At 48.8% G+C, this 72089-nt stretch overlaps 1 protein-coding gene across 1 annotated transcript; it reads right to left on the bottom strand.

Annotated features, from left to right (window-relative positions):
• Positions 1-41726: 41726 nt before the first annotated feature.
• On the bottom strand, positions 41727-55753 carry drd5a (dopamine receptor D5a). Its single transcript, XM_072495981.1, has 2 exons — positions 53865-55753; positions 41727-42150 (listed from the first exon to the last, which is right to left on the bottom strand). The coding sequence occupies exon 1, from the start codon at positions 55668-55670 to the stop codon at positions 54378-54380; it is 1293 nt and encodes a 430-aa protein (XP_072352082.1). The 5' UTR covers positions 55671-55753; the 3' UTR covers positions 41727-42150; positions 53865-54377.
• Between the last annotated feature and the right edge of the window lie 16336 nt (positions 55754-72089).

Below are 72089 nucleotides of genomic sequence, written 5' to 3'. Positions count from 1 at the left end.
GGAGTGCTGTACAGCAGGAGTCTGGGGAAGTCAGAGTATTGGGGTTGGAACCTGAATGTGTTATAACCACTCCCTTTCCTGCTCTTAATAGGTCTTAAACTCTTGTTCAGTTGTATGAAAAATTAGAAAATCAAAGTTCAAGGAGAAGGTTGAAGTGCAGGTTAATGACGAGGACTTTAAACTCATTAAAGGGGCTGAGTGCTCAGGAGAGTTTAGTAAAGATTCCATAACATGTAATAGAACAGAGAGTACAGAAGGTGGCAGCAACCTAAATTCAGGCAGAGCAAAAAAGGCGACAAATATGTGTACGGAGGTGGTCAATGCAGGACTGAGGGTGTTGTAAACCCGCGCAGTATACGGAACAAGGTAAATGAGCCTGTTGCGCACATTGAAATTGGCCGATACGATGTTATGGGTAACTCAGAGACGTGGCTGCATGGGGATCAGGGCTGGGATCTAATATCCAAGGATATGTGCCCTATTGAAAGGACAGGCAGATGGGCAAAGGGAGCAGGGTTAATAAGGAGTGAAATTAAATTAATACCAAGAAGCGATATAGGATTAAGAGAAATAGAATCTCTGTGGGTCAAGTTGAGGAATCGAAAAGGTAAAAAGAACATGGTGGGAGTTATGTACCGGCGTCCTAGCAGTAGTCAGGATGTGGGCAGAAAATAAATCAGGAGATAGAAAAGGCATATAAGAAAGGCACTATTACAATAATCAGGGGGACTTCAATATGCGGGTGGACTGGGAAAATCAGGTTGGTAGTGGATCACAAGGAAAGGAATTTCTGGAATGTCTAAGAGATTGTTTTTTGGAGCATCTTGTGACAGAGCCCACAAGGGAACAGGAAATTCTGGACTTAGTGATGTGTAATGAAGCAGACTTGATTATGGAACTAAGGTGAAGGAACCCACAGGCAGAAGTGACCATGATATGATAGAATTTACCCTGCAGTTTGAGAGGGAGAAGCTGAAATCTGAGGTAATGGTTTTACAATTGAATAAAAGTAACTACAAAGACATGAGGGAGGATCTGGCCAGAGTTGATTGGAAGGGGAGCCTAGCAGGGAGACCATGGAACAACAATGGCAAGAGAATCTGGGGTTATTTGGGAGGCACAATAGAAATTCATCCCAAGGAGGAGGAAGCATGCTAAAGGGAGGACAAGGCACCCATGGCTGACGTGGGAAGACAAGGACAGCATAAAAGCAAAAGAAAAAGCGAACAAGGTGGCAACGGTTATGTTGCCTTCCATGATCTTGTCTTGCAATGATTTTACAGGACTGCTGGTGACTTAGCCAGAATAATGATTTATTAACATACATGTGGTAAGGTAACGATCAGAGTCTTATAAAGACCAAGTTATCATAGAGTTGCATTAGACTCTCCTGGAACTACCCTTATGTGCAACTGACCTCATGTATGCCTTACAATCTTCTGCTGGTAACTGGATGATGCCTGACTAATGCATGTCACCACCTGCTGGTGGGAGCTCACACTGCTGAATACATGTAATATTATCGAGGTCACACTGCTGAGTACATGTAATATTATCGAGGTCACACTGCTGAGTACATGTAATATTATCGAGGTCACACTTATGGGTACATGTAATATTATCGAGGTCACACTGCTGAGTACATGTAATATTATCGAGGTCACACTGCTGAGTACATGTAATATTATCGAGGTCACACTGCTGAGTACATGTAATATTATCGAGGTCACACTGCTGAGTACATGTAATATTATCGAGGTCACACTGCTGAGTACATGTAATATTATCGAGGTCACACTGCTGAGTACATGTAATATTATCGAGGTCACACTGCTGAGTACATGTAATATTATCGAGGTCACACTGCTGAGTACATGTAATATTATCGAGGTCACACTGCTGAGTACATGTAATATTATCGAGGTCACACTGCTGAGTACATGTAATATTATCGAGGTCACACTGCTGAGTACATGTAATATTATCGAGGTCACACTGCTGAGTACATGTAATATTATCGAGGTCACACTGCTGAGTACATGTAATATTATCGAGGTCACACTGCTGAGTACATGTAATATTATCGAGGTCACACTGCTGAGTACATGTAATATTATCGAGGTCACACTGCTGAGTACATGTAATATTATCGAGGTCACACTGCTGAGTACATGTAATATTATCGAGGTCACACTGCTGAGTACATGTAATATTATCGAGGTCACACTGCTGAGTACATGTAATATTATCGAGGTCACACTGCTGAGTACATGTAATATTATCGAGGTCACACTGCTGAGTACATGTAATATTATCGAGGTCACACTGCTGAGTACATGTAATATTATCGAGGTCACACTGCTGAGTACATGTAATATTATCGAGGTCACACTGCTGAGTACATGTAATATTATCGAGGTCACACTGCTGAGTACATGTAATATTATCGAGGTCACACTGCTGAGTACATGTAATATTATCGAGGTCACACTGCTGGGTACATGTAATATTATCGAGGTCACACTGCTGAGTACATGTAATATTATCGAGGTCACACTGCTGGGTACATGTAATATTATCGAGGTCACACTGCTGGGTACATGTAATATTATCGAGGTCACACTGCTGAGTACATGTAATATTATCGAGGTCACACTGCTGGGTACATGTAATATTATCGAGGTCACACTGCTGAGTACATGTAATATTATCGAGGTTACACTGCTGAGTACATGTAATATTATCGAGGTCACACTGCTGGGTACATGTAATATTATCGAGGTCACACTGCTGAGTACATGTAATATTATCGAGGTCACACTGCTGGGTACATGTAATATTATCGAGGTCACACTGCTGGGTACATGTAATATTATCGAGGTCACACTGCTGAGTACATGTAATATTATCGAGGTCACACTGCTGAGTACATGTAATATTATCGAGGTCACACTGCTGAGTACATGTAATATTATCGAGGTCACACTGCTGGGTACATGTAATATTATCGAGGTCACACTGCTGAGTACATGTAATATTATCGAGGTCACACTGCTGAGTACATGTAATATTATCGAGGTCACACTGCTGGGTACATGTAATATTATCGAGGTCACACTGCTGGGTACATGTAATATTATCGAGGTCACACTGCTGAGTACATGTAATATTATCGAGGTCACACTGCTGGGTACATGTAATATTATCGAGGTCACACTGCTGAGTACATGTAATATTATCGAGGTCACACTGCTGAGTACATGTAATATTATCGAGGTCACACTGCTGGGTACATGTAATATTATCGAGGTCACACTGCTGAGTACATGTAATATTATCGAGGTCACACTGCTGAGTACATGTAATATTATCGAGGTCACACTGCTGAGTACATGTAATATTATCGAGGTCACACTGCTGAGTACATGTAATATTATCGAGGTCACACTGCTGAGTACATGTAATATTATCGAGGTCACACTGCTGGGTACATGTAATATTATCGAGGTCACACTGCTGAGTACATGTAATATTATCGAGGTCACACTGCTGGGTACATGTAATATTATCGAGGTCACACTGCTGAGTACATGTAATATTATCGAGTTCACACTGCTGAGTACATGTAATATTATCGAGGTCACACTGCTGAGTACATGTAATATTATCGAGGTCACACTGCTGGGTACATGTAATATTATCGAGGTCACACTGCTGGGTACATGTAATATTATCGAGGTCACACTGCTGAGTACATGTAATATTATCGAGGTCACACTGCTGGGTACATGTAATATTATCGAGGTCACACTGCTGAGTACATGTAATATTATCGAGGTCACACTGCTGAGTACATGTAATATTATCGAGGTCACACTGCTGGGTACATGTAATATTATCGAGGTCACACTGCTGAGTACATGTAATATTATCGAGGTCACACTGCTGAGTACATGTAATATTATCGAGGTCACACTGCTGAGTACATGTAATATTATCGAGGTCACACTGCTGGGTACATGTAATATTATCGAGGTCACACTGCTGGGTACATGTAATATTATCGAGGTCACACTGCTGGGTACATGTAATATTATCGAGGTCACACTGCTGAGTACATGTAATATTATCGAGGTCACACTGCTGGGTACATGTAATATTATCGAGGTCACATTGCTGGGTACATGTAATATTATCGAGGTCACACTGCTGGGTACATGTAATATTATCGAGGTCACACTGCTGAGTACATGTAATATTATCGAGGTCACACTGCTGGGTACATGTAATATTATCGAGGTCACACTGCTGAGTACATGTAATATTATCGAGGTCACACTGCTGGGTACATGTAATATTATCGAGGTCACACTGCTGGGTACATGTAATATTATCGAGGTCACACTGCTGAGTACATGTAATATTATCGAGGTCACACTGCTGGGTACATGTAATATTATCGAGGTCACACTGCTGAGTACATGTAATATTATCGAGGTTACACTGCTGAGTACATGTAATATTATCGAGGTCACACTGCTGGGTACATGTAATATTATCGAGGTCACACTGCTGGGTACATGTAATATTATCGAGGTCACACTGCTGAGTACATGTAATATTATCGAGGTCACACTGCTGAGTACATGTAATATTATCGAGGTCACACTGCTGAGTACATGTAATATTATCGAGGTCACACTGCTGAGTACATGTAATATTATCGAGGTCACACTGCTGGGTACATGTAATATTATCGAGGTCACACTGCTGAGTACATGTAATATTATCGAGGTCACACTGCTGAGTACATGTAATATTATCGAGGTCACACTGCTGAGTACATGTAATATTATCGAGGTCACACTGCTGAGTACATGTAATATTATCTACAGGCATATCACCACCACCCCCCTTCCTTAGGAGATATTGATATTCATGTACAAATATGACTACTATCTTTACCTTACACATTTGGTGTATACATAAACAACATAAGCAAATTTAACTGGTGCGTCCATAAACATGATATGCCTGCTTGGTGTCTATATCTTGCGCACAGCTCATTTTGCCTCCCTTATGGGATCACCCCTGTGCTCACTTGGGCTGTTGCCAGCCTTTTTGACAACTGGTTTGTGTGCCGGTCTCATTTTGACATAATGCCTTTTGAAGGCATGTATCCTTGATGTCTCCATGTGCATCACCAGCTTTTTCTTTTTCCGCTTCTTCCCATGATGCTGATTGCTGCTTTGTTGTATGTTCTCTGACTCTGGCTTGTCAGTCACAACATCGACATCTTTTTTTTTGTTTTCATCAGTGGGATGTGCTAGCTCTCCTACTCTTCTCCTCGTCCTCTTTTTTGTTTTACTGATCATCTGGCGAGTACTTTTCTTTTTACGTTAAGGTTTGGCAACCCCTGTTTTAGTGCTGGTCTGCACCCCGTGCATAGAATAATAATAATAACCTTTTATTGTCACATGTATGAGGTTACTGTGAAAAGCCCCTAGTCGTCACATTCCGACGCCTGTTCGGGGAAGCTGGTACGGGAATTGAACCGACGCTGCTCTCCTTGTTCTGCATCACAAACCAGCTGTCTAGAACTAAACCAGCCCAGAAGTGTGCGGATCCTCAGTTGGACCTATGGTGCCAGCGTGCTTCCGAGGGATTGTGTAGCCACATCCAATTCTGTGCCCTCAACTGGAGGTTGGAGAGCCTCCCTCTCTGGTGCCTGGGTCGAAATCACATCTATAACATCAGGTGCCGTCCCTTTTTGGCTTGTTGGAACAACAATTAATGGCTGCTCATTACTGAAGAAATTAAAGAATGAGTCATTTGGTACAGTTTTTGTAACTGTTTTGTGAATACTCTGACCCTTGTGCTTCGGGTCAGTTTTAATTGTTTCCATTTTTTCCTTTCTTCCAGTCGATCTGGCATCCTGTGCACCCTATAATTTCTAGTTCGTCAAGGAATGAAGATCCAAACTTGTCAGGTTGCGATTCCATCCGGTATGCTTTTGTAATCACCTCATTTATAAAGTACTCATTAAACTCGAACTTGAACTCCAGAGTGAAACCCCTCGCCCATTCATGCTCTGAACATTTAACATTCACATTGTGTAGATGCTTGAATACCAGCTCGCGTTTCTTCTGTATCATGCCACCAAGTACATACACCTTCTTAAAGTCTGTTAACCAGAAGTGCGGAATGCGCTTTGGCTCTTCCATCTCTTCATTAGATTTGTCGTCCTCTGCCTGGACTTCTGCTGAATCCTCATCAAATGACTGCTGAATCCTCATCGAATGACTGCACTATCATATGTCACTGGGATTTGTTGAGCTTGGCTGGCCACCCATTTTCTGGAACATACAGTCATTCAACTAGGTTCGGGGATTCACATGCATCCGCTCCTATGGTGGATTCGATTTTCATGTCCATAATATAAAACGGTAACATGTACATTGTATCATGCACACGAAGCTCAAGTTTACATTCACCAAACGTCTCCATCTTTTCCGTACCGTAGCGTACCGGCAGTCTAGGTCGATCATCGACTTTCGGCTGCGCAAAGCAGACCAACTAAGGAGGTTGGCTCTCGTTCAGATGTCGAAGTCGCATCGTACTAATGAGTCATTCATCCACACTAAGGTTTTCCATCTGGTTTCAATGGCCTCAGGTTTGTTTGCAATAGTTTTGTTCTTTTCTGAAATGATCTCTTCACCTTTATGGGTCGGACACTTCTGGTCCTTTGTTTCAATGAGATCGATGAAGAATTGTTCGTCCGGAGACATCTCATCAACCACGTTGACTGATCTGATTTGGTCCACTGTAGGATGCGAGAACCACTGTTTCGCAAAATGACCATCATGACCGCACCTGGAAGAGACTTTTCCAAAGGTCGGACATTGCCCGTGGGCCATGTCGATTGCCACATTTCTGGAACAAGGTGACGGCTTCTGTCGGCCGCTTAAAATGGCCACCCGCACTGAGATCACATTTCTTTATGACATGCATCATAGCGCTAATGGCACTGGCATCTTCCTCTATGTTGGTGCCAAAATGTTTTGAGCTGTGTGTGCTGATTTGCTGTGCAGCTAACTCACTCTTATGGCAAATTTTAATTGCTTGTTCCAATATCAAATCTTCTTCCCGTAGCAATCTCTCTCAGAGCTTATCAATTGATATACCAAACACAATTTGGTCACGGATCATTGACGATTTCAGACTACTGAAGTTGCAGGTTTGGGTCTTCAGCTCAAGTCAGTGACAAATCTGGTGAAAGATTTGTCTGGTTTCTGGGTACGCGTATGAAACATGTATCTTTCAAATGTTTCATTCTTTTTGGGGGAGCAATGTTGATCAAAGTACCCAATGACTCCATCGTACCTCTCATTCTCCTCTTCATTATCAAAAGCAAAAGAATTATATATTTCAATTGCTTGTGGACCCACCACCATGAGCAGGAATGTAATTTGCGTTTCGTCCAGCTGTACCTGCAGGACAAGGGGTGATACATCGAGCTTAAACTACTGTTTGAAGACACACCAGTTTTCATATACGTAACCAAATACTTGAAACTGGTGGGGTGCCTTCAAACCTTCCACCTCGAACTTCAGTGTCTTTTACTGAGTTGAGTCGCCAATGCTCACAGTTCATCAGGTTGGTTTTTCAACTGATGTTAACTTCACCTTTTCCGATGTTACCCTCAAATCTTCAGCACTTCAGGTACCATGTTGTGTTCCATGATCTTGTCTTGCAATGATTCTACAGAAGTGCTGGTGACTTAGCCAGAACAATGATTTATTAATGTACACGCAGTGGTAAGGTAACAATCAGAATCTTACACAGACCATGGGCGAAATTCTCCGGAAACGGCACGATGTCCGCTGACTGGTGCCCAAAACGGCGCCAATCAGACGGGCATCGCGCCGCCCCAAAGGTGCGGAATGCTCTGCATCTTTGGGGGCCGAGCCCCAACATTGAGGGGCTAGGCCGACGCCGGAGGAATTTCCGCCCCGCCAGCTGGCGGAAACGGCCTTTGGTGCCCCGCCAGCTGGCGCGGAAATGACATCTCGGGGCGGCGCATGTGCGGGAGCGGCAGCGGCAGCTGACAGTTTCCCGCGCATGCGCAGTGGAGGGAGTTTCTTCCGCCTCCGCCATGGTGGAGACCGTGGCGGAGGCGGAAGGGAAAGAGTGCCCCCACGGCACAGGCCCGCCCGCGGATCGGTGGGCCCCGATCGCGGGCCAGGCCACCGTGGGGGCACCCCCCGGGTCCAGATCGCCCCGCGCCCCCCCAGGACCCCGGAGCCTGCCCGCGCCGCCTTGTCCTGCCGGTAAGGTAGGTGATTTAATTTACGCCGGCGGGACAGGCAATTTATCGGCGGGACTTCGGCCCATCCGGGCCAGAGAATCGAGCGGGGGGGCCCGCCAACCGGCGCGGCGCGATTCCCGCCCCCGCCAAATCTCCGGTGCCGGAGACTTCTGCAACCGGCGGGGGGTCAGAGAATGTCGCCCCAGGTTATCATAGAGTTACATTAGACTCTCCTGGAACTACCCTTATGTGCGACTGTCCTCAGGTATGCCTTACAACCTTCTGCTGGTAACCGGATGCCGCCTGACTGGTGTCTGACGCCACCTGTTGGTGGGAGGTCACACTGCTGAGTACATGTAATATTATCTACAGGCATATCACCACAGGTTAGTGGGAAGCCAGAGGATTGGAAAGCCTTTAAAAATGAGAAGAGGACAACTAAAACAGCAATAAGGAAGGAGAAAATAAAATATGAGTGTCAGCTAGCTAGTAATATAAAAGAAGATAGCAAGAGTTTTTTTCAAGATATGAAAGGTAAAAGAGAGGCAAAAATAGATATTGGACCACTGGAAAATGAGGCGGGAGAAGTAGGAATGGGAAACAAAGAAATGGCAGAGGAACTGAATAGGTACTTTGCATCAGTCTTCATGGTGGAAGACACCAGTTGGATACCAAAAGTTCAGGAGAATCAGGGGGCAGAAGTGAGTTAGTGGACACCACTAAGGAGAAAGTTCTGGGGAAACTGAAAGGTCTGAAGGTGGATAAATCATCTGGACCAGATAGACTACAACCCAGGGTTCTGAGGAAGATGGCTGAGGAGATTGTGGCGGCACTGGTGGTGATCTTTCAGGAATCACTGGAGGCAGGGAGGGTCCCAGAGGACTGGGAAAAGGATAATGTAACATGCCTGTTTAAGAAGGGAGGGAGGCAAAAGATGCGACATTGTAGGCCGGTTAGCCAGACTTCGGTAATTGGTAAGATTTTAGATTGCATTATTAAAGATGAGATTGCGGAATAATTGGAAGTGCAGGATGAAATAGGACAGAGTCAGCATGGCTTCATCAATGGGAGGTCATGTCTGACAAATCTGTTAGAATTCTTTGAGGAGGTAACAAGGAAGTTAGACAAAGAAGAACCAGTGGACATGATCTACTTAGTTTTCCAGAAGGCCTTTGACAAGGGGTCATATAGGAGTGTATTAAGTAAGTTAAGAGCCCATGGCGTTAAGGGATGCTGGCATGGATAGAGGATTGGCTGACTGGCAGAAGGCAGTGAGTGGCGATAAAGGGTCTTTTTCAGGATGGCAGCCGGTGGCTAGTGTTGTGCCTCAGGGGTCTGTGTTGGGACCACAACTTTTCACAATATACATTAACGATCTGGAAGATGGAACTTAAGGCACAGTTGCTAAGTTTGCAGGTGATGCAAAGATATGCAGAGTGACAGTTAGTATTGAGGAAGCAGGCAGGCTGCAGAAGGACTTGGACAGGTGAGGAGAGTGTGCAAAGAAGTGGCAGATGGAATACAATGTGGAAAAGTGTGAGGTTATGTACTTTGGTAGGACGAATGGAGGCATAGACTATTTTACAAATGGGAAAAGGCTTAGAATATCAGAAGCACAAAGGGACTGTGAGCAAAATGGTAGCATAGTGGTTAGCACTATGGCTTCACAGTGCCAGGGTCCGAGGTTCGATTCCGGCTTGGATCATGGCCTATGTGGAGTCTGCACGTGCTCCTCGTGCCTGCATGGGTTTCCTCCAGGTGCTCCGGTTTCCTCCCACAAGTCCCGAAAGACAGGGGGCGTGATTCTCCGCTCCAGCGACTAAGTGCCCACGCCGTCGTGAATGCCGTCGAGGTTCTCGACAGCGCAAAACGGCCCCGTTCACGACCGATTCAGGGCCCGAAAATGGGCTAGGATCGGGGCCGCGAGAAACTCAGGGGGGGCGTGTCGCGAAAGCAGCGTCGTCAGCGCGCCGGGCATTGGCGCAGCATAAAAGCGGCGGCACGTCATGCGCCGTGTAACTGGCGTCACCCGCGCTTGCGTGGTTGCCGTCCTCACCGAGGCCGCCCCGCAAGAAGATGTCGAATGGATCTTGCAGGGCGCAGAGGAAAGGAGATCCTCCTTCAGAGAGGCCGGCCCGTCGATTGGTGGGCACCGGTGAAAGAACCCCCCTCGCCCCCCCCACAGGCCGCCCCCCAGCGTTCCCGCGCGGTTCCCGCTGACAGCGACCAGGTGTGGATGGCGCCGGCGGGAAGCCGTCGTTTTGGGCAGGCCGCTCGGCCCATCCGGGCCGGAGAATAGCGGGTGTAGCGGAGAATAGCCATGTTGGGTGTCCCGGGCGATTCTCCGGCCCGCGCCGCGCAGAAATCGATGGGGCCGTTCTCGCCGCTTGGGTGAATCGCGGGAGGGCGTCGGACTGGCGTCGCGGGGAAAAATGGTGCGCCAGGGGATTCTCCCAACCGGCGCGGGAGCGGAGAATCGTGCCCAGGCTGTTAGGTAATTTGAACATTCTGAATTCTCCCTCAGTGTACCCGAACAGGCGCCGGAATATGGCGACTAGGGGCTTTTCACAGTAACTTCATTGCAGTGTTAATGTAAGCCTTCTTGTGACAATAAAGATTATTATATTATTGTTATTACTTAGGAGTCCCTGTTCAAGATTCTCTTAAGGTTAATTTGTAGGTTCAGTCGGCAGTTAGGAAGGCAAATGCAATTTTAGCATTCATGTCAAGTTTGCTAGAATACAAGAGAAGGGATGTACTTCTGCAGCACGGTAGCACAGGGTTAGCACTGTTGTTTCACAGCGCCAGGGACCCGGATTCGATTCCCGGCTTGGGTCACTGTCTGTGCGGAGTCTGCACGTTCTCCCCGTGTCTGTGTGGGTTTCCTCTGGATGCTCCGGTTTCCTCCCACAAGTCCTGAAAGATGTGCTTGTTAGGTGAATTGGACGTTCTGAATTCTCCCTCAGTGTACCCGAAAAGGCGCCGGAGTGTGGTGACTAGGGGATTTTCATAGTAACTTCATTGCAGTGTTAATATAAGCATACTTGTGACACTAATAAAGATTAGTTTTTTTTAAAAGGCCTTATAAGGCTCTGGCCAGACCCCATTTGGAATATTGTGAGCAGTTTCGGGCCTCATATCTTAGGAAGGATGTGCTGGCCTTAGAAAGCGTCCAGAGGAGGTTCACAAGAATGATCCCTGGAATGAAGAGCTTGTCGTATGAGAAACGGTTGAGGATTCTTGGTCTGTACTCGATGGAGTTTAGAAGGATAAGGAGGGATTCTATTGAAACTTACAGGATACTGAGAAGCCTAGATAGAGTGGACGTGGAGAGGATGTTTCGACTAAAAATTAGAACCTGGGGGCACAGTCTCAGACTGAAGGGATGATTCTTTAACACTGAGATGAGGAGGAATTTCTTCAGCCAGAGGGTGGTGAATCTGTGGAGCTCTTTGTCGCAGAAGGCTGTAGAGACCAAATCACTGAGTGTCTGAAGACAGAGATAGCTAGGTACAAGATTAATAGGGGGATCAGGGGTTCTAGGGAGAAGGCAGGAGAATGGGGAAGAGAAACATATCAGCCATGATTGAATGGGGGAGCAGACTTGATGGCTCTAATTCTGCTCCTGTCTTAATGGTCTTAAGGTATTTTGGGACTTTATCCAGCTATAACGGACTAGGCTCCTGTGCATTATCTCACTCCCATCCCTGACTCTTCAAGGAACCTGGACACAGGAATGCCAATGCTGTGGCTTCATGAAAGTGCCTCAGCAAAGCCCACTCCTTCAGCATCTAGATTCCAACCTGCTAATGCTCCAACCATTCTGGCAGAGAAAGTCCAGAAAAGTCCTGTCCTCAATCTCTGAGCCCATATCTGCTCTGTAATCCTGTATGCTTTAACCTTTATAATATCACTAGTCTGTCACCGTCTCAGCCTATGTGTTGATGAAACTTATTTATGCCTTTGCTAACTGCAGACCGAATAACTAAAATGCTCTCCTTGAAGGTGTCATCCTCCAACATACATAAATTCCAGCTGATCCAAAATTCCATTTCCATTTTTTCATCCCGCACCAGCACTGGTTTTCTCATTTTATGACATTAATTCCTCGTGTCCCAATGCCTCATTTTTAAATGTTCCCCTCGTTTAAACAGTCTCACTCTTCCCTATTGCAGTAACTACATTGGACATGATAGCAACAGCCATAAAACTCTACATTGTACACCACTCCCTCCCATTATCCAACCACTGGAAACCATGACTTCAGCTGCGAACCCTGCGCTCTTTATAAAGTTCCCTCCTCAATCGTTTTCTCTCTTGCTTTAACTTGCCTCTCTCACTTCAATACCATCCTTAAAACCGACCTCTCCTGAATCTCCAGTTTGGCTTGGCGCCTATTCCCCCTCCCCCCCCCCCCCCCCCCCCCCCCCCCCGCCCATAACACTGTGAGGTGCCTTGGGCTATTTTTCTATATCGAAACTGTCATATTAATCCACATTATTGTTGTTTGTGCTTCAAAATGAAAAATGGGCAGCTCTATCTGTTTGCCTGGCTGTGGATCAGATGGCGATGTGGTGCTATGTTAGCTGCTTTGTGGATTTCCAAAGCAACAGTATGTCCAGAATAGCATTATATTAACCAGCTGACAATGCACAATGTTTGGTGCTTCAATGTGATCATTATTGCACGTAGATCATTAGTCTCAGAACCTAATAATTAAAATGTTTCACTGTCTTATAGATCTGCTCATCGTACAGCGACTACTAATTCCAAATATGTCACTGGTGGTTCTTTCACTCCTGAGCAGGATGACATTCAATAATTCTCATTCATCATACTTATTCCCTGAATACCTGCTGGACAACTGGCTTGAAGGTGACCCAGTAAAGGACAAATATACTTTCGGCCCATAGTGCCTCCATTTGTCAATGATAGAGGCAGTAACATTTCCTTCACCTCTTCTCAAGAAGAGCACTTTTATGCTTAACAGCCTGTGCACTAGAGCATGAACAGCTAAAGGTGAAAAAGAACAGAATTGCAAGGTTAGATGTAATAAATTAATCTCTGTTATTTTTTTTATAAAATAGAACTAAAAATTGTTAACTCTACAATCTTTGCAAAAGCAAAGCCAGCAAATGGCACGGTGTTGAACTCTGACATTGCTGACTCGACAAATCTGAAGTCCTTTGGCTCGAAGGTTGTCACTTGAATGGGAGATTGAAATGAAGGACAAATAAAGGTAAAAGGAAAAAAAACTGCATTTCTATTCTATGACTTCCATTATTGATGCCAGAATTGTCTCCAGAAGGCATCTGATTAGGTGTCACATCAAAGGTATTGCGAAAATAAAACTTCATGGTGTAGGGGGTAACATTGGCTTGGATTAAAGACCGGCTAGCTAACAGGAACAGACAGTTGGCATAAATGGGATGAGAATAGTGGTGTGTCACAGGGATCATCTGGGGCCTCAACGTTTTAGCATTTAACCAAAATAAAACAGAATCCAAGGAGCTCCTCAGTGTAGGAAGGGATCGGGACGTCATTTCAAAATGGCGTCCTGATCTCAGATCCCCCTGACACAACCCCAAACCCCCTGCCAATGCCCCAAATCATCTGTTGGGGGGTCCTGCACCCCCACCACATATGTCATATGGCAGGGAATCCCCGGCCCGATTCTCAGAACGGGGACAATGCCAGCTTGTCACCTTGGCACTGCCATCCTGGCACCCTGGCATTACCAGGCTGACACCCAGGTGGCACAGCCATGGTGCACAGGTGGTGGTGCCAGACTGACAGTGTCAAGGTGCCTTGGTGGCACTAGCAGTGCCAGGGTGCCACCCTGCCCGGAGGCCGACCACCCGGGGGCCGCCGATCATTTGGGAGATCCTCTACGTGCCGTTCCGCCTGGTCCCCGTTTCTGGGGACAAATACTGAACTGCGCCCAGCTTGGTTCTCCTTGGCGAGGCTAGGTCTCGCGAGGCATAATGGCTGTCGGGAAGCCTCTCCTGGCATTCGGGCACAATGCGGCCGGTGGATCGCGCCCTATATAAATGACTTGGATGAAGGAAACGAACATATGGTTGCTAAACTTTTACCAATCGGCCATCCTTCAAGACCCACGCTGACCGACCCTTGCGACCCACGCCGGCCGACCTTCGCAACCCATGCTGGCCGACCTTCATGACCCATGCCAGCCGACCTTCGCGACCCACCATTTTCTCTTACCTTTAATATGAGAGGTGAGCCTGCTTGGTCCTCACATTCTCACTCCAAACAGGTTCACAGGAGGAGAGGGCTATGCGTATATTCAGCCAGTACCTTTGTGCCATCTTCATCTTTGTCAGAATGGAAAATCCAACCTTGCACATGTAGGTCATTATGAAGGGCAAAAGCAACAAAATGCTTGTTTTACTCAGCTCCGGATACTCCTCGGAGACGCTACTCCAGAATGCTGACAGCTTCACTTGTACAATGTTTTTAATGTGCTGTCACAGCTGAGGCGCAGAAGTTCAGTTTCTTCAATTGGAGTCAGCTGCAAGTTAACAACTGATTCTGGGGTCTCAAACTCAGGGATTTTTCACTCACCACTTCTCTCTCAAAATCTGAAACCGTACGGACTATGTCTAATGCTGCAGGGAGAATTAATCTCTCTGCTACAGTGCGGGGCATTTTCTCTTTAGCTACACGGTAAGCTACCATGCAAGAGGCTAATTTTACTTTGTCGTTCAATGTAACATTTCTGCTGCGGACTTCAGCCGACGATTTAAGTTCTCTCTGCATCCTTTGGAAAAATATCAAGAGATTACCTCACCTGGCTGGCCTATCGCTCCGCCCCACTGTCCACTGGCCTGTCGCCAGCCCAATTGCTCATGGGTCATACACTGAGGACGACGGTGCCGTCCATTCATGTCCCAGACCTCGACCACGTTCCAGTCCTTCGACGGATGCAGCTGTCTCGTGCACAGCACAAAGCGGCTCATGACTCCCGTGCAGCTGATCTCCCTGCTCTGGCGCCAGATGACAACTGGATGGTGGCTGGTCTGCAACCGCTGTTGTCCTTCGGCAGGTGGCCCCCCACTCGTTCCTGGTTTGTCCACCGGATGGCTCCATTTGGCGCCGCAATCGACGCGCCCTTCGTCTCATTCCACGCTCGCTACGTCATCCTCCACTGTCGCCTCGCCCTCCTGCTGACCCTGCCATGGACTATGCAGAGATCCCTGTCACTCTGCATCCTCCTCACTCTGACGTAGTCCAGCCCTCCCCTCAGCCGGCGGCTCCCGACCCACCCTTAAGGCAGTCAACCAGAATTTGTCGCCCACCTCAGAGACTTAATTTGTGAACTTTGTGGACTTATAGACTTTTTGAATTGTTTTGTTCTTCCGTTTGATCGTTTACGTGGTTTGTATATAGTGTTGATCTCGTTATTCTTGTTGCATACTGTTTTTCTGCACCAGGCACCTTCCCATGTAAATAGCTTAGTTCTCATGTACATAGTCCTGTAAATATGTCTTTCGCACACACGTTCTCACCATACACCATTTATTGCCACACATGTACATTCTTTTATAAAAGGAGGGGATGCCATAATATGCACCAGTATATCATGGTGCAGACACACACACTGATGGACACACAGTGGGACCAATCAACACACACAACACCGCAGGCAATCATCAGTTAGAGCACACTCACTATAAAGACAGGGGGCATCAGAGTACCCGCTCATTCGAGCTACAGCTTCCTAGTAGGACAGAGCTCACAACCTGCAGCACAGACATTCACCATGTGCTGAGTGCATCGACTGGTTAGGACAAGGCAAAGGTCTTTAGTTAAAGCTAATATCGTGTTAACCCACAGTGAGAGTATGTTAAACAGTTAATGACTCAATAAAATAGTGTTGCACTATTTCAAGTGTTGGTGACCTGTATGTGTTCCACGGATCCAGAGCGCCCAACACAACAAGCGTCAGGGATCCGGGTTCAATACCCGGCTTGGGTCACTGTCTGCGGAGTCTGCACGTTCTCCCTGTGTCTCCGTGGGTTTCCTCCGGGTGCTCCGGTTTCCTCCCACAGGTACCAAAAGACATGCTGTTAGCTGCATTGGAGATTCTGAATTCTCCCTCAGTGTACCCGAACAGGCGACAGAGTGTGGCGACTAGGGACCTTTCACAGTAACTTCACTGCAGTGTATAAACCTACTTGTGACAATAAAGATTATCATTATTATAAATAAGATAAAGGCTAAAATATACTCCCCTCTCATAACTGCAACAATTACAGCATATTAAAAGTATCAGGAGCAACACTGCACAAAGCTATACCACATTACCGACTCAGTATGATTTTTGCTAAAACAGGATAACAGCCGACCCTCACCTTCATGTCCACACCTTGCACACCCTTGCTGGGAGAAAAGCCAACAACAAGAAATCAATCGCCTAATCACAAGGGAGCGAAGTCCAGGATTATTGATGAGCTGCAGGATAATAACACCATCTATATCACTTGGGAAAGGCTGAAGCTATGACAGGATCATCAGACAACCCTCAGGATCTCTCAAAAAATACATCAAAGTGCCTTCTTCTCCACCATGCTGTCGCCCCACCAACTTGGAACCTAGGCCCCGACAAGCGGGATGACTCAACATGACCAGCCACTCCTAACCCATCACGATGAACATCGAGAACAGGCTAATATAAGACCAGTGGCTGGGGACCCCAACCGACCTCAGGCCTCAACGACTGGATACAATGTGCTTTGTCAAACCTTTTTTTTTAAATTTAAAGTGCCCAATTCTCTTCTTTCTAATCAAGGGGCAATTTAGTGTGGCCAATCCACCTACCCTGCAATCTTTGGGTTGTGGGGGAGAGACCCACGCAAACACGGGAAGAATGTGCAAACTCCATACTTGACAGTAACCTGGGGCCGGGATCGAACCTGGGACCTCAGCACCGTGCGGTAGCAGTGCTAACCAGTGTGTCACTGTGCCGCCCACTTGCTTTGTTGAACCTGATGAGCCCAGTCTCCAAATCAAGATTGCTGAAGCCTGGCAGCCAATTTTCCAACTCAGCCGGGGACCCGCCTGCCACATCTCACGAGACATCGGGCTCACAAACACTCCTTGTCCGGCACCCACTTTCTGAGTCAGTCGGGATTGTTGACACACCATTCAGCAGGATTTCTATGAACTGAAGCCGGTTCTCCAGCAGGGGAATTGCTCTATCAAATACTAGGATTCTCTTGCACACTTCCACAAGTCTCCCAAGGATATTTCAAAGTTCAGCAAAATGAGTACCGAAGGAGCTGAGATCATCATCCAAAACATCATTCGCAATGGCAGCCATCATCCCAATGCATAAGCAGCGCCGAGGCGTGGGCCCGTACACCAGCACAACCGCCACGGCAAGCTAGACCCCGCCTCAATTAATCAAGGATTCTCTCCGATTAAACACGGCTCCTTGTCATCAATCTCGGACTAGGATAGTGTAAGACATCTATCCCCAAAAAAGATACTTACAGAATGCGCATCAGGCTAAAATAAAGGATTAAAATACGAGTAGAGCCAGAGTTTGCGAAATCGCCGTCCCTCCAGCGCTCACGTCATGTGCCCCCTCCCGAAGAACTTTACATTGGAGGCAAGTACACAAACAATGCCCCAAATTGTTTTTCACATGGTCAAGGCGAAACAAATAACGTATATCACATGTACCTTTATGTTAACCTTTTTGATTTCTCAGGCTCTGCTGCTTCAGCAACACCTGCCTCCCTGCAAGATTGCTGCTGGCTATGAAAGAAGCCTTCCTGCCTGACAAGTGGCGTGCTGTAATGATGTCATTTGCTCCATAATTAGGACAACCAGGGAGAAACCAGCCTCCCATTGTCATTAATAATAAAGGAAATTAAAAAAAGAATCATATATTTAATTTGTTGGCAAAATAATTTTGCAAAGCAATTAATTAATTTGCTATATTAATACCTCCCTTCGCTGTGAATCTAATTACAACACTGGTGAAAGTTTCAGCTTATATGGGATGTCTCCGGCAATGTTAACTATTGTAACACACAATAGTGATCACACTTCATTGACCATGAAGAGCCTTGGGACTTACAGAGGTCATGAAAGAAACGAGCCAAGCTGTTTCTTTTTCCCTTCCTAATATCAACTAATAGAGGAATGGGATGGGGCAAAATGGGTGATTTAATTTCATTCTGTGTTTTTCACAAACGCAGTTTTTTGTAATGGGAATTCAGGTGAACCAATAATCACAGTTTGCACAAAATACCGTGGGGCCACAATCTACGTTATAAAACACTTTTAAAAATTATTTAACAATAATCCTTGATATATTCAATAAACTCAATAAAGTCTAATTAATACTGCTGAAAACTAGTTTATCATCAAAAAGTAAACATTTTTATCACAGTGTTAAGCCACCATCTGTGATTAACCCCATTTTATATGACTGAGATGATGTTTAAAAAATATTTTTTATTCACTGAGATGATTTTTTGAACATACATAGCTACTTTCTAGATAGATTTGGGTGCAATAATCAGTTATTTATTTTTCAAAAAGGTAACTCAGTGGAACCTACCTTGTATTTGTTATTGATCTTTACAGTACAATCGTCACAGAAATGGATTTTATTTTAACATTTTATGGATTTTATTTTAACATTTTTACCCTTAAATCTTGATATGTTTTTTCTTTGATTTATAAGTTATATATCTCACATTTTATTCAGGCCTTGATGCTCCTGAGAAACACAAGATAAATGCAAGCATATTTGCAAACAGTAGGCAAATGCAGGATCATGAGATCAGGGGCGAAATTCTCCGTTATCGGCGGAAAGTCCGCCGATCGGCGCAAAAAACGGCGCAAATCCGACTTGCGTCACGTCGGAAAAATGGGTCGAAAGTCTCCGGCCCGAAATGGGCTAGCAGCGACGTAACGGGATCCGCGCTTGTGCAGTGGTTCATGCCGTGCAGCGTCATACGCGCCGCACGGCGTGACGGCTCATAAGGCCCCGCTGCTCCCCCCCACCCAACCGCAACACCCGACCGCAACACCCAACTGGATGGCTGGCCGCCGCACAGCCCGGAGGTTCGAGTCACGGGATGTGGAGGCGCTCCTGGACGCGGTAGAGCAGATGAGGGACGCCCTGTATCCCGGGCACGGCCACAGAGTTGCCCCACACCACAGCCGGAGTCTGTGGAGGGAAGTGGCAGAGGCTGTCACCGCTGCGGCCCTGACATGACGGACAGGCACCCAGTGCCACAAGAAGGTGAACGACCTCGTCAGAGCAGGCAGGGTGAGCCTCCCCCATATCCCCCCCTCCCCCATATCCCCCCCTCCCCCATATCCCCCCTCCCCCATATCCCCCCTCCCCCACATCCCCCATATCCCCCCTCCCCCATATCCCCCCTCCCCCATATCCCCCCTTCCCCCATACCCCCCTCCCCCATATCCCCCATATCCCCCCTCCCCCATATCCCCCATATCCCCCCTCCCCATATCCCCCTCCCCATATCCCCCCCTCCCCCATATCCCCCATATCCCCCCTCCCCCATAACCACCATATCCCCCATATCCCCCTCTCCCCCATATCCCGGGCACGGCCACAGAGTTGCCCCACGCCACAGCCGGCGTCTGTGGAGGGAAGTGGCAGAGGCTGTCACCGCTGCGGCCCTGACACCACGGACAGGCACCCAGTGCCACAAGAAGGTGAACGACCTCGTCAGAGCAGGCAGGGTGAGCCTCCCCCATATCCCCCCTCCCCCATATCCCCCCTCCCCCACATCCCCCATATCCCCCCTCCCCCATATCCCCCCTCCCCCATATCCCCCCTTCCCCCATATCCACCCTCCCCCATATCCCCCATATCCCCCCTCCCCCATATCCCCCCTCCCCCATATCCCCCATATCCCCCCTCCCCCATATCCCCCCTCCCCATATCCCCCTCCCCATATCCCCCCTCCCCCATATCCCCCATATCCCCCCTCCCCCATATCCCCCATATCCCCCCTCCCCCATATCCCCCCTCCCACATATCCCCCTCCCCATATCCCCCCTCCGCCATATCCCCCATATCCCCCCTCCCCCATATCCCCCATATCCCCCTCCCCATATCCCCCTCCCCCATATCCCCCTCCCCATATCCCCCATATCCCCCCTCCCCCATACCCCCCATATCCCCCCTCCCCATATCCCCCCTCCCCCATATCCCCCCTCCCCCGTATCCCCCTCCCCCATATCCCCCCTCCCCATATCCCCCCTCCCCCATATCCCCCCTCCCCCATATCCCCCCTCCACCATATCCCCCCTCCCCATATCCCACTCCCCATATCCCCCTCCCCCATATGCCCCCTCCCCCATATCCCCCATATCCCCCCTCCCCCATATCCCCCCTCCCCCATATCCCCCATATCCCCCCTCCCCATATCCCCCTCCCCATATCCCCCATATCCCCCTTCCCCCATATCCCCCATATCCCCCCTCCCCATATCCCCCCTCCCCCATATCCCCCCTCCCCATATCCCCCCTCCCCATATCCCCCCTCCCCCATATCCCCCCTCCCCATATCCCCCATATCCCCCCTCCCCCATATCCCCAAGTGAATCCAGCCCTAACCTTAACCTCTGCAATGCACGCGCAACCGATGGCGTGCATTCATATACCTGCCTAACAGTGTTGCCTTTTACCCCTGCCACCCCCTCCCCTCCCACAGGATAAGCGCGCACACAACAATAGGGAGCATGTGAGGACTGGAGGAGGCCCAGCTGATGAGAGGCCACTGACCGAACACGAGGTAAGGGCCCTGGAACTGGCTGGCGGACCTGACGACCGGGAGGTTGCTGATGCAGAGGTCGGGGGCGTAGTAGCAAGTGAGCCACCGACAGCCCGTCCCCATATCCCCCCTCCCCTATATCCCACTCCCCCATATCACCTGATCACTGCCTGATGTCTAACCATGCATGCTTCATCGTGTATCGCAGGAGCAAACGTCCAGGCACCCATCCCCGCAGATGCAGACCGCCCGCAGGATGCCCCTCGCACACCACGGGAGACGGAGAGACCTGGGGCAACAGGGAGACGACACCCCCGTCACGTGCGGGAGCGACCTTCCAGCGACGAGGGGGGCAGCCACAGGCCCCCGTCACATCCGAGCCAGGACACCACTACCCAGGACACCACTACCCAGGACACCACTACCCAGGACACCACTACCCGGGACACCACTACCCGGGACACCACTACCCGGGACAGCACTACCCGGGACAGCACTGCCCGGGACACCACTACCCAGGAAGACGAAATACCGGACAGTGACTCAGAGTGGATGGGTGGAGACGAACCCCCACCCCAAAGTGCCACGGACTCAGAGTGGGACGAAGAGCACGACACAACTCCACTGCTGTCACCAACACCCTCCACCATCGCAGAAACACTCACCTCGGTTGGGCACTTTAGTGATGAGGCGTCTGGTACACTCACTGGTGCGCACAACACAGCCGTCCCGGTACAGCAGGTGGAGATAGGAGCAGCAGAGGGGCCGGGCGGTCGGAGGGCAGCCCAGCCCAAGCGAACATCTGCCGCCCAGATGGATCCCGGGTTCCTGGAGTTACCACACCCACACATAGATCCGATGCAACCACCGACCCGGAGACGATCGAAGAGGGTGACGGGCGGCTTGCGGCGGCTGCAGTCACAGGTGGAGGAGTCCACCCGCGTCCAGGAGCTGGGAGTGGTGGCGGTCATGCGTGCCACCCAGGCTGACACCGCACGGGTGGCGTCCGCGGTGGAGGCAATGGGTGCGACGGTGTCAGACATGGGGAACGGTTTGCGAGGCGTGGGGCTTTCCGTGCAGGCGGCGTCTGTGGCCCAGGAAATGGCTGCCCTCTCACAGGAGGCCATGAGCCAGTGCCAGCGCCAGATGGCAGAGGCGCTCAACGCCATAGCCCAGTCTCTGCAGGCCATGGCCCAGTCTCAGCAGGCCATGGCCCAGTCTCAGCAGGCCATGGCCCAGTCTCTGCAGGCCATCGCTGAGGGCATCGGCGCCAGTGGCCATGTGCGAGCCGGCGTTGCACTGTCACAGACAGGGTTTGCCAACCCCCTGGGCTTCATGGCTGCAAACCTGCAGACCCCTGTCGATACCAGCACGGGCCTCCAGGACTGGCAGCGCCAGATGTCGGGGGGGGGGGGCGTCGGATGGCCAGTCCGTTCGCATCCCCCACCCATGTAGAGGCCTGGGGGCCATCGGGCACCCCGAGGGAGCAGGAGGTGGTGTGGTCCGTCCCGGCTCCCCCTGTAGGGGAGGTCCCGGTACACCGCGACACCTCGGACTCCCCCCCTTCCGTCCCAGGTGCATCGGGTGGGCAACGGGCAGGACAGGCTGGCAGCTCGCCATCCCAGTTACCCGGGCCGCAGCCTGGCCCATCTAGGCCAGGACGCCCCAGGAAATGGCCGCCAAAGGGATCCAGTGTCAGAGGGCAGGAATCACAGGAGTCCACCTCAAGTTCTGCTGTACCGTCTGGGGAACCACGTAGACGTAGTCAAAGGGCCCGTAAGGCCAAACAATTAGACACTGAGTAAGTTGGCACGGGTGCAGGGCACAGATGAGTTTTAGGGGCTAGGGCACGTGCATGAACTCCTTTGGTTATTAAAGTCAATGTTACACCTACAGAAGCTGCCTTTGTGCTCTGTCCAAAGCGTGCGGGGGTGTCATGTACGTTGAGCGCAAGTGTGTGCGTGAGGGGTGGTCTTACCTCAGCCCCAGGTGAGTCTGCCCCCTTCCCCCTGGGCCGCCATCAACATCCCCCGGGCAGAGGACGGGACCGTGCGCTGCAGTGTCACAGCCGCATGCAGGGATGGTCCGGGTGGATGGTGGTACTGTGGCCACGGGTCAGACATAGTCCAACGATGTGGAGCCAGGAGCTCATCGCAGGGCGGGTTGTCATCATCCTCCATGGCCTGCAATAGACACGCGTCCACCCGCAACTGTGTGAGCCCGGCCCGTTGTGCCGCAGGTGGATCAGCAATGGGGGGGGTGGTGTGCATGCGGGTGGGGTGGGTGGGGTTGGGGAGGGTGGTGAGGGTGCTGGGTGGGTGGATGGGTGGGGGGTGTGGGTGGTCGGCTGTTGCCATGGTGTGCGGTCTGTGGCCATACTACCCGATTCCCACGCCCATCTAGTCAGTGAAGTGGGCGGCTATCAGTCTGTCCCGTGCCCGCTGGGCCAGCCGGTAACGGTGGACAGCCACCCGCCTGTGTCTACCCCGTCTGCCCTGACCATTGCCCCCATCCCCCTCATCTGGGGAGGACAGCGCCTCTTCCTGCTGCTCCTCCACTCCGCCCTCCTCTGCCTGCGGCACATCGCCCCTCTGCTGGGCTATGTTGTGCAGGACACAGCACACCACAAGATGCGGCCGACCCTATCTGACCGATACTGGAGGGCGCCCCCAGAGAGGTCCGGCACCTGAAACGCATCTTCAGCACGCCAAAGCACCTCTCTATCACTCCCCTTGTTGCTACATGGGCATCATTGTAGCGGTTCTCCGCCTCATTGCGTGGCCTCCGTAGAGGCGTCATCAGCCACGATCGAAATGGGTAGCCCCTGTCGCCCAGCAACCAGCCCCACAGCCGGGGATGGCGTCCCTCGTACATGCCGGGGATAGATGACCGCGACAACACGTATGAGTCGTGTACACTGCCTGGGTAACGGGCGCAGACGTGCAGGATCATCATGCGGTGGTCGCAGACCACCTGTATGTTCATCGAATAGGTCCCCTTCCTATTGGTGAACACGGCCCTGTTATCTGCAGGTGGCCACACGGCGACGTGCATCCCATCGATCGCGCCCTAGACCATGGGGAACCCGGCCACGGCAGAGAAGCCCACGGCCCGGGCATCTTGGCTGGCCCGGTCCACGGGGAAGCGGATGTAGCGGTGCGCCATGGCATATAGGGCATCTGTCACTGCCCGGATGCACCGATGCACCGATGTCTGCGATATGCCGGACAGGTCCCCACTCGGTGCCTGGAATGACCCCGTTGCATAAAAGTTCAGGGCCACCGTAACCTTGACGGACACGGGGAGAGGGTGTCCCCCGCCAGTGCCACGCGGTGACAGGTGTGCCAGCAGGTGGCAGATGTGTGCCACGGTTTCCCGCCTCATCCGGAGTCTTCTCCTGCATTCCCGGTCCGTGAGGTCCTGGTATGACTGCTGGGGCCGGTACACACGGGGCGCCCTCGGGTGCCTCCGTTGCCGTGGGGCCGCGACGTCCTCCTCCCCCTCCTCGTCCTGTCGGTCAGGTGTCCCTCCAGCCTGGGCGGCTGCTGCTTGTCCCTCTGCGGCAGCCTGCGCCGCCTCTCTGGCACGCTCCTCCTCCTCCTCCTCCTCCTCCTCCTCCTCCTCCTCATCCAGGGCAACATAGACATGAGCGGCTGCCGCCACGGCGGCCAACATCGCTGGATGATCGGAAAACATGACGGCCTGGTGGGGGGGAGGGGAACGACGACATGTCATCATTGCCCATATCCCCTCCTCCCCCCAGCCAGGTGGCATGGACCGCATGGGTCCAACTGTTGGAGGCTGGCACCTGGCCAGGTGGACCAACTCACTTGCCCTCGCATCCCCCTCCCCAGCACGGACCACCCCCCCAACCTCCACCCCAGCACGGACCCCCCAAACTCCACCCCGGCACGGACCCCCCCCCCCAACCTCCACCCCGGCACTGACCCCCCCCAACCTCCACCCCGGCATGGACCCCCCCCCCAACCTCCACCCTGGCACGGACCCCCCAACCACCACCCCGGCACGGACCCCCCATCCCCCTCCCCGGCAAGGACCCCCCCCCAACCTCCACCCCGGCACGGACCCCCCCCAACCTCCACCCCGGCACGGACCCCCCCCAACCTCCACCCCGGCACGGACCCCCAACCTCCACCCCGGCACGGAACCCCCCCCAACCTCCACCCCGGCACGGACCCCCCCAACCTCCACCCCAGCACGGACCCCCCCCCAACCTCCACCCCGGCACGGATACCCCCCAACCTCCACCCCGGCACGGACCCCCCAACCTCCACCCCGGCACGGACCCCCCAACCTCCACCCCGGCACGGACCCCCCAACCTCCACCCCGGCACGGACCCCCCCCCAACCTCCACCCCGGCACGGACCCCCCAACCTCCACCCCGGCACGGACCCCCCAACCTGCACCCCGGCTCGGACCCCCCATCCCCCTCCCCGGCACGGACCCCTCCCCAACCTCCACACCGGCACGGACCCCCCCCCCCCCAACCTCCACCCCGGCACGGACCCCCCAACCTCCACCCCGGCACGGACCCCCCCCCAACCTCCACCCCGGCACGGACCCCCCCCCATCCCCCTCCCCGGCACGGACCCCCTCCCGGCACTCCCCCGGAGCCCAGCCTACTCTAACCACCCCCCCCCCCGCCGCACACACACACACACAACCCGAGACACACCTCTCCCCACACATTCAGACTGCGGCCACGCCATCGCCTGCCCAGAGCCAACCCCCCAGGCCGTCACTCACCTCCACGCTGGTCGGCGTGAACCTGGAGCACAGGTTCACGCCGATGAAAAGGAGGTTTAATTTACGTCGACGTGAACGGTCATCACGTCGACGGGACTTCGGCCCATCCGGAAGGGAGAATATCGGCAGGCCGAAAATCGGCTGCCTTGCGCAGACCCGTGACATTCTCCGACGGCAGCGGTGAAATTAACGCCCCGCCGACTTTTCTCCCTTCGGAGACTTCGGCAACCGGCGGGGGCGGGATTCACGGCGGCCAACGGCCATTCTCCGACCCTCTGGGGGGTCGGAGAATGACGCCCCAGATGTTATGTGGTTATGCGCTCCTTGCAATGCTGGGCGATCAAAAGTCACATGTTAAATCTTCAAGAATCTGCCAAATCAGAGTTGGCAGCTCAAGACCTGTGTATGATAAGGCCCTGGACCAATGACAATGAAGAGCCAGGTTGTCTGTCAGGAGTAGAGAATGAAGTGAAAAAAAGGTTCATGGAGAAATCCACCCCAGAATACGAAACGGAAAGCACGAGGAAATTGCAGATGAGTTAGCAATACTTTTTCAAGATCATATGTGGTATTTTGTTAATAGACTAAATAATCCAGAGGCCTGGGCAAATGACTCAGAGACCTGTGTCCCACCATAGCAGATAGAGAATTGGAATTCAGCAAATTATATAAATCTGGAATACAAAGCTAATATCGGCAATGGTGATCAAAAAACTACCAGATTGTTGTAAAAACGTTTTTGGTTCACTAATGTCCTGTAATGAAGGAAATCTGACATCCTTACCCAATCTGAGCGATATATGAATCCAGACTCCGAGCAATGTAGTTGACTCTTCACTGTCCTGTCAAATAGCCTTGTAAGCCACTCAGGTTGTGTCAATCTACTTGACAAAGTCTAATAGGAATGCAACCAGACTGCTCACCTTGCAAAGGCTTCATCTGTGCTGGATGCAGAAATTGTTATGTATTTTATTTTATATTTGTGGCAGTAATGTTATTAAAAAGCCTGATTTAAAATGCATACAGCCAGTATGTCTGCTAAAGCTGTAATTAGGGTGTCACAAAAGGTGCAGTGACCATTCATTCCAACCAGTTACTTGGTTACAGATAAAGGGCTAATGGAATTCTGTTTTGATTGCTGGAGCTTTCCTGGGTGTAGATATTTAAGAGCGAATGGTGTTTCGTCCTAGTTAAATAGGTAATGGAACTTAGTGAGATGGTGTAATTAATGGGAGGATCCAGGCCTGTCTGTATTTTTGCAGTCTGTTATAGGATTTTAAGTTGAAGAGCAGTTTTGCCAAATGCTGCTAGGTCGAGCAGAAGTGTCCTGAAAGGGTCTCTGTCCAAAGTATGTACAGATAAGCGAGCAGCCTGTTTTGTTAACTTTATTTATAAGTGGCATATGAACTATATTGGGTTGCTTAATTGGAATTAGTGGCAGGTGTAAATAGTAAGTTAAAGTTTTTCCTTTTAGCTAAGAACTGTTTAACTGATAATTGTAAAGCTATTTCTTTGATGATAATGTGGTTAATTCTGTGTTTAAGTTAAGGTTTGTTTTAACATAAAAGATACCTATTGGTCAAAGTCATTACTCTTGGGTGAAATATCCTTTCCAAACAGCTTTACAAATTGTGATTCTCATCCAGTATCCTAACACCTTAGTAACGTCTAGATCAGAACTGGGAGCACCGTGCCACGGACTAATCAAGCAAAGCCTAACATAGTGAAAAGAAAAAATGAAATGAAATGAAAATCGCTTATTGTCACAAGTAGGCTTCAAATGAAGTTACTGTGAAAAGCCCCCAGTCGCCACATTACGGCGCCTGTACGGGGAGGCTGTTACGGGAATCGAACCATGCTGCTGGCCTGCCTTGGTCTGCTTCCAAAGCCAGCGATTTAGCCCTGTGCTAAACAGCCACTATAATCATGCTTGCAGAACGATATCTCACTGCCAATGTCCCAGGCTCCTCCATCAACATGCCTGGTCACATCCTGACCAACCGGCTGGACTGACCCACCAAAGGTGGTGGCACTGTGGCATGCAGTTGGGTGGGACTGGCCCTGAGAGTCCTTGATATTTTCATTTGACCCAATGAAGTCTCATGGCAGGTGAAACACAGGCCAAGGAAATCTCCTGATGGTTACCACAGACTACCCTACCTCAGCTGATGAATCAGTGCTCCACCATGTTGACGATCACATGGTCGAAGTACTGAGGGAAGAAAGAGCACAGAATGTAATCTGGGTGGGGACTTCAATCTCCAGCAAGAGTGACATGGCAGCACCACTATTGACCAAGCTAGCCAAGCCTTGAAGGAATTTCTAAAGGAAGAGAATTGAAAAGCTGGGATGCTTTCCTAAACCTGTATCAAGCACACTTAAATAAATAATAATAAAATAATAATAGCTGGTTTAGCTCAGTGGGCTAGACAGCTGGTTTGTGATGCAGGACAAGGCCAGCAGCACGGTTTCAATTCCCGTACTAGCTGAGAATTCTGAATTCTCCCTCTGTGTACCCGAAAATGCGGCGACTAGGGGCTTTTCACAGTAACTTCATTGCAGTGTTAATGTAAGCCTACTTGTGACAATAAAAGATTATTATTATTATTTTCTTCCCATTTTCCTCGTAAACCCAGTCAACACCTTCACCCCCCCCGACTGGATAAGCGAGCGCGGCTGTGTCCTATCCATCCTTGGCTTGTGTACCAAGTTCCAATCCCCTACCACTATTAGTTTGTGCGAATCCAAGTCCGGAATGACCCCAAACACCTTCCTCAGAAACCCTGCATCATCCCAGTTAGGGCCGTATACACTTGCCAATGCCACCAACCCCCCCTCCAACGCCCTTGTTACTATCACACATCTACCCCCCGAGTCTGCTACTACCTTCTCCAACTGGAACCTCACTCTCTTACCCACCACAACTTCTACCCCCAGCACCCTACTGTCGAAGCCTGAGTGAAACACTTGGCTCACCCAGCCCTTCCTGAGCCTCACCTGACCTTTCACCTTCAGATGAGTCTCCTGTAGCATAGCCACATCGGACTTTAAGCTTTTTAGATGCGTAAACACCCTCAATCTCTTCACTGTCCCCCCCCACAAACCCCTCGCGTTCCACATAACTATCCTGACTGGGGGTCTGTCATCCCACCCACCCCCTCCTATCCGCCATCATCATAACTCCGGGACCTGCCCACTGCGCCTGGCCCGCCCTGTCCCTTTGTTGCCATCGAACCCCTTCCCCCTCCCATAATCCCCCCATAGACTTCCTCTTGAAAACACCTCACCCAGTATTGGTCCCCTCCCCCCACTTTTCACACCCTCTGGACCCATGAAAACCTGTTCGACCAAGCTCCAATGACCGCAGCCCCTTCACCCACCACCCTCCCATTCACTAGCCAGCTTGTGCTCGCTACTGTGGAGGCCTCACTCGACTTCAATTCCTTCCCCCCGACCTGATCCCAGGAGAACAACAAAATGCCCTTCAAACAAAGAAACCCAGTGCAAACACACAAACCCCAGAAAACCACCATTGCAAAAAACCCCAAATCCTACCTTACCCAACTTCACCCCATTTAACACTGTTGCTAATTGGGTTTCTCTTAATTTGGCTCTGCAGATGGCGGCCAATATGGTCACCTTCCTTAATTCTAATTACGTTTTGCTCCAGAGTCGCCAGGTATCTCTCGATACCACCACAAGATTCAAAACCGAATACTGATCAAAGACTCGATACACCAGTTAGTAAGTTCAAACTCAATGCTCATTTATTTACACACAAGTCAAATATACTTATGCATAAAACTCTACAAACTAAACTATCACTACTGCTGAAGCCTATACTTAGCTTTGGGCGCCCACTCAGTCAGAGGAACAATGGCCGTTGTTCGGTTCTGAGGCTGCTGGGATCGAACTGGTATGGAATAACAGCTAGGAGCGTCTGTCTCGTAGCGTGCGTTGACCTTGGACTTACTTGTTCTGATGGTGCTGTTGGGTAGGTCTCTCCTTGGTGAGAGCCTGAGCCACAAGAGAACGATTCTCTCTTGGGGGATACTTCTTATACCCAAAAGGGGCTTTGCGCGCTTTTGGCCAGTCTTGAACTTGGCCCCAATTAATTGGGCTATTTCCCAATTGTTCCTATCGATTTCCTCCAATAGAGGGGTGGGTGCCCTGATGGCTGGGCGTGCCCTAGGTGGCCGTGGCCTTCTTTGTTCTGGTCTCCTCTGGCGCCGGGGTGTCTGCCCTGGTATTGTTTACTTAAATGTTACTCCTTTGTCCCCGGGGATGGCTCATTAGTATGGTAATGGTATGGCAGTATCGGTCTTGTATGGGAGCTATGGCTCCAATCAACAGACAAACCCTGCACCTGCTTGCTTTCTCAGTATTGTCCATTTTCCCTGCAATCTTTGCAAAGTGTCCATTTTGTAATCAGGAAATGGCCATCCCAGATAGCTACACACCCTCCTTGTGCTCCTCAATGCAAAGCGTGAAAGATTACATTACTGCGTCAACTTCGTTCTCTGACCAAGTGGGGCACCCATAAGCACTTCACGGGCTCTACACTGCCCTATCCTATGAAACGCAATTTTTACCTAAAATCATTTTACATACATACATCAGTATAAAACTCTACGGGGTGCTATGACATTCAGGCATGCATTACAAAATAAAAAAACTGGAACATCTAACTATCCTCAATGAACTATCCTCACTCAAACAATCAACAATAATTCTACAATATTTTAAATGTACAAATAGCAGCAACACGAGTTCCTCTGGCTTGGCAGTCAAGCAGAGGTTTACATTTATTTATTGAACAAAACAAAACACACAAAGAAAACGGATGCACTTTAATTCATGTCAAGGGGTTCGGGGGTTTGGTGAAGTCCAAAAATAGGGGACCTAAACGTGCATACCGGGGTGCGAGAGTGGTCGGCTCTCCTTCGCCATTTTCTGATTCTAAGTGTCTGCACAACACTGCAAAGTATCGTCAGTATTACGAGGGCTTCTACTATGTAGGATAGTGAATACCAGGTGATAAACTTATCACACCAGGTCGGGGTATCGTTAACTGTCTTAGGACTTATTATCTCGGGGTTTTGTGTATGGCATGGGTGGGAATCATTCACAGCCTGTGTGGTAGGGATCAGGGGGTAGCGTCCGCGCACAACTGAAGGGATCCCGCTAAGATCCAGGTGAAAAAGATGGAAGCCGTCTTCATCTTTCCTTTTGTCGGTCTTCTCTGTCTTCTTTGTTTTCTTCCTCTGGGGTTCCTGAGGTTCCGGAGTTCTATGGACACAAGCATAATATCTGTTATTATCTTGCTTAAGATCTTGTATGCCAATCTGTCTGTCCTTTGTTGCCAATTTCCCATTATAATTGGTCACCAACTCTGACTCCCTCATTTTTTTTTTCTAAACCGAATCTTTGGACAAGACATCCGAGAAAAATACTGACACAGTGCGAGCCGTCTCGCAGCCTGTGCAATCTATCACCCTAGTGTTTGAGGATATAAATAGCATACGGCAGCAACCTAAGGGTCGCCAAACACAAACAAAAGAATTTTGAACTGAAAGTGTCAAAATGGGGTGCCTATGGGCCGCGGCGGGTAAGAAATGGGTGGAATCCCAGGTAGGACGGTGATCAGTGCCGTTTGTGTTCTACCCGAGCGTAGCTGACTAGAGGGGGGTCCTTAGGCAGGGCGGGGACCAGTGCCGTTTCTCCACTGCCTGAGCGACCGGCAAGAACGGGTAAGAATGTGGTCGTCGTGGGGGGCTGCCTCTTGTGATTGAATCAGGAGAGTAGCTATGAGTGGTGTCTGATGACAAACTAGTTCCTCTGAACGGTTGTCTGTCAACAAACTAGTTCCTCTGAACGGTTGTCTGGGGACAAACATGTTCCATTAACGGTCATTGGGCGTCAAAAGGGTGGTGGCGTGGGGCCATGAAAAACTTTCACATTTACAAACAACAAGCATGTACATTAAACGAACAAACATACAGCAACCATGGTGCAGGTTCGATCAGAAAGGACACCGTATCTCTCCATCGGTTCCTTTTTACCATCATATGGACACCTCACTGCTCAGTAGCGAACAGGGTCACAAAGGGGTTCGTTTGGTGGGAGTCAGACTCTATGTCATCATCTCCTCCCAGCTGCCATACTCTTGACTGGAGTAGTTTGGCTAAAGCTGCTTGGGGTGAATTGGGGTCCATCTCATCATTCCGGCTGAGCCTGAACGACTTGTCTCGGTGCCAGAATCGTGTGTCGGGGTTGGAGTTGTTGGGTTGTAATCTGTAATCGTCGGGTGGTGGGTCTGGGTCAGGGGCTTTGATGTACGTGATCTCGAAGGGGTCACTGGAATCATGCTCAGAGTCGCTGGGAGTGGGGCCTGGTGTAGGGCAAAAATCATAACGTGGTGTGCTGTGGCTGTCATCATTGCTATCGCTATCACTGTCGCTGTCGCTGCTGGTTGAAGGAAGGGAGAGCTGGAGTCGTGCCTCTGGGGTTGGAGTTGAAAATGAGTCTAAGGGCGGGCTGGACTGGCTGGGGGAGGGTAGGAATGCATCATCTGTGGGCGGGGCATGCTCGTCTGCTGCTGAGAGCAAGAAGTGGTGTGGATGGTTGTTCTGCGAGCCATAAGCCTTGAGCTGGTTTATGTGAAACCACGCAGGCTTGCCATTGGGATATGTGATTTTGCATACAGAGGGGCTGTATACAAATGGCTGTGTACTTTGTCCGAAATGGAGTACGGTCCAGAAAATTTGGGGGAAAGGAATGAACTGGGATTGGATAGGGAAACCGTCACTTGCTGCCCTACTACAAACTCGGTGGCGTGTACCTTTTTGTCGAAACAAGCTTTGCTTTGTTTCCTCCTGGTCCCAAGTCTCACAGCTGCCGCGAGTTAGGCTGCCTTTATGTTCTCAAGTAACTGCTGTACAGCATTTTCATGCGTGAGGGCGGTGACTGTGGGGCTGGCCAAATCCAGTCCTAATAAATACTCTGTCCCTTTCATGGGGCGTCCGGTCATGAGGGTGTGGGGGGTGTATCCTGTGGACGTGGAAACCGTGTTTCTTAAGGACATTAAAGCAAATGGGAGAACTGAATCCCAGGTGCTGTTGTTCTGTTGTACCATTTTCCTGAGGGTGGCTTTTAGAGTTCTGTTCATCCTCTCTACAATGCCGCTTGACTGGGGGTGGTAGGCTATGTGAAACTTTTGCCTGATTCCAAAAATTGTGAGGACGTTTTTCATTACTCATCCTGTGAAATGGGAGCCTTGATCGGACTCTATACTGCGTGGGAGGCCCCATCTTGTAAAGATGTGCTGTGTGAAGATTTTAGCTGTTGTTATGGCCGTATTCGTTCTTGATGGAAAAGCTTCCACCCATTTTGTGAAGGTGTCGATGACCACCAGCACATACTTATAACCATTTCTGCAGGGGGGTAGGGGTCCTATGTAATCTATCTGCAAATTCATCCAGGGGCCATTAACAGGGCGGGTGTGACTAAGCTGAGCCTTTCTTGCATATCTGTCCGGTTTGTTCTGGGCACAGATCAAGCAATTTTTGATGTAGTGAGTAACATCGGCTTTTAAATCAGGCCACCAGCAGAGCGGTCTGAGGTGGGCTAGGGTGGGTTCAATGCCTTGGTGTCCATGATTGTCATGGAACTGACAAATAATCTGGTTCCTGTCCTGACTGGACTACATAAATGCCATCCTTCAAAATCACACCGTCATGTGTGGTTATTGCATTCTTGAACTTCTCGTATGGGGCTGGAAGGTTCCTTTTAAAAATTCCCTGAGTTTTTCATCTTCCTTCTGTGCTTTTGCTAGATCCTAAATGTTGGTCTGTGAGACCTGAACCGTGTGTACTGGGGTGCTCTCGGGGGGGTGGGGGGGGGGGGGGGGTTCCTAAAGTAATCATGTCTGGAACCTGCCTTCGCTAGGGCGTCTGCTTTAACTTTACCAGGGGTGGCAGTTTCTCACAGGGGTAGGAATTCCGTTGAGCTATTACAGACATACAAACTGTCCGAATATATGTCTGCTGGGGTCGGAAACGAGTCAGGGTGGTCTACAATGTAAGCTATGGCTGCCAGTTCTGCTGCCTGTGAGCCTAGATGTCCTGGCAACTTTAGTGAAATCTCTTCTAGGGCTTGTCCCTGCGCGTCTTCTACATAAATGCCGCAACCGGTAATTCTCTTTCCGTTCAAAACTGTGGAGCAGCCATCCACATAGATTTTCAGGGGTGCGCACGTGTCTGTGGGCTGGGGTCTCTGGGGTGTATTACCTGTTTTCCTGGGAGCTGTCTTAGGTATAAATGGGCCTATGTTGTGTTTTGTGGTGATGATCTCACACTCATATGGGGTACCTGCATATTGCAAATTGTCGGTGAGGAAAGTGTGGGTCTTGGTTCTTTTGACCGTAATGTCCCGTCCCTGTAAAAGGGTCCAAAGGGCTGCGTGGATTTGGCTGACTGTGCCATCTTTAAGTCGACCATCTAGTAATAGCTGTGTGGGGGTGTGTTCAGTGAGAATGGTGATGGGGTTGAGTCCTGTAATGTAGGCAAAGTACTGTACTGCCCAAAAAACTGCGAGCAGGTGCCTTTCACAGGCAGAAAATCCTTCCTCGACAGGATCTAACACGCGTGAGACGTATACAACGGGGCGTAATTGGTCATGGCGTTCCTGGAGGAGCACGGCCGAAAGGGTTCGGTCGGTGCTTGCAACTTCAATTGAGTACGGGGAAAGTGGATCTGGGACCTGTAATACGGGGGCTGTGCTGAGGGCTCTTTTTAAAGCATCCACGGCATCCGTGTGCTGTGGAAGCCATTCCCAAGGTGCCTGCTTCTTGAGATGTTCGGATAGGGGTGCTGCTTCTGTGGCAAAACCGGCGATATGGTTTCAGCAGTAGCCAACCAGTCCTAACAATGACCAGAGGGGAAGGGGCAATTTGACGATCGAGTCAACTCTCTTTTGTTCGATCTCGCGTTTACCATGAGTGATTACTGTACCCAAGTAAATCACTTTTTCTTGCAAAATCTGGGCCTTCTTGGGGTTGACTTTACATCCAATTTCTTTCAGGAGTCCTAGGAGTTCGGCGAGAAGCAAAATGTGCTCTCCCTTTGTGTCTGTCTGTAGTAGCAAGTCATCTACATACTGGACCAGACAATCGGAGCGGGAAAACTTTGCTAGTCCATTTGCCAGCTGTCGGTGGAAAATGGAGGGGGAGTTGTGGAAGCCTTGTGGAAGGCACGTCCACGTATATTGTTGTCCCTGGAATGTAAAGGCAAATTTGTACTGGCCCGCTTTATCCAATGGAATGGACCAAAAGCCGCTGCTAATGTCCAAAACTGAAAAAAAATTTGACTGGAGTCCCTGTTTGAGCATGGTCTCGGGACTCATGGCTATGGTGGGGGCTGCTACTGGGGTTACTTTGTTCAGTTCCCGGTAGTCAATGGTCAGTCGCCATGATCCATCGGGTTTCCTGACGGTCCAAATTGGTGCATTGTTTGTGGAGGCTACTGATATGAATACGCCTTGATCCAGCAAACTCTCTATTACTTTGGTGATTTCTCCTTCTGCCTCTTGGGGAAAACCATACTGCTTTTGGGGTCTGGGGTCGGGGCCTGTAATATTTACCAAGCCAGCTATTTTGCCACAGTCGTGCTTGTGCTGTGCAAATGCTGCTTTGTGTTGCTCCAGGACTTCCCTAACCTGTTTGTCTTGACTCGAGGGTCGAACCAAAAGTCTCCTAATGCACTGATTCTTTTTGCATAGTCTCCAACTGTGAGCGTGGCGGGGGCTCGTGCTGCCTTTGCCATTCTTCAAACGCATTTATTAACTGGATCAAAAGAGAGGTTGTGGAGGCTCATAAAATCGATTCCTAGGATGTGTTCAGCTGCCTGGGGTAGATAGAACAAAACTACGGGGTGTTTAGTTGTAATGTTTCCTATTTGTAGCGCTACAGGGGCTGTGATGTGTCCTTGTCGTAAATGACCTGTAAAGCCGCTGAGTGTGATGGTGTCTGTTGTGGGCCACGTGTCTCGCTGGAACATCGTGGAGGAATTGAGTGTGGTGCTCCTGTGTCCCAAAGAAATTCTACGGGGTGTCACCGGACTTTGCCTGCTACGACCGGTCTACCGGACTTGTCCCAAAGGGTGTCACAGACCCATGTTGGGGAGCCCAAACACCATCAGTCAGTGCCGTTCATGTCTATGTTCTCTGAACGGGCGCTAACGCTATGGATTGGCTTTGCCCTATTCTTATTTAGGGTGCCTGTCTGTTGGTTCCTCTGCTGCTTTTAGGGCATGTTGCACTCTCGTGCAAAGTGTCCTAATTGTCCACAGTTGTAACATTCCTGGGATTTTGGCTGTGGTGGGCTGTTCCTGCCCTCATTTACCCATGCAGGGTTCTGTTGCGCTTTAACTGGATTCATGTCTGCCTGCTCTTCCTCAAGTTTTGCAAATGCGGTTTTGCCTTGAACTGATTGTTCCCAAGTGCGGGACAATCTCTTCAAAACTCATTTCTCGTTGTGGGCCTCGTCTGAGGGGTCATAATTTGCGCAAGCTCTCTGTCCTGCGTCTGTCGCATGAGAGACTAGGATTCAAGTCCATTTGGCCATGTTATCTGGTGACAAATGGGCGCGGGCTAACTCTCCGAAAACTGCTGTGAAATGTATCCACAAGCGTCCAGCAAACGCTGTGGGGTGCTCTGTTTTCTTTTGCCTACAGTTGTTTAGGCCTTCTACCAGGTCTCCTCTGTTCTAGCCGATCGCATCTCGGATCGCTGTGTGCATCTCTTGGAGTGTGCCTCCTCCTACATTCTGTGAGTCGGGAAGGGCTGCCACGACTGAAGGGTCGAGGCTTAAAACTGTGAGCTTCACTTGCTCCTTTTCGTCCAGGCCGTACATGGTAGCCTGCTATTTAACTCTTGCGAAAAACTGGTGGGGGTCTGAGGTGGGAAGGAACGGTGTAATTTTTCCACACGCATCCCGTAATTGGGTCACAGTTAATGGCGTTGTATACAGGAAATCTGCGTCTCCTTCTGCTGCGGCCCTGCGGTGTGTGGTTACAGGGTTCATGGGGGTGTGTTCTGCCTGTTCAGTCGGGGGTTGGGGTGCTTTCCTCTTTTGGGGTTTTTCTTGCGTACATGTCCCATGTACATATCTGTGGGCAGTCTCATTTAACGCCTGCCAATCGGGGCCGTTTTCCTGGTCTAACTGGGGTCCAAACGTACTTTGAAACCCATTCTGGACAGAAAGCAGAGATTGCAATTCTACAATTTGCTTCTGGCACTTTGCGTGATCTACTGAGCTCTGCCTTTGTTCCGTCGTGGAAGTGTGGAGCGCTCGTAGGGCTGCTTTCAAATCATTGCACTGTTTCTGCAATTTCTCTACCTGTTGCTCGGTTTCTTGTCTTACCAAGACCGCACGTTGCGTGTCCTGGTAGGCCTTAAAATATTGGGTCTGAAAACTACTCAAATGGGCATACAAAATGATCAGGGGGTTGGATAGGGTGGACAGTGAGAGCCTTCTCCCGTGGATGGATATGGCTGGCACGAGGGGACATAACTTTAAACTGAGGGGTAATAGATATAGGACAGAGGTCAGAGGTAGGTTCTTTACGCAAAGAGTAGTGAGGCCGTGGAATGCCCTACCTGCTACAGTAGTGAACTCGCCAACATTGAGGGCATTTAAAAGTTTATTGGATAAACATATGGATGATAATGGCATAGTGTAGGTTAGATGGCTTTTGTTTCGGTGCAACATCGTGGGCCGAAGGGCCTGTACTGCGCTGTATTGTTCTATGTTCTATGTTCTAAGACTCGTGTGCCCACTTGGCATCATCCACCTCTGTCCCTCGCTGCTAACTGTTCTCTCAAATCTTTATTCTCTTTCTCAAACTCGCTCACATCTCCCTCACTATTTCTGTCTCTCTCCTCAATCTCTCTACGGAGCGTCCTAACGACCTCCTCTGTGCCTCGCAATTGTGCCAAGCAGGACATGATTGCCATCGGCTTGCGAGCTGTCCCAAAGCTCTTCTTGTGGATCTCTGACAGGTTGTCCCACCAAGTATGTCCTATACTCCCGGGACCTGTTTCGTCATTCGCGCAGTATTCGCTCCAAAGGGGCCATCCTTTCCCTTTGAGGTACTTTCTGATTTCATCTTCCCATACGGGACACTGTCCTACTCTACTGGTCGCTGCGACCTCGAATTCCTGGGGGTTCATAAGGCATTCCATTGTCTTCATTGCCATTTTCTCTATATGGGTTCTCTACTGAATTTGGAACAGGGGGTGATAAAGTGGTGATGTAAACACGGGTACGGCTTACGCTAATTTCCGGCCTACAAAACCCCGACAGTTTTACGCAACAAAATCTCTCAGGTTTACCTGATATCCCTGTTAATACGCATGCATTAACACACTTCCGAATCTCGAAGGTTTGATCAGGATTGTTCTTACACTTGTGGTTTTTCTGTTTCTAATTGGATTCCAATTCAAGTTTGGGTTCTCTCGGAGTGGTTAGGCCATTTCTAGGTCGAGTCCCGTCAGATGTCGCCAGTAAATGTTGCTAATTGGGTTTCTCTTAATTTGGCTCTGAAGATGGCGGCCAATATGGTCACCTTCCTTAATTCTAAATACGTTTTGCTCTAGAGTCGCCAGGTATCTTTCGAAACCGCCACAAGTTTCAAAACCGAATACTGATCAAAGACTCGATACACCAGTTAGTAAGTTCAAACTCAATGCTCATTTATTTACACACACAGTCAAATATACTCATGCATAAAACTCTACAAACTAAACTATCACTACTGCTGAAGCCTATACTTAGCTTCGGGCGCCCACTCAGTCCGAGGAACAATGGCCGTTGTTCGGTTCTGAGGCTGCTGGGATCGAACTGGTATGGAATAACAGCTAAGAGCGTCTGTCTCGTAGCGTGCGTTGACCTTGGACTTACTTGTTCTGATGGTGCTGTTGGGTAGGTCTCTCCTTGGTGAGAGCCGGAGCCACAAGAGAACGATTCTCTCTTGGGGGATCCTTCTTATACCCAAAAAGGGCTTTGCGCGCTTTTGGGCGGGCCTTGAAATTGGCCCCAATTAATTGGGCCGTTTTCCAAACGTTCCTATCGATTTCCTCCAATAGAGGGGTGGGTGCCCTGATGGCTGGGTGTGTCCTAGGTGGCCGTTGGCCTGCTTTGTTCTAGTCTCCTCTGGCGCCGGGGTGTCTGCCTTAGTATCGTTTACTCAAATGTTACTCTTTTGTCCCTGGGGATGGCTCATTAGTATGGTAATGGTTTTGCAGTTTTGGTCTTGTCTGGGAGCTACGGCTCCAATCAACAGACAAACCCTGCACCTGCTTGCTTTCTCAGTATTGTCCATTTTCCCTGCAATCTTTGCAAAGTGTCCATTTGGTAATCGGGAAGTGGCCATCCCAGATGGCTACAACACATAACAACATGAAATAAAAAATAGAACCATATACAATCTTCCATCCCCCCTACCCTCAATCCAAGACCAATCCTAAGTCACATTTCTCACTCCTGCCCCAGTCCTTCTGCCTTCACAAATGCCTCCGCTGCTTCCATAGTCTCGAAGTAAAAGTCTTTGGAGTTGTAGGTCACCCTCAACTTAGCTGGATACACTATGCTGAACCGTACACCGCTGTTATACAGTGTTGTCTTCACTCGGCCGAAGGCCGCCCAACTCCTCACCAACTCCACGGTTAAGTCTTGGTATATGCATAGACCAGCTCCAGCCCACTGCACCTCCCGCTTCTGCTTCGCCCAACTCAGGGCCTTCTCCTTTACATGGTACCTATGGAAACATATTATCACCGATCTTAGAGGCTCATTCACCTTCGGTTTAGACCTCATCCACCGATGAGCTCAATCCAGTTCGTAGCGGGAGGGATCTTCCCCCTCCCCCAACATATCCGCCAACATCTTGGCAAAGTACGCAGTCGGCCTCAGACCCATTCAGGCAGGCCCATGAGCCTCAGATTTTTCCGCCTTGATCTATTTTCCGGGTTTTCCACCTTTGCTCTCAGACCTTTGTTGGCCTCCACCAGCCTCTGCAACTCCTCGCCCGAGATGAGCTGATCGCTGTGTGGCTTCATTGTCTCACCCTGCTCCCGCACCTTGGCCAATGTCTTCGACACCGCCGCCTTCACCGGGGCAATCGCGTCCTCCACCAGTACTTTCAATGCCGCCATCTTCAGCTTCCTCATCACCGCCATGTGCTTTGCAAACTCCACAACCATCACCTCGGTCATCTTTTCTGCTGTGAGCAGTGCAGCCCCCGCCCAGCGACCCAACCCCCACCATCTTTCCAAATGCCGAGCTGACCCTTACGCTCAACGGCGAACCTTCACTCGCCCCCATCTTCACGACGGCTTTCTTTTAGTTTTTGGACATCCTCCTACATATGTCTTTCTGCTCTTATTTGTTGAAATATTGGCCCTGGGACTGGGCATTAAAAAGCAAGCCTCGAGCAGGAGCCACCCAACGTCCGACTTCCTCCTACATTCCACCACCGCAAGTCCTCGGATGCTGAGAACTTAATTTAAAACACCAAGGCCCCCCACATTCCCACTGCTAAACCCCCTGCCCCCAGTGCCCTCCCCCCTTCCCATTCGCTCCCCTCCCATTCTCTCCACTCCAGTGTTTGGAACTGTGTGCGCCTCTCTTTTACAGGTCCTGGTCGGAGGTGTTGGATAATGCACTGGTGCACTCCAGCAGCACTACACTGCTGTTCATGAACATCCTCATCCTAAATGATGGAGGAGGTGGAGACCAGCACAGCAGTGCACCAGACAAGTCTGAAGTGTTTGCAATGATCGTCAGCCAGATGTGCCTAATGGCCTCCTCCTAAGGTCTCTAAGATCACAGATACCAGATTTCAGCCAATTCGATTCAGCAAAGAGTACAAGCCCAAACAACATCCCAGTTGTGATGCTGAAGCGTCCTGCTCCAGAACTAGCTGCAACCCAGACGAGCTGTTCCAGTACAATGGCATCCACCCAGTGATGTGGAAAAGTGCCCAGGTATATGCTGTTTGCAAAAGAAGGATAAATAAAATCTAGCCGATTATCACCTCTTCAATCTACTCCTAATGATAACAAAGTGATGGAAGGGGTATTGACAATGCTATCAAGGGGCACTTGCTCAGCAATAATCTTAACAGATGGGCTGGTAGTGTAATGGTAATGTCACTGGGTTTGGACTAATGCTCTGAAAATATGTGTTCAAATCCCACCATAACAGTGAATTTAATTTTACTGAAGTCCCTTGGAGCTGAGCATTATAACAGGTCCTGACTGAACTTAGACTTGAAGTTTTTAGCTGATGGTTTATTTCCAAAGGGAATATCAAGTCTTGAAATATTCACAAAGTTTACTGCCGACAGAAGTATTTTTTTATATCAAGTGTTGATTTTTCATTTTCTTTACTGTTACAACCTTATGTTAGTTATGGAGTTGTACCAAGGTCCAAATGTTGTGTCATATATTTCATTATTGCATTATTTATTCATCAGTTGGATGTCAATGTGCTTTTTGTTACATTTTATTACAATAATTATTCCAAATCACAAAAAAAAACATCTGCTCAGCAATGAGTTTAGGTTTTTCCAGGACCGCTCGGTTCCAAACTTCCCGGCAGCCTTGGTCCAAACATGGACAAAAGAGCTGAATTCCAGAGATGAGGAGAGAGTGACTGCCTTTGACATCAAAGCAGCATTTGACCAAATGTGGTGTTGTGATCCCAGGTAGTCACTAAACTGAAATAACCAAATTTACCAAACAACCCCCAAATAAAGAAATGATCAATAAGTTTTCACTTTATATAACTTTTATTTTAACACGAATTGGAAACAACATAAATTTAATAAAAGTAACAGACAAATTGCGGCTAGTACAAACTATAAATTACATATGGAATTGCTGATATAATAGAGGCGACCTCACTGATTTAGTAAGCAGTCCACTCCACCGTGAGGGCCTCACAGTTATTCCAAGAAGAATTCCAGTCCCTTTCCTTCAAGGACGTAACTGATTTTCCACAGGCAACAGCTTCCACGCAAATGGGGTTCCCACTGTACAATCTTCCTTTTATGATGCACTTCTTGCCAGATTATTCTTGAGCGTTACCATTAGCTGGATCGGGCATATAAATACTGTGACTATAAAACCGGGTCAGAGACTGGGAATTCTGTGAATAATAACTCAACTCCTGACTCCCCAAGTCTGTCCACCACGAACGGTACATTTCAAACCCATGACCTCCAACACCTAGAAGGACAAGGAGAGCAAATGCATAAGAACAACACCATCAGCAAGTTCCCCTCCAAATCACACGTCGTCCTGATTTGGAAATATCTATTCCTTTACTGTCGCTGGGTCAAAATCCTGGACTTGCAGCACATGGAGTGCAACATTTCAAGAAGGCTACTCACCACCACCTTCTTAAGAGCAATTAGGGATGAGTAATAAATGCTGGTCTCGCCAGCAACATCCTATGAATGAAGAAGAACAAAATGGTGGTAAGGCTATTGGGCTAGGGGTTATTTAGAGGAGGAAAGGAGCATGATACCATCAGAGCTTTTGATCTCAGGGACCTCAATGGGAAAAGTTTGTGGCCTCAGTTAGGTAAGTCATGGAAGAGGATTAGAGGCTTGGGAGGGGGAGATCAGGAGACTCAGAATATCAGAGACTTGTGGAATGGGAGGTTGGTGCCTTAACTGCGGAGATAGATCAGAAGCCTCAGGACAGAGGGTGAGTTGGAGACCTGGAAAGAGGATTGGAGATCTGGATGGGGAAGTTGGGATCTTGGGAAGGGCCTGAGAGCATGAAGAATGATGAGGGAGGTTGGGTTCCTGGGAAGCAGATCAGATGCCTGGTAACATTGGTCCTCTGGGAATGAGGTTGGACGCTTGTGCACTGTCACAGACCTTGGGAGTGTTCAGGGATCAGCGGCGTGGAGGGGAAAGTGAGAGGCATGTGAGGGCATTGAAAGCCTTGCAAGAGGGAATTTGGAGGCCCCAGGGCTTATGAGGGTGTCAGAAACCTCAAAGAGGATTTGAGCCCTTACAGAGAGGTTGGAGATCTGGGGAAGGGCATTGGAGCCCTGGGGGATCTAGGGATTGGGAGGTTGGAGATATTGTTGGGAAGGTTGAGTGGGGTTGCTCAAGTGGATGTGCTGGACACAGGATATAGGTGTAAATGCAAGCAGTTCCTGGATTCACATAAGGACAAGACCTAATGACAATGAAGCTCACATTTAGCTGCCTCAGTTAAGCCTGCAAGTGAAGGGGGGGGGAGACAGGTTTGGACTGGAAACCTACTTTTTAAGATTTTAATCCCTGCCGAAACCAAACCTACTATTTTGTTTTTTAGTTTACCCGCAACAGGTGGGCAAAATAATGACAGATTGAGTCCAATCTGGGGTGGCTTACATCATCCACTTTAGAACTGAAAAAGGCAAATTGGAAATATATTTTTTGTTGCAACAGACTACGAGCTATGCAGCTGCAAAAGGATTTGGACATAAATGTGCACAAATCACTAAAATTAATCAAGAAGGCTAAGGAAATGTTGTTTTAATCTAAAGCGGTTCGGGATTGAAAAGTGAGGAGCGATGCTTGAGTTGTACAAACCTGTTGCACTGTTAAAATTGAAGCAAAGGGAAAGATAAAAATTAAAATTAAATAGTCTGTACAGCAATGTACATAGAAAAAACATAGAAAAATACAGCACAGAACAGGCCCTTCGGCCCACGATGTTGTGCCGAACCTTTGTCCTAGATTAATCATCGATTAACATTGAATTTACAGTGCAGAAGGAGGCCATTCGGCCCTTTGAGTCTGCACCGGCTCTTGGAAAGAGCACCCTACCCAAACTCAACACTTCCACCCAACACCAAGGGCAATTTGGACATTAAGGGCAATTTATCATTGGCCAATTCACCTAACCCGCACATCTTTGGACTGTGGGAGGAAACCGGAGCACCCGGAGGAAACCCACGCAGACACGGGGAGGACATGCAGACTCCACACAGACAGTGACCCAAACCGGAATCGAACCTGGGACCCTGGAGCTGTGAAGCAATTGTGCTATTCACAATGCTACCGTGCTGCCCTTGAGAACAAATAAATCTACACTATCATTTTACTGTAATCCATATACCTATCCAATAGCTGCTTGAAGGTCCCTAATGTTTCCGACTCAACTACTTCCACAGGCAGTGCATTCCATGCCCCCACTACTCTCTGGGTAAAGAACCTACCTCTGATATCCCTCCTATATCTTCCACCTTTCACCTTAAATTTATGTCCCCTTGTAATGGTTTGTTCCACCCGGGGAAAAAGTCTCTGACTATCTACTCTATCTATTCCCCTGATCATCTTATAAACCTCTATCAAGTCGCCCCTCATCCTTCTCCGTTCTAATGAGAAAAGGCCTAGCACCCTCAACCTTTCCTCGTAAGACCTACTCTCCATTCCAGGCAACATCCTGGTAAATCTTCTTTGCACCTTTTCCAAAGCTTCCACATCCTTCCTAAAATGAGGCGACCAGAACTGTACACAGTACTCCAAATGTGGCCTTACCAAAGTTTTGTACAGCTGCATCATAACCTCACGGCTCTTAGATTCAATCCCTCTGTTAATGAACGCGAGCACACCATAGGCCTTCTTCACAGCTCTATCCACTTGAGTGGCAACTTTCAAAGATGTACGAACATAGACCCCAAGATCTCTCTGCTCCTCCACATTGCCAAGAACTCTACCGTTAACCCTGTATTCCGCATTCATATTTGTCCTTCCAAAATGGACAACCTCACACTTTTCAGGGTTAAACTCCATCTGCCACTTCTCAGCCCAGCTCTGCATCCTATCTATGTCTCTTTGCAGCCCTCCTTACTATCCACAACTCCACCAATCTTCGTATCGTCTGCAAATTTACTGACCCACCCTTCAACTCCCTCATCCAAGTCATTAATGAAAATCACAAACAGCAGAGGACCCAGAACTGATCCCTGCGGTACGCCACTGGTAACTGGGATCCAGGCTGAATATTTGCCATCCACCACCACTCTCTGACTTCTATCGGTTAGCCAGTTCGTTATCCAACTGGCCAAATTTCCCACTATCTCATGCCTCCTTACTTTCTGCATAAGCCTACCACGGGGAACTTTATCAAATGCCTTACTAAAATCCATGTACACTACATCCACTGCTTTACCTTCATCCACATGCTTGGTCACCTCCTCAAAGAATTCAATAAGATTTGTAAGGCAAGAACTACCCCTCACAAATCCGTGCTGACTATCCCTAATCAAGCAGTGTCTTTCCAGATGCTCAGAAATCCTATCCTTCAGTACCCTTTCCATTACTTTGCCTACCACCGAAGTAAGACTAACTGGCCTGTAATTCCCAGGGTTATCCCTAGTCCCTTTTTTGAACAGGGGCACGACATTCGCCACTCTCCAATCCCCTGGTACCACCCCTGTTGACAGTGAGGACGAAAAGATCATTGCCAACGGCTCTGCAATTTCATCTCTTGCTTCCCATAGAATCCTTGGATATATCCCGTCAGGCCCGGGGGACTTGTCTATCCTCAAGTTTTTCAAAATGCCCAACACATCTTCCTTCCTAACAAGTATTTCCTCGAGCTTACCAATCTGTTTCACACTGTCCTCTCCAACAATATCGCCCCTCTCATTTGTAAATACAGAAGAAAAGTACTCGTTCAAGACCTCTCCTATCTCTTCAGACTCAATACACAATCTCCCGCTACTGTCCTTGATCGGACCTACCCTCGCTCTAGTCATTCTCATATTTCTCACATATGTGTAAAAGGCCTTGGGGTTTTCCTTGATCCTACCCGCCAAAGATTGTTCATGCCCTCTCTTAGCTCTCCTAATCCCTTTCTTCAGTTCCCTCCTGGCTATCTTGTATCCCTCCAATGCCCTGTCTGAACCTTGTTTCCTCAGCCTTACATAAGTCACCTTTTTCCTCTTAACAAGACATTCAACCTCTCTTGTCAACCTTGGTTCCCTCACTCGACCATCTCTTCCCTGCCTGACAGGGACATACATATCAAGGACACGTAGCACCTGTTCCTTGAACAAGTTCCACATTTCACTTGTGTCCTTCCCTGCCAGCCTATGTTCCCAACTTATGCACTTCAATTCTTGTCTGACAACATCGTATTTACCCTTCCCCCAATTGTAAACCTTGCCCTGTTGCACGTACCTATCCCTCTCCATTACTAAAGTGAAAGTCACAGAATTGTGGTCACTATCTCCAAAATGCTCCCCCACTAACAAATCTATCACTTGCCCTGGTTCATTACCCAGTACTAAATCCAATATTGCCCCTCCTCTGGTCGGACAATCTACATACTGTGTTAGAAAAGCTTCCTGGACACACTGCACAAACACCACCCCATCCAAACTATTTGATCTGAAGAGTTTCCACTCAATATTTGGGAATGGCATTCGGTGGCAAGTACATGGCATTTGAAAGAAAATGAGGGGCGTACAGGCAATACTATTGTAAACAGGGACCAGATGCACTAGGGATAACGAAACGTGACTGCATAAGGATCAAGATTGGAGTTATATGATGCAGGATAATGTGTTTAGAAAGGAGTCACTATCTTGAATCACACCCACACACATTCTGAATCACCCATCATGAACGCTGTACAGCCAACAGATCTAACCAGCTGAAAAATAATAAGAACTAAAAAAGCAAGCATTTACTCAGTTCATAAATTTTCAAACTGGGATTAACTAGGATTCCCGGACATTAAGGAATCCACAAGAGGTTTTTGATGGGTCCTTGACATCAATAAATATCTCCATTTTTCTATATTTGTTGACTTACTAGTTGTTGTGGTGACACAAGGGTCAGTCGCCAGAGGACACAGATTTAAGATGATTGAAAGGACATCCAGACGTGATGTGAGGAAATGTTTTTGCGCAGCGAGTTTTTGCAATCTGAAATGCACTATCTAAATGGGTAGTGTTCAGTCGTAACGTTTAAAGGAGACTGGATAAATCCTTCAAGGAAATAAATTTACAGGACTCTGAAGGAAGAGCAGAGGAGCAGTATTAGTTCCAAAGAGCCAGCACAGACATGATGAGTTGAATGGCTTCCTTCTGCGCTGTAGTATTCTATGATGGGGAAGGAAGAATGCGCGGTGGAGTAGCTGTACAAATTAGAGTTAACACAATGGCAGTGGGGAAAAAGGCACAACTAATGTTTCAGCAATAGCAAACTGAGAGGCATAGTCAAAACAGAGGAGTACTGCACCAAGATACAGGAAGGCAATAATAACCTTGCATAATGGGCATGTAATTAGTAAGTGGATTCCTGTGTGAATAAATATGTATAGATGATCTGGAGCAATTTGGTAGGAGGAATAAGGACATCACATAGTCCTTTTAATTAACTTTACATTGGGGTTGGAAAGGGCTGCAGTGCAGATTCAATAAAATGATACCAGGATTTAAGAGGTTAAATTATGAAAAAAAGTATATAAACTAATCTTAATTCATGATAATCTTTATTGTGACAAGTAGGCTTACATTAACACTGCAACACTGTGAAAATCTCCTACTCGCCACATTCCGGCGCCTGTTCGGGTACACTGAGGGAAAATTTAGAATGTCCAGTTCACCTAACAGCACGTCTTTTGGGACTTGTGCGAGGAAACCGGAGCACCCGGTGGAAACCCACGCAGGCACAGGGAGAATGTGCAGACTCCGCACAGAGAGTGAGCCAAGCCGGGAATCGAACCAGGGACCCTGGTTCTGTGAAGCAACAGTGCTAACCACTGTGCTACTGTGCTGCCCATGGTCTTTTATATTTCCTTGAGTTTAGAGTGCTCATTCGAAGGGTTGGAGCAGACCCAATGATCCGAATGGCCTCCTTCTGCGCTGTAGGGATTCTATGACTCTAGAGGGATGAGTAATCATCAAATCAAGGTGTTTATAATGATATAAGATTTGATAGGGTCCAATACAAAATAGCTCTTTCCCATGGTTGGGGGTTTATTGACTGAGTGGAAATGATCCTAAAATTAAAGAGGAATCATTTGGGAGTCAATCAGGAAAATAATTGTTCACACAAAGTGTTGTGGAACTCTGGAATTTGCTCCCCAAAAGGCTATGGATGTTGAATCAACTGAAATTTGGGATGACTGAGGTCAATAGTAAATTTAGAAAACAAAGATGGGCAAATCAAGTTGAGGTAGACATCAGCCATTGTCTCAAGACGCTGAATGTTCTCATGTTCTTATCTTTTTATGTTCAATAATACCAATTGTACTTTTATAGCACCTTCAACAGAATTAAATGTCGCAAAGTCATATGTAAATATTAGGCCAGGCGAGCAAATGTTCATTCATTCAAAGAGGTAGATTTTAAGGAGCGTCTTAAAGGAGGAAAGGAAGGTAGAGATTTACAGAGGGAATTCCAAAGCTTGGAGACAGTGACTACAGTCACAACTGCTAATGACAGAGCATTTAAAATCAGGAATGCTCAATAGACCAAATTCCCATGATTATGAACTAGTAAGTGACTAATGTTAAATATTTTGTTGTATTATGATTTTATGTACACTGCTGTTTTGTATTGATTAAAACAATTTTGACATTGTTTCAAATGTCTTCTCTTCAAACTTTTAAATATATCAGAAAGGGAGTGGATTCGGAAGCATGTCCAAGCAGAAAAATAATAGCTTTCAAAACCAAGTGTCATAGATCTTTTATTATTCCTTTTACACCAAGAAAATGTAATTCTTGCCTTGTATTAATGCAAACATACATTTCCATACAATCTCTACAGTGCAGAGGGACACTATTCGGCCCATCGAATCAGCACAAGTCCTCTGAAAGAGCACTCTACTTGGACCCACCCCCCCCCCCCCCCCCCCCCCCCCATCCTAGCCCCACATATTGATCAAGGCCATTCAACAAAACCTACACATCTTTGGACACTAAGAGGCAATTTAGCGTGGCCAATCCACCTAAACTGCACATCTTTAGACTACAGGAGGAAACCAGAGCACCCAGAGGAAACCCTGGCGCTGTGAGGCAGCAGTGCTAACCCCTGTGCCACCATGCCCCCCCATACAACACTGTTGAATGATAATATCATTACACCACTGTTTTCAAAAACAATTTTCATCTTATCTTGTTCAACTTGATATGTATGATACATAGACCATTACACCGTGATGGCCATAAATTATGTTGAGTGATATCATATTTGGGCAGCACGGTAGCACAAGCAGCTAGCACTGTGGCTTCAGAGCGCCAGGTTCCCAGGTTCGATTCCCTGCTGGGTCACTGTCTGTGTGGAGTCAGCACGTTCTCTCCGTGTCTGTGTGGGTTTCCTCCGGGTGCTCCGGTTTCCTCCCACAGTCCAAAGACGTGCAGGTTAGGTGGATTGGCCATGCTAAATTGCCCTTAGTGTCCAAAAAAAAAGGTTAGGAGGGGTTATTGGGTTACGGGGATAGGGTGGAAGTGAGGGCTTAAGTGGGTCGGTGCAGACTCGATGGGCCGAATGGCCCCCTCCTGCACTGTATGTTCTATGTTCTATTAGTGGAGAACACCTCTCATGTTTGCATGAAATTGCTCTGTGGGATATAAGCCTGTTTAAGAGGAATAGATGAATGCTTCCATTAAAATGGCAAATTCATTTTATTGAAATGGATTAAGTATTTTTACACTAAAGTAATTTCTAGCTCTGACGGCGATATTTCCCAATTAGAGAAAGAGTGAGGGAGAAATCACAACCTGGTAATGTCAGGAATTATGAACTTTGCAACTGCTGTTAAATATCAATTAAATTTGCATCGTATAAATATGGTGTGATAAATGTAGGAAATTATTCTAATTTGTTGCAGTAATGGGCGGCACAATGGCATAGTGGTTAGCACTGCTGCCTCACAGCATCAGGGACTCGGGTACAATTCTGACCTTGGGTACTGTGTGGAGTTTGCACGTTCTCCCTGTGTCTGCGTGAGTTTCCTCTGGGTGCTCCGGTTTCCTCTCACAGTCCAAAGATGTGCATGTGGATTGGCCATGCTAAATTGCTCCTTAGTGCCCATGATGTTAGGTGAGGTTACGGGGTTAGAGGGCTAGGGTGGGGGAATGGGCTTAGATAGGCTGCACTTTTGGAGCGTTGGTGCAGACTTCATGAGCCGAATGATCTCCTTCTGCACTGTAGGGAATCTATGATTCTAATGTAACTAAAAACCCTGGTTTAAGGTACATACAGGCATTATGAATTCTAAAGCTGTGGTTAAAGGGTCGTAAACATGATTTTAACCTTTTATTTGTTTACAGGAGATGGCTAATGAAACATTGATTTGATTTTGGAGGACCCCTGGGGTGTAGATAATTGATGAGGGATGGTGCTTAGCCCTGTATAAACAGGTCATGGGATATCTTCATGGTTGGAGACCAAAGATTGCCTTATGATGTAATTAAGGGGGAGACAGGTTTGTCTGTAGTTTGCAGTTTACCATAGGATTTTAGTCTGACAAGACAGGTCTTCAGCTGGCTCCTGAAAGGTTCTCTCCAAGGTATCTTCACAGAGAAAAGCAAGTAAACCTGATTGTTATCTTTATTTATAAGTGGAGTCTGAACTATATTGATTTGTTTAATTGGAATATATATATAGTTGCAATGTAGGGAGTAAGTAAAGTTTTTCTTTTGGTTAAGAACTGCTTTAACTGTTAACTGTAAAGCTGTTACTTTGTTGTTAATGTGATTGATTCTGTGTTTAAATTAAAGTTCATTTTAACATAAAAGATGCTGATTGGTCAGTGTTATCACTCCTGGGGCAAAGTATCCTTTCCTCTGAGTATAACAAATTGCAAATTGTTGGGTTCTCATCCACCGTAACAGTGGTAAACTGGTCTATGTGAGATGCTCACTGTTCGTTCTGAAATGCTCTGTTCTGCTTTGTAACTTTTTGACATTTTGTTACCTGTCCATTTATTGCTGATTTGAAAGACACTTTAGCTATTTTGTTGGTTTGTTTGAGGCATAAAAATTACATCTGAAACAGAAATGCTCTCCTGTGGGTTCAGCAAATATGAATAAATCACTCAAGGAGTAATTATTTTATTTGAATCTCAAAGAGAGGCATATGGGCCATAGAATGAGACAACATCAAGTGTGACAAGGGTAAAAGAGAAATTGGAGCAATTGGGAACAAGTGAAGCCAAGATTACATTTCAAAAACCTATACTGTGTAGGTGGAAGGAAAGACTGAAGAAAGAAACAAGTTCCAAAGTTTTGAAGTCTGGAATAAACTGTTGGAGTCGGAAACTGCAATGAGTTTTGGTTTGAATATCCTGGGGATGTTGGGAGCAGGAAGGGTATGTAGGATGGCACATCTGCAACTAGAAAGGAATAGGATGGGAATGTTTCAAAAAAGCAATAACAGTAGCATCAATAACGTAAAAGAGACAAAAATGATGGAAGTGAACAGAGAGAGTCTGGACACTAGAAATAAGACAGTGATCATGCATCATAGGAGAAGTCTTTATTTATTTATACCCTGTCAAAAGGTGAGAAATGTAGGAAACCAAGGATCTGGGTTCGATTCCGGCCTTGCGTGACTGACTGTGTGGAATTTGCACCCTCTTCCCGTGTCTGCGTGGGTTTCCTCTGGGCGCTCCGGTTTCCTCCCACAGCCCAAAGATATACAGGTTGGTGGGATTGCCCCTTAGTGTCCAAAGATGTGCAGGTTAGATAGGGTTATGGGGTTACAGGGATACTGTTTGGGGAATGGGCCTAGGCAGGGTGCTCTTTCGGAGGGCTGGTGCAGACTCGATGGGCTGAATGGCCTGCTTCTGCACCATAGGGATTCTATGGAAAGAACCTCCACTTCCCACGCAGTAAAGGAACAGCTTTCATGCTATTGATGGACTTGGGCATATTAAAGAGTTAAGGATTATTGAAGAGGAGAATGTTTGACACTGTAATGGTTGTTCATAAGGGGGGGTGGGGGGGGGGGGGGGAAGCATGATAATAAGGTAAGATATTTGTGAAGAAATTCAATGGTTATGTAAATTTTCAGAATATCTAAGTAATACCGTGAAGAAAAATAGCATTTCTGATTTATATGCACTTTAAATGTTATTTTAAGCATATTATTTTGAAAAGACGAGCTGTCATTTTACTGTACATGCTGAGAAATCACCACACTGGCTGACTTCTATTTCAGATCTATAGTTTAAAATAAATATGGTAGAGTGCCTTACAATAATTTGGTCATTAGGGACAAAACCTTGACTTTTTCTTCTCCCTCTTTGGAGAAGATTTAAAAGGGAACCGTGTACTTCTCTAAACAGAATTGTAGAACAATCTATTTGCAGAAGTTACTGAATTGCTGACAAAGGTTTTTGTTTTGTTTTTGTATAATGTACTACTTATTACATTATTGAAAGTGTGCTTTCATTTACCTCTCTTGACTGAGAGTAGACCTTTCAGAAGATAATAATAATAATCTTTATTAGTGTCACAAGTAGGCTTACATTAACACTGCAATGAAGTTACTTTGAAAAGTCCCTAGTTGTCACATTCCGGAACCTGTTCCGGTACACAGAGGGAGAATTCAGAATGTCCAATTTACCTAACAGGCACGTCTTTCGGGACTTGTGGGAGGGAACCGGAGCACCCGTAGGAAACCCACCGCAGACACGGGAGAACATGCAAACTCCGCACAGACAGTGACCCAAGCTGGGAATCAAACCCGGGTCCCTGGCGCTGAGAAGCAACAGTGCTAACTGCTGTGCTACTTTGTGCATGTAGAATGATGCATCCAGCCCTCTGTGGCAACTGTACTAAGATGACAAAATCTTGTTATTAAGGGGTAAGCGCAAAAGAATGGTGTGAATTGAGCAACTCTACCAAATATCCAGCATAAGTACAATGGGCTGAATGGCCCCCATTAGCGCTGTACCATTCTATGATTCTATGAACACCAAGTAGTACACAATGGCAGATCAGGGGAAACATGATGGTATTGATAGCCACACTGAACTCTTGCTTTAAGGATGAAACAGATTTGAATCAATATTATTCCCAGCAAATTTGCGCAACAGGACTCCAAAACCTTCAAAAACAAGGGTAAGAATTGTACCCACTCCTGTCCTGCAACGGAAGCATGTCGCAGTCTAGGACATTCGCAACCCACAGAGTTCTTCCCATTTACTTTAATAGATGCACAATCATGAGGTGGGAGTAGGCAAATATTATTCACTCTTGGAATGCTCCGGGAATGGGTCCAAGGTTATAATGATCAAATATTAGATGCCCTCCTCAAACGGATGGCTTCCTGGATAGACCGGTTTTTTTAGGCAGCATCTAGCGGTGCCTTACAGAACTTAGGCAGCATTTGCTACACATCACAAGAAGATCTGGGATTCAATTGCTGAACAGTATTGAGTTAGAGTGGTAAAAGAGGTGATTTAATTAGTCTCAGCCCCTTCTGCTCCCTCCCCCATTTGTGATTCAGTGACTCCTGCCGGAGTACACATGGGCAGCAAGAATCGCATCAGGTTCAGACATCCCGGGCTACTCTCTCCCCCCTCCCGCCCCACCACTGAATCGCCTGTGACTCACTGCACAAATTCCCTCGAGAAGAAATGCCCACTTGGACAAGGCACTAGAGGGCTTCAGTCATTATAAACCCACATGGGGACCTGCAAAGCCTTGAGGAAGAGCAGGGGCAAAAAATAGAAGAGGTGTGTGGAACATTATCAACCAGATTCCACCCTAGTTGGAATAATGAATACTTTATTGGAATAAATGTGGTGCCTGGGGGGGGGGGGGGGGGGGTCATTAAAAATATTCTGTTTACAAACCGGATTGCCAGCTTGACAATGCTCAAAGGAACCTGCAGTCATGAAAAATAGAAACAAAATATGAAACCATTGGGGCATCATCACGACATCTAAATGACTTGAATGTTTAATTACCGAGTGGCGCAAGTCCCTTCCACGTTTTGCTTCGTCTGGCGGAGCGAGGCTGAGGGAGGAGAATGTGGTCGGGTATAAACCCATGCACAGGGCAGGAAGTACTTTTTTTTTGTTGAAAGTCTTTTTGATCCGTTAACCTCTTTGCAAAGACATAACCACGAGTGAAAGGTGGAGCGCAACAAACATTTTTTTAAAAGCATCCTGCCATCAGTTCCCAACGTGGAGGCGAAGCCAGGGTATTTGTCAGAGATTTGTGTCAATTGTGTCAAAAGCAATTTACACCCCCCCCCCCCCCCTTTCCCCAAACCACCACCACATGGAAGAACATCTGGCTTGTTTAGGGCTGGTGATGGGTTTAAAATTCCCCTCCAAGTGACAAATCTGCCTCTTGTATGGCGGGTTTTTGTTCATGAAGGAGTCCACAGTCGGCCGTGTTATTCTGCTGCAATCCCATGGATAGATGCCACTGGGATTGAGCAGGGCTGGGTGGGCAGCCAATCTCCCACACTGTTCTCAATGCAGCCCATTGGGGGTGAAGGCAGTAATCTTCTCCACAGACAAGCCCGCGTCTCCATCCACCTCGTCGAGCGAGTCGGCGGCCAGTTCGTGGCTGGGGGAGATCTGGGACATCCTGTCGAAGACCTGGTTGCTGTCCAGGCAGCCGCCCACCGCGTTGGGGATCATGTTGACATAGGCGGTGACCATCTCCTTGTGGAGGGCCGTGTCCTGGTTGTAGGAGACCAGCTCGTTGCTGATGTTGACCGTCTCCACCTGGTTGCCGGGGCACGCGTTGTGGCAGCCCAGCAGGCTGGAGAAAGCCTTGCGGAAGTCGGCGTTGAAGGCGTACACCACCGGGTTGAGGGTGGAGTTGGCCCAGCCGAACCAGACGAAGATGTCGAAGGTGGTCTCGCTGACACAGGGCAGGCTGGAGGCGGCCGCCGGCGAGCTGCGGTCGCAGAAGGGCACCAGGCAGTTGAGGATGAAGAAGGGCAGCCAGCAGCACACGAACACCCCCATGATGATGGACAGAGTCTTGAGCACTTTGGTCTCCTTCTTGAAGGAGCTCTTGAGGGTGCTGTGCTGCTGGCAGTCCAGCGGGTTCCTGTGGCAGGTCTGCGCGTGTTCTGCTGCCCTCTCCAGGGAGGCGATCCTGCGGATCTGGATCTGGGCGATGCGGTAGATGCGGGTGTAGGTGACCAGCATGATGGCCACGGGGATGTAGAAGCTGATCAGGGAGGAGGAGATGGCATACGTCCTATTCAGGCTGGAGTCACAGTTGGCACCAGCACCTCTGCCCTGTGCCCCCTCCTCCGGCTCGCTGCTGTGCCAGTCCAGCTGCACAGGGATGAAGGAGATGAGGATGGACAGAGCCCAGGTCACCCCGATCATGAGCAGGGCCAGGCGCCGGGTCATCTTGCGCTCGTATCGGAAGGGGCTGCCGATGGCCCAGTAGCGGTCCACGCTGATCACACACAGGTTCAGGATGGACGCGGTGGAGCACATGATGTCGAAAGCCACCCAGACTTTGCAGAAGGGGCCGAAGGGCCAGTAGGCGGCCACCTCGGCCACCGCCTTCCAGGGCATGACCAGGATGGCGACCAGCAGGTCGGAGAGGGCCAGCGACACGATGAAGATGTTGGTGACTTTGCCCCGGAGGTGGCGGAAGCGGAAGACAGCGGCGCAGACCAGGGCATTGCCCAGGAGGGTGAAGAGGATGAGGAGGGAGAGTAAGGAGCCGGTCAACACGCGGGTCAGCAGCTCCCTCCTGGCACTAGCTGCCCCCTCGGAGAGGGTCCTGTTGGGCATCGTCGCTGCCAGGCAGCAGGGTGTTAGATCCCAGTGGGCATGTGTCCAGAGAGCATCTTGTCCAGAACGCGGGAGGCTGCCTGCCCCCCCCCCCCCCTGCTGCTGCCCACACCCCTCACTCTCTGCTCTCGCTGCTGGCACCTCTCACCATCCGCCGGCATCGCATTCCCGCTGCCCTCATCCTGGCAATGCCCCCCGCGCCCGAGCCTGCTTCCTGCACAGCGGCGGGCGGCGGAGTGAGCTGCTCAGCCCGCACACCCACACCAACCATGCCCCGTGCCCACACAGCCCGGCTCCCTCCCTCCCCCCAGGGGCAGGGTGCTGCCCGGCTCCGGCAGCGCTCTCTCCGAGGCTAAGGGCGCAGCTCTCCGCCTGCAGATGTGACATTCTCCCAAAGCCGAAGCACACACAGTAAATCCCTCAATTCCCACATCTCTCAGTCGCTGCTCCAAGGAATAGGAAATGTCCAAACTTGCTGGCAGCCTCTCTGACCTGTCTCGCTGACAATTGCAACGCCCGCAGACTTTTCAATCCGGTAAAACTGCTCCCCTCAAACGATTCAAATCTCTGTGAGGAAAGCTACATTCTCCTCCTCCCTTGCTTCACTGTCAAGGGCTCAATGTGTCTTTCTTGTGCCCAGAGAAACTGTTCGCCTGTCCAAAGACTCTCTCCCTCTGTACATCCGATTCTTTAGCAGTGATTCCTGGACGGGGCAGGGGAATACATCAGGCTGCAGTGAAATCCGGCAATGTGAGAGAATCCCAGCTAGTGAACAGCCCTGTCCTCCCGCGCGATGCGGTAAATAGCTCAGAATCACATCTCACCTCGCATTGTGTGCGGCACTCCTCGCCCACAGCTTAGTGTGTGGGCTGTCACTGCACACAGCGACATGTGTGCACTTCACACGCCCTGGATGCTGCTGTGTGTGTGCAGATTTGGCGCCGTGCAAGGGGTTTGTGCAAAGTTTAATGAGAGCACCATGCAGGAGAAAGGCTCTTAACGTATGTCAGGCAGTGCTTAGTTGAGTTTCCAGTAACACCAACAAAAGGCGTGAAAACGCCCTTGTAGTTACATTTGTGTGTGTGTGCAGATTTGCAAAGCCGTGTTAAACTGTCATCAGTGTGTGAAGGCCTGCCCCCCTCCACCAATACAGAGAGTGCAAGCTGAGCGTCCTATGTTGCTGCTCAACTTTCCCTCCTGCTTGTGTGTGACCCCCCCACCTTGCTGAGTGATGTTCTGCTAGTGCCATTGTTCCACTCCCTCTGGAGTCCACCCATCTATTGTTCAAACGCTGACCCCATTCGGATCCGGATAGGTTCGGAGCGCAGCGGGAGGTTGTTGCCAGTCTGCACGGGGCTGTATAAAGTTGCGAAGGGCCCACTCGGCAGAGTGGATGAGGGAGGATCTGTTGCCCCTCAGCACAGAGATCTCTAACCAAACAGTGGCTGTAGATTTAAAGTCACTGGTAGAGGGGTTGGAGGGGAGTTGAGGAGATTTTCTTTTCCATGCAGAGGTTGACGGTGTTCTGGAACTCACTGTGTGAAAGCAGGCAGACACCCTAGTTGTATTTTTTAAAAAAGACTTGGAAACGCATTTGAAGTGCAGGCATTTACAAGGAATTTACGGTAATTTATGGGCTGACAGATGTAAAATGAGATTAGGCCAAATAACCTTTTTTCCGCACAGCATAAACAAGATTGATTCAATGGCCTCATTCTGTGCAGTAAATGTCCTGGGTGGGGTTCTCTGTCAGCCAACGGCAGAATCGCACTGGAGATGAAAATGGTGGGCAGTGCAGGGCACCTGGCAGAATGCCATGCTCTGGTGCCTCGACAGGGGCGTCAATGCGTTCTAATCCGCACGTACAGTAAATGCCATAGGCATATCATTAAGGGGCCTGACCCGGTATTTCCCGGGGCTCCCGCAATGCTCCACCTCCACCAGGAGGAATTACCGAAGGCGAGTTTCACTTGTGGTTTTAAAAATGGGGAAACAGTGGCTGCTGAGGGAGAGGGAGGGGGTACGGAAAGTGTCCAACATCGCTACAGTGTGCTGACAGTTGCGCGCTGGCTGGGGGGGGGGCTTCTGCCAGGGCCGGGGGAGGGGGGGCGTAGCCGGGGATGGGGAGAAGGTTGGTCGTGGGGTTGGGGAAGACAGTCATGGATCACCATTGCCACAGCTGGCAAGGCAGCCATGTGGCTGCGCACGCTGCTGACTGCCCACTGTGAACTTAGGGCCATGGTTCGTATGGGTGCCCTCCCCACGCCACACCCCTAGATGTCTCCTGACCCCAGCTAACCCATCAATAGGATGGGCACGCTCCAGCACAATCAGTAACATCTTGTTGGTTGGGATGAATGTGTGTGGGGAGTGGAGTAGTAATGTGCGGCTGCCACTTGTCAACATATCCCGACCCCAGCAAATTGGACACTGTTTTTCATTGGAATCACTCGTGTTCCACCTCGCGCCAGTGCCAGCCCATTGACGGTTCCAAAATTGCTCCGGTCTGTGCCAAGTTTGCCGTCATAGAAGTCCACTGATTCAGTCCTGATGTCAACACCTAGGGCGGGATTCTCTGATCCTGAGGCTAAGTGTTGACGCCATCGTAAACGCCGTCACGTTTCTCGACGGCGTCAACATGGCCTCAGGATCAGCAATTCGGACCCCTACAGGAGGCCAGCACGGCAACTGGAGCAGCCCATGTCGCTCCAGCTGCTGATCCCAGTGTCAGCTGGGTGCCGTGGGGTCCGCACATGCGCAGTGGCACGACGCCAGCCGGCCTCTCGGGCTGGGGGCCTCCTTTCTTCCGCGCCGGCCCCGGCGCAACATGGCGGAGGGCTAAAGGGGCTGGCGCGGAAGAAAGGAGGCGCCCAGCCGAGAGGCCGGCCCGGCGATCGGTGGGCCAGGCCACAACAAAGGCCCCCCCTGGGGTTGAACCCCCCCCTCCCCCCCACAGGCCGTCCCCGGACCCTTCCACGCCAAGGTCCCGCCGGCTAAGAGCAGGTTAGAATGGCTCCGGCGGGACCCGGGTTTTTTGGTTACGGCCGCTCGGCCCATCCCGGGCCCAGAATCGCCGGGGTGCCCCGTAGAGCAGCCCCGACCGGTGCTGCGCTGACCACGCGCTGGTGCCAATGGCGCCGATTCTCTGCTCTGCGGAGAATCGCACCCCGGTGTCGGGGTGGCGTGGCGTGATTCACGCCAGTCGCACCTATTCCCGAGCCCAGCCCCAGGCTGAGAGAATCCCGTGCCTAGTCTCTGAAATGGAAAATCCCACCCCCTATGTTTATACCATGCCCCTTTACTTTGCATTGTTCATTCATCGTCTAACATCTCGTCCCTTTCACCTGGTCACTAGCCTTGTCTTTTGTTCTTTGCTCCCTTTCCCTGCCTTGTATTTGCTTAAAACCTGTTACATTGCGGGTGAATGGCCATCCACCTGAAATGTTCATTTTGTTTCTCTTCCTCTCCACACAGATGCTGCTGTGCCCACGGAGTATTTTTGACAGAGAGTCATCCAGACTTGAGACATTAGCTCCCTCTGTCTCCACAGATGCTGGCAGACCTGCTGGGATTGTTCAGCATTTTCTGTTTTTGTTTCAGATTCCAGCATCCGCAGCAATTTGCTTCTGAGTATTTCTGCCGTTTTCTCCTTTTCACATACGCTTTGGCAGATTTCATTGACGCACAAGGAACTCTATTGTCATTTGTAACCTGTCAGTCTTTGACTTTATTGATGACAAGCAGGGAATGAAAATATGCTTTTACTCTGGAAATGGCTCGGACGGCTAGCCTGAGGTTCAGATGAACGACAACAGCGTGGATTTGATTCCTGTTTCAGACTTGGGAGCTGCCTCCTCACCCTGGCACTGACGGTTGAAGGCAGTGGCAAATCACCACTGACCAAAAGCTGCCAAAGCTCAAGATGAAGCACCAGCTGGCAATGAACCAAGGGCAAATGGCATTTCACTCTGGCTGTTTCCAATGAGAATCCATTCAGATAACCCGCTTTGTAATAAACACTGACATTGAGAGAGACTGTAAGTGGCTTCTTCTGCCAGCTTGTGGGGATTTAGGAATTCTCATTTCAGAAACCTGAAGACATGAATACATATGCACATATGTGGGGCAGCAGGGTCGCATAGTGGTTAGCACAATTACGTCACAGCTCCAGGGTCCCAGGTTCGATTCCCAGCTTGGGTCACTGTCTGTGCAGAGTCTGCACGTTATCCCCGTGTGTGCGTGGGTTTCCTCTGGGTGCTCCGGTTTCCTCCCACAGTCCAAAGATGTGCAGGTTAGGTGGATTGGCCATGCTAAATTGCCCTTAGTGTCCAAAATTGCCCTTAGTGTTGGGTGGGGTTACTGGCTAATGGGGATAGGGCTGAGGTGAGGACTTGGGTGGGGTGCTCTTTCCAAGAGCCGGTGCAGACTCAATGGGCCAAATGGCCTCCTTCTGCACTGTAAATTCTATGAAATCTATGGCACCTAAGCATCCAAATACGTTGAAATAAATACATGTAAAGAAATGGAGAGACTGCGACGTTGTACGGAATATCCAAAATCTTTTTGTTTATTCTCTGTGGATCATTGCTCTTCATCACATTCCTTCATGAACCACAAAGCTCTCAACAAAATCAGCGATATTTGGTCTTCTCCAAAGCTTAGATACTTAAAATGATCAGATTTGTCTTTTATGTGGAACACCATCAGTATCTTAAATATATATAATATAGTAATTTAACTTTCAAAGAGTGACATGGTACTTACAGCACTGAAACAGGTCATTTAGCCTAATAGGTCCATGTAGTGTTAATGCTTTACATGAGTCTCTTCCTGCCTTTTTTCATCTATCTCTCTATCCTCTGTTCCTTTATCTCTAGGGGCTGTTTAGCACAGGGCTAAATTGCTGGCTTTGAAAGCAGACCAAGGCAGGCCAGCAGCACGGTTCAATTCCCGTAACAGCCTCCCTGAACAGGTGCCAGAATGTGGCAACTAGGGCTTTTCACAGTAACTTCATTTGAAGCCTACTTGTGACAATAAGCGATTTTCATTATTTTTTTTCTTGTGTCTTTAACTAGCTTCTCTGCTAATCACCTCAGCAATTCCTCAGCTATATCTCAACAAGTTCCACCTTCAAACCATTCGCTGGGTGAAGAATTCTGAATTCCCTATTGGTTTTATTCATTGTTATGTTACATTTATGGTTTCTAGCTCTGGTCTTTCCCCAAAATAGGAACATCTTTCCCATGTCTACTATGATAGACCTCTCCATAACCCCAAAGATCTATGTCAGGTCACCAATCGATCTTCTGTTTCCTAGAGAAAACCTGATGTTCACTGAAATTGGGAAATGAGGAAGTGGTAGAGCCTTGTGGGATTCTGTAACCTTTTCCGGATTCTAATGTAAAGGATTCTCTGAGCAAAAATATCCACTTTGTGGATATAGTGATAATGGATGGTAAGGTGGTTTTCATGATATACAGTCTGCAAGTGTTTCCATAAGTGGCTCTGATCTAGCAGGTTGAAGATAAACACGCTCTTGGCATAACTTCCAGAATTCCACAGACTGCTGAATAGTCCTTACAGATTGAAAAGATTCAAATATAATGCCACTATTCAAGAAATGATGAAGAGAAAAAACAGGGAACACTGGTCATTTAGCCTTACACCAGCAGTAGGGAACATATTATAAACCATTATTAGGGATGTGATAACAGGGTATTTAGAAAATCAGCAGACCGATCGTTCGCAGAGTCTACATGGATTTGTGAAAGGAAAGTAATGTGTTGACAAATCTGTTAACATTATCTGAGGTTGTAACTAGCAGTGTGGATAAGGTGAAAACAGTGGGTGTCGCATATTTAGATTTTTGAAATGCATTTGATAAGGTGCCACACAAAAGATTATCATGGCTCATGGGGGCAATACATTAGCATGGTTTGAGGATTGGTTACTTGTTATAACAAATGTGGTAACACAGGGGTCAGTGTTCAAGCTCCAACTATTTACAATCTATATCAATGACTTAGAGTAACAAGTGTAATGCATCCAAGTTTGCTAATGATACAAAATTAGGTAAGAAAGTAAGCTGTGAAAAGGACACGAAGAAGCCGTTGAAGAACATAAACAGGTATTATATTGTACTGTATTTGTTTTATTGTCACGTATACCGAGGTACAGTAAGAAGTATTTTTCTGCATACAGTTCAGTCAGATCGTTCCATACATAAAAAAACCATAGGGCATACATAAATACACAATGTAAATACATAGACACAGGCATCGGGTGAAGCATACAGGAGTGCAGTACTACTCAGTAGAGAAGTTGTGATCAGTTCATAAGGGGATCATTCAGGAGTCTGGTAACAGCGTGGAAGAAGCTGTTTTTGTATCTGTTCATGTGTGTTCTTAGACTTTTGTATCTCCTGCCCAATGGAAGAGGTTGGAAGAGCGAATAATCTGGGTGGGAGGGGTCATTGATTTTGCTGCCTGCTTTCCCAAGGCAGCGGGAGATGTAGTCAGAGTCAATGGATGGGAGGCAGGTTTGTGTGATGGACTGGGCTGTGTTCACAACCCTCTGTAGTTTCTTACGGTCTTGGGCCAAGCAGTTGCCACACCAGGCTGTGATGCAGCCAGATAGAATGCTTTCTATTGTGCATCTGTTAAAATTGGTAAGAGTCAATGTCGACATGCCGAATTTCATTAGCTTCCTGATGAAGTATAGGCGCTGTTGTGCTTTCTTAAGTGAGGTCAAGTGAGTGGACAATAACATGGCAGATAGAATATAAAGTGGAGAAATGTGAAACCATCCTCTGTAGTATGAACATTTTCTAAATGGTAAGGGATTGGGAAATGTTGGTATTCAGAAGGGCTTTTCAGTTCTTGTACATGAATGACAGAACGTTAGCATGCTGGCACAGCAAAGAATTTTATTTTCAATTCATTTACGGGATGTGGATGTCACTGGCTAGGCCAGCATTTCTTGCCCATCCCTAGTTGCCCTTGTGAAGGTGGTGGTAAGCTGCCTTCTTGAGCAGGTGCAGTCCTTGATATGTAGGTACACCCACAGTGATGTTAGAGAGGGAATTCCAGCATTTTGACCAAGCGGCAGCGAAGGAACTGTGCTATATTGTCAAGTCAGGGTGGTGAGCGACTTGGAGGGGAATCTCCAGGTGGTGGGGTTACCAGGTATCTGCTGCTCTTATCCTTCTGTATGGCAATGATCATGGGTTTGGAAGATGTTGCCTAAAGAACCTTGGTGAGTTCTTGTAGGTGGTACACATGGCTGCCACTGTTCATCAGTGATGGAGGGTTTGAATGTTTGTGGAATGAGGAGCAATCAAGAAGGCTGCTTTTTCCTGGATAGTGTTGCGCTTCTTGAGTGATGTTGGAGCTGCACTCATCCAGACAAGTGGAGAGTATTCCATTACACTCCTGACTTGTGCCTTGCAGATGGTGGACAGGTTTTGGGGGGTCAGGAACTGACTTAATTGCTGCAGAATTCCTAGCCTTTGACCTGCTCTTGTAGCAACAGTATTTATATGGCTAGTTCAGTTCAATTTCTGGTCAATGGTAACCCCAGGATGTTGATCAGAAAGCAAATAGTATGGTCGCCGTTATTGTAAAGGAATTGGGGTATAGGAGTAAAGAGGTCTCAATGCAGTTGTATAGAGCCTTGGCAAGACCATAACTAGAGTATTGTGTATATGTTTGGTCTCCTTGCTACAGGAAGCATTTACTCGCCTTAGAAGGTGTGCAACGAAGATTGACCAAACTGATTCTTGGAATGGGGGGATTGTCCTTTGAGGAGAGATTGAGTAATTAAGCTTTTATTCCATTGAAAAATGGAGAGTTAATTTCACTGAGGCATCTAAAATGCTTAATGGGCTCAACAGGGTAGGATGATTTCCTGGCTAGGGAGACTAAAACGAGGGCGTCAGAATCTCAAAAGAAGGGGTCAGTCATTTAAGACTAAGATTAGCAGAAATTTATTCCCTGAAAAGGTAACAAATTTTGGGAATTCTATTTGATCAAATGAAATGGTATTAGGTTTCTTAAGAGCTGCACCTTCCAGGTAAGTGGAGAAGATTCCATTACATTCTTTCCTTGAACCTTGTACATGGTGAAAAAGCACCGTTGAGGTCAGGAAATTAGCCACACATCACAGAGTACCCAGCTCCCACCCTGTTCTTGTAGCCACATTGGTGATATGGTTGATCTAGTTAAAATTTTAGGAAACGTGACTCTCAGGAAACAGACGATGAGATATTCGGGTTCTACATTCAGTCAGGGGTTCTGAATGAGCTAGAAGGAGCTCCGGGCTGGTTTAGCACAGGGCTAAATCGCTGGCTTTGAAAGCAGACCAAGGCAGGCCAGCAGCACAGTTCAATTCCCGTACCAGCCTCCCCGAACAGGCGCCGGAATGTGGCGACTAGGGGCTTTTCACAGTAACTTCATTTGAAGCCTACTTGTGACAATAAACAATTTTCAAGGAGCTTAAGGATTTGGTCCCAGTCGTTTGATGAAAGAAAGGTACATTGATAAAGCAAAGAGGATTGGGCCAATGACGCAGTTTGTCCAAAGTCTGGAATGATTGCATTACTTCAATCACAACCAGAAATGGCATACCACATTGGAGGACTTTCCCCTAGACTGCCATTGATCTCGATGTTACTGGGGCTCCTTGGCTGCATACTCAGTTAGATATCACATAAATAAGAACAATTCCTCTTCCTTTCTCTGTGGCATTCAAGTTGTTGTGGCCATGCCTGTGTCAAGGATGCATGGAGGTAAGTACCTCTGGTGAAAGTTGAACCGATGCCATTATTGTGTTCATGATGGGAAGGTTGCTGACATGGCTACAACTGGTCCAATTAAATGCGTCCAGCGTTTGTGGATAGGACATAGCTGGGTATATGTAATATTGCCAGGCAGATACCAATGTCAGAATTGCACTATAACAGCTTGGCACGGTGCAGCTAGTTGGTTGTGCATGTTTTCAGTACAGTCAGGATTTGTCAGGGTCGGTCGCCCTTTCTATGTCAAGTGGTCTTGCGAAATATAATTCAGCCCTATCATCCTGTTACCTTCATAAATCTGATCCTGCCGTGGACTCTGAAAAGACAAATCAACTCACGGTCAGGACTGTCTGGGTTATAACATTTTTTGTTTATTTTAAATACCAGACGTGTTAATCAAAAGAAAACATGTAGTAATCCATTGTTTCGAAGCTCACAACTCACGTGTACAGCAGCAGGATGCTGGTGTCCAGCTGTCCGAGGCAGTTCACCTCATGACTGTGAGCGAAATGGATGTTGGACATTGTTTAAGCATCCGACTCGACAAAAACTGAAGCGTTGCGGTAAAAACAAAAAGATTTATTCAACCAGAGCTTGTGGCTTCTCTGGCCCTTCTCCCACACTCTACTAAATGTAAAGAGAGTGGAAGCGAGCGATCGCCACCTAGCGCATCCTGACGCTTCAATGTTGTTTGAGCGGTAACTGGGGCACACCCGGGAAATACCTGCTCCGGATTTAATGTCCAACTTTAAACAAGTAGAGGCGAAAATTCAGATCATTTCGAGATCGTTCACTTCAGTTGAATCATTTGTGCCTATTGCATATTTAGGTTCAGGAAGTAATTGTTCCTTTTTTTCTATTGTCTTACCTCCCTCCATTCAATTGATGGGAAGGTCGCAAGAGTAAAATAGTTGGGATCTGCTACAAAACTTGAAGGATTTTTAAGATTTAGGCCGACCAAGGGAGACGGATATTATGCAGTAAGGTGGCAGTTCAGGTCGAAAGGGTTATTTGGAAAAGTAAAAGGAGTGGATTTCATCCATAGAATCCCTAAGGTGCAGAAGGAGGCCATTCGGCCCATCGATTCTGCACCCACATTCTGAAAGAGCACCCAACACAATCCCTTGCCTTATGCCCATAACCCCACCTAACCTGCATGTCTTTGGACACTAGGGTGCAATTTAGCATGGCCAATCACCTAAACTATACATCTTTGGACTGTGGGAGGAAACAGGAGCAGACACGGGGAGAATGTGCAAACTACGCACTGCCACCCGAGGCCGGAATCAAACCCAGTTCCCTGGTGCTACGAGGCAAACGTGGTAACCATTGTGCTACCGTGTATGGGAACATTTAACACAAATGATGCCACATTTATACGAAGACTCGATTAGATCAGCAACCAAATGCTGTATCATTGCAAGAATAATACAGGTGAAAACTGAACAGCAGAAAGTGACTGGAATGATAGTGGAAAGGAACAATTATGACGAAAACCTGATGCAGGTGAATAGAGGGAGAAGCAACTAAAGGTTTTCACAATTCTGAAATTGTTTTGAGAGGGTCATCCGATTGTTTCTGCTACGTAACTAAGGGGAACATATTAAGGATAATCTGTTTCTGGCCAAAGGATAATGGTTTCAGGGTCATACAAGTACAGAGACTGTTAAGTGATTAAAGACCGTGAACATCATTTCCCGTCATAAGCTGGTAACTCATGAACTAATCAATGATGTGGATTGAAACATTTAATGAAGCGGGTGTTATGATATGCGGACCCACACATAATGATATACAGACAAGCAGCTAAAGGACACAGAGAACAGGACATGTCCAATAAGCAGGCAGGACACTCAGGGGTGGGATCTGACTATAAAAGACACGAGGCACTCACACTCCGCCTCTTTCCACTGATGAACATCTAGAGAGTCAGTCAAGGGTGCTGTTACAATCTCACACCTCCACCACGTCGCTAAGAGCTAGCCTGGTTCAGTCAGACAGAGTAACCACACTTAAGTTAGCAGAGAGTCGAACTCACAGAGAACTGTGCTAACTGTGCTATTAGTTCAATAAACCTGATTGAACTAACTTCAAGGTCTGGAGTATCTTTTTGATCTACGCTGCATCCAGTTGCAGCCAGTGTTATACCAGTGTACCTAACACAACATGAAATCAGGAGACTACTAAATTAATGAGGGAATGGCTTACCTCAGTCCATTCCATGATGACCAGCAAATGTATCCCGGCACCATGGAGAAGATGCAGGCTCCTCACCAGCTCAGGACCTCCGGCAATCTCAGTGCCAACTGGCGGATATTCAAGCAAAATTTTCTGCCGTACATCGAAGCTTCAGACCTCGAGGATGTGTCTGATGCAAGAAAGATCCAGCTTCTCCTCTCGACAGCGGGTGATCAAGCCATCGAACTCTTCAACTCGTTTAACTTCACCGAAGTCCAGGACAAGACAAAGTTTCAGACCATCCTGGACACGTTCGATAGTCACTGTGAAGTGGACACCAATTAAATATTCGAGCGCTACATATTCAAACAACGTCTTCAAGGTAAAGATGAATCTTTCAGTGCCTTCTTAACTAGCCTCCACCTACTAGCGCTGTCCTGCAACTTCGGTGATATTGCTGACTCCATGATCAGAGACCAAATCGTGTTTGGAGTTCACTCTGATCCTCTGACAGAGCAGCTCTTAAAAATCAAGCATATGACCCTGCCAGTCGCGATTGTACAGTGTATGAGCACGCAAAAAATCAGTATTCCCAATGCAAATCAGCTGAAAATGAGAAACCTGCCTCCCACGAGGCAGTGAGTGTGCGGCCATCTCCTGGATCCAGCGCCTTAGCATTGAAGAGAGCGGCCATCTTGCGTGCTTTTCCCGGAGACTCACGCATGCGCGATGCGAAAGGGATAACAAAGCGGCCGACACCCACATTGCGCAGGTGCAGACGGCTGCCGACTGCACTGTGCATGTACGACGACGTACACCACGTCACGACGCCGGCGTCATGACGTGCCCGAACTGCGGCAACACCCACTTAAAGGGACACTGCCCTGCAAGAGGCGGGCGATGTTTAAATGCGGGAAACCTGGACACTATGCAGCCTTGTGCAGGTCTGCACCACCAGTCAGAGGCCAGCGCTCCCAATTCCGACGACGGCGCGACCAGAATGTGCAACGACGATTACAGGATTCTGATCCTGACAGTACAACGGATCCAGAGGACGAGTGCCTGGACTCCGCCTACTGTGTGGGCATCATTACTACATGTGAGCATGCCACACCTAACTCATCTCGCATTCAGTCCATCCTCGCTGTGGATTCAGAGGACGAATGGTGTGGTGATGCAGGTCAACCGCTGCTCCATCCAGTTCAAGCTGGACACAGGAACTTCTGCCAATCTCCTCTCACAGGCAGACTTCAAACACATCAAGAAGCCTCACAAGGTCCTTCCAGCAGCCTGCCAGCTCCTGGACTATAACGGCAATGCCATCACGGCACTGGGGTCCTGCGATCTACTTGTCTCCAACCGGAGCACTCATGCATGGCTAAGGTTTGAAATTGTCAAGCCAGACAGAACATCCCTACTGGGCGCGCATGCCTGCAAAAAGCTAAACCTGGTGCAGCGGGTTTATTCAACGACATCCTCCAACGTGGATCTTCAAGCTGGCATTGACGACATCCTCGCTCAGTCTCCAGATGTGTTTGACGGGATGGGCACTTTGCCACATCGGTACAAGATCCTACTGCGACCTGATGCCAAGCCAGTGGTCCATGCACCACGCCAGGTCCCGGCTCTGCTGAAAGAGAGCCTGAAGGAACAGCTCAAGGAGCTGCAGCAGCAGGGGATCATTTCCAGGGTAACCGAACCGACTGACTGGGTCAGCTCGATGGTGATGGTTAAAAAACCCTCTGGAGACTTGTGCATCTGCATTGATCCCAAGGATCTCAGCCAGAATATAATGCGTGAACACTACCCCATCCCGAATGTGAGATGGCACATGCAAGGTTTTTCACGAAGTTAGATGCGTCACATGGATTCTAGCAAATCCAGCTGGATGAGTCCAGCAGAAGGCTCTGCACCTTCAACACACCATTTGGCAGGTACTGCTATCTATGCCGTTCGGCATCGTCTCGGCATCGGAGATATTTCATTGCATCATGGAGCAGATGATGGAGGGCATCGAAGAAGTTTGTGTGTACATGGACGACGTCATCATCTGGTCCACAACCCCTGAGGAGCATGTTATCGTCTCCAGCAGGTATTCCATCGTGTCCACGCCAATGGCCTGAAGCTGAACAGGACCAAATATTGCTTTGGCATATCGACACTCAAGTTCCTAGGAGACCAGATCTCTCAGCAGGGCGTGTGCCCCGACACAGACAAGGTCAAGGCCATCGCAGCCATGACGGTCCCGGAAGACAAGAAGGTGGTATTGCGCTTCCTGGACATGGTCAATTTTCTGGGCAAGTTCATCCCAAACATGGCCTCACACACCACGGCCCTACGAAACCTAGTAAAGAAGTCCACTGCCTTCGAGTGGAAGGCGGCCCATCAGGCAGAGTGGTTGGAGCTGAAAGCCAAGCTCACCATTGCATCCGTATTGGCATTTTCCGACCCAGACAGGGAAACAAAAATCTCGACAGATGCGAGCCAGGATGGCATCGATGCGGTCCTGCTGCAACGCGATGACACCTCATCCTGGGCACCAGTTGCCTACGCATCAAGGGCAATGATGCCCACCAAACAAAGGTATGCACAAATTGAGAAGGAGTGCCTGGGCCTTCTCACTGGCATTCTCAAGTTTCACCACTATGTCTACGGCCTGCCAACATTCACAGTCGAGACTGATCACAGGCCCCTGGTCCACATTATCCACAAGGACCTTAATGACATGACGCCTCGATTGCAGCGCATCCTCCTCAAACTCAGAAGGTACGACTTTGACCTGGTCTACACACCTGGCAAGGAGCTTATCATTGCCAATACATTGTCCCGCTCCATCACCGTGCCTAGTGAACCACTGAACGTCATCCGGCAAATTGAGTCACACGTTGAGTCACAGGTGCAGCTGTGTGCTAGCACCCTCCCGGCATCTGATGAGAAGGTGATTCGTATCCGTGAGGAGACAGACAAAGACCCCCTCTTGCAGCGTGTTATGCAACACCTCGCCAATGGCTGGCAAAAAGGGCAGTGCCTCAATTTTTCAATGTAAAGGACGACCTGACGGTGGTTGATGGCATCCTCCTCAAACAGGACCGGATTGTAATTCCACACAGTCTCCAGAGCTTGGTGCTCCATCAAATCCATAAGGGCCACCTGGGTGTGGAAAAGTGCAGACGCAGAGCCAGGCAGGCTGTCTACTGGCCCGGGATCAGCCAGGACATCGCGAACATGGGCTTTAACTGTGCGACCTGTCAACGCTTCCAGCCAGCGCAGAGTAAGGAGACACTTCAGCAGCATGAAATCGAAACCTCTCCGTGGTCCAAGTTTGGCATTGACCTCTTTCATGCAAATGGTCGTGATTACGTGTTAATCATTCATTATTTTTCCAATTACCCTGAAATCGTGAAGCTCTCAGACCTCACATCTCGGACCGTCATCAAGGCCTCTAAGGAGACGTTCTCCAGGCATGGTATCCCACTCACTGTCATGAGTGACAATGGCCCGTGCTTCAGCAGCCATAAATGGTCTCTGTTTGCCCAGTCGTATCAGTTCAAACATGTCACTTCCTGCCCACACGATCAGCAATCAAACGGAAACGTTGAGAAAGGGGTGCACATAGTGAAGCACCTCGGGAGCGATTCTCCACTCCCACGCTGAAGTGGCCGCGCCGTCGTGAACGCTGTCGAGGTTCACGACGGCGCGGAACGGCCCCGGTCCCGACCAATTCAGGCCCTGACAATGGGCCAGTATCGGGGCCGCGTAATCTACCCGCGCCAGGCCTGTCCAAATCCGCCCCGCAAGAAGATGGGGGATGGATCTTGGAAGGAAGGAAGGAGGTCCTCCTTCAGAGAGGACGGCCCGACGATCGGTGGGCACCGATCGCGGGCCACCCCACATTCAAGGTGAAGCCCGGTGCAGGATCCCCCCTCCCCCCCCCCCCACAGGCCGCCCCCCCCCCCCAGCGTTCACGCACCGCCCACGACTGTAGCGACCAGGTGTGGACGGCGCTGGGGGGAACCCGCAGTTTTGGCCTGGCCGCTCGGCCCACCCGGGCCTCAGAATCGCGGGAGTGCCGGAGAATCGCAATTTTGGGTATCTCCGGCGATTCTCCGGCCTGCGGCCCGCGAAACCCGACTGGCCTGTTCCCGCCGCTCGGGAAAATCGCGGGAGGGCGTCGGACCGGCGTCCCCGGAAATTTCGGCAGCCCAGGCGATTCTCCCAACCGGCGTGGGAGTGGAGAATCGCGCCCCTCATCTGCAAGGCTGCGGATTCTGCGTCTGACATTCACCTTGCGCTGCTTGCGTACAGGGCAGCCCCACTGTCCACTTGCATGTCACCGGCTCAACACCTGATGAACAGCGACCTGCGAACGACACTTCCAGCCATACATGTGCCCAACCTGGATCACCTCCCGGTGCTGCAGAAGGTGCAGCAACTCCGAGACCGGCAAAAACAGAGCTCTGATGCTCATGCCACCGATTTGCCCGTGTTATCCCCGTCAGACACTGTTCGGGTCAAGATCCCTGATGAAGGCTGGTCAGCTCCAGCTGTCGTTGTTCGACAGGCTGCCCCCCCCCGCTCGTATGTTGTGCGTCTGGCTGATGGTTCTGGTGTGCGACAAAACAGACGGGCACTGCGCAAAGTTGCCTGCCCGCAAACACATTCTTCTCCATTTCCGTCTGTTGTTTTGCCACCTCCTGATACCTCGACTCACGAGACCACCAGTCAAGCTTCCATCCCGCCCATCAAGGCGCTGTCGTCCCCACCACCACCTCTCAAGCGGTCGACCAGGATCAGACACAAGCCACAGAGACTGGACTTATGAACATTTGTTCTGTTTGCTATGTTCTGTGTTCTCGCATTAGACAGCTGTTTTCACATGTACATATGTTCACATCCACTGCATGTATATATGTTAATATTGGCCTATTCTTATAAGTACGTTCACATATGTCATCCAAACATAAAAAAAAGGGGAGATGTCATGATATGCGGACACACTCATAATCATACACAGGCAAGCAGCTAATGGACACAGAACAGGACATGACCAATAAGCAGGCAGGACACTCAGGGGTGGGATCTGACTATAAAAGACATGAGGCACTCACACTCTGCCTCTTTCCACTGATGAACATCTAGAGAGTCAGTCAAGGGTGTTGTTACAATCTCACCCCCCCCCCCCCCCCCACCACGTGGCTAAGAGCTAGTCTGGTTCAGTCGGACCGCGTAACCACACTTAAGTTAGGAGAGAGTCGAACTCACAGAGAACTGTGCTAACTGTGCTATTAGTTCAATAAACCTGATTGAACTAACTTCAAGGTCTGGAGTATCTTTTTGACCTATGCTGCATTCAGTTGCAGCCAGTGTTATACCAGTGTACCTAACATGACAGCAGGGGGGGGGGCACACGTGATTAGAGTGCTGGATCGGTTGTGATTACATGAGCT

Source organism: Scyliorhinus torazame, chromosome 3 (assembly GCF_047496885.1).
Source record: "Scyliorhinus torazame isolate Kashiwa2021f chromosome 3, sScyTor2.1, whole genome shotgun sequence".
Lineage (NCBI taxonomy): Eukaryota > Metazoa > Chordata > Chondrichthyes > Carcharhiniformes > Scyliorhinidae > Scyliorhinus > Scyliorhinus torazame.
This window is presented reverse-complemented; position numbering and strand designations above follow the sequence as displayed.

What these genes read in the sequence shown, in the direction of transcription:
- drd5a (XM_072495981.1), bottom strand. Translation starts at nt 55,670, where the DNA reads ATGCCCAACAGGACCCTCTCCGAGGGGGCAGCTAGTGCCAGGAGGGAG.